The sequence below is a fragment of the Coptis chinensis genome, chromosome 8 (genome assembly GCF_015680905.1).
Source record: "Coptis chinensis isolate HL-2020 chromosome 8, ASM1568090v1, whole genome shotgun sequence".
NCBI classification, from domain to species: Eukaryota; Viridiplantae; Streptophyta; class Magnoliopsida; order Ranunculales; family Ranunculaceae; genus Coptis; species Coptis chinensis.
In genome coordinates, this window is record NC_141463.1 from 12,154,757 (window position 1) to 12,217,250 (window position 62,494).

The 62,494-nt window shown below is 36.7% G+C and overlaps 5 protein-coding genes across 10 annotated transcripts; 1 reads left to right on the forward strand and 4 right to left on the reverse strand.

Annotated features, from left to right (window-relative positions):
- Nucleotides 1-36,630: 36,630 nt before the first annotated feature.
- LOC147479985 (uncharacterized) lies at nt 36,631-37,372 on the reverse strand. The gene is made up of 2 exons (XM_086578536.1): nt 37,130-37,372; nt 36,631-37,044 (listed from the first exon to the last, which is right to left on the reverse strand). The coding sequence occupies exons 1-2, from the start codon at nt 37,370-37,372 to the stop codon at nt 36,631-36,633; spliced, it is 657 nt and encodes a 218-aa protein (XP_086434662.1).
- LOC147479986 (uncharacterized) lies at nt 37,373-37,783 on the reverse strand. Its single transcript, XM_086578537.1, has one exon. It carries the CDS (start codon nt 37,781-37,783, stop codon nt 37,373-37,375), a length of 411 nt encoding a protein of 136 aa, XP_086434663.1.
- Nucleotides 37,784-39,156: 1,373 nt separating this feature from the next.
- On the reverse strand, nt 39,157-42,987 carry LOC147479987 (flavin-containing monooxygenase FMO GS-OX-like 9). Of its 6 annotated transcripts, none has more exons than XM_086580413.1 (7): nt 42,047-42,987; nt 41,659-41,727; nt 41,139-41,297; nt 40,976-41,067; nt 40,573-40,708; nt 39,955-40,131; nt 39,157-39,506 (listed from the first exon to the last, which is right to left on the reverse strand). In XM_086580413.1, exons 1-7 carry the CDS (start codon nt 42,602-42,604, stop codon nt 39,303-39,305), a joined length of 1,395 nt encoding a protein of 464 aa, XP_086436539.1. In that variant the 5' UTR covers nt 42,605-42,987; the 3' UTR covers nt 39,157-39,302. The 6 variants fall into 6 exon arrangements, with proteins under 6 accessions (XP_086436539.1, XP_086436540.1, XP_086436542.1 ...); XM_086580414.1 differs by having other exon boundaries at nt 41,659-41,729; nt 42,052-42,980; XM_086580416.1 differs by having other exon boundaries at nt 40,976-41,058; nt 42,047-42,970.
- A 1,273-nt stretch (nt 42,988-44,260) lies between these two features.
- LOC147479988 (putative pentatricopeptide repeat-containing protein At1g69350, mitochondrial) lies at nt 44,261-47,557 on the reverse strand. The gene has a single exon (XM_086580962.1). The coding sequence runs from the start codon at nt 47,459-47,461 to the stop codon at nt 44,864-44,866; it is 2,598 nt and encodes an 865-aa protein (XP_086437088.1). The 5' UTR covers nt 47,462-47,557; the 3' UTR covers nt 44,261-44,863.
- Nucleotides 47,558-47,637: 80 nt separating this feature from the next.
- On the forward strand, nt 47,638-52,404 carry LOC147479989 (uncharacterized). Its single transcript, XM_086579888.1, is given in 6 exon segments — nt 47,638-47,685; nt 47,800-48,958; nt 49,819-50,098; nt 50,100-51,055; nt 51,276-51,340; nt 51,922-52,404. Coding segments are annotated over 4 exon segments (2,373 nt in total). The 5' UTR covers nt 47,638-47,685; nt 47,800-47,828; the 3' UTR covers nt 51,283-51,340; nt 51,922-52,404.
- Nucleotides 52,405-62,494: the final 10,090 nt, after the last annotated feature.

Below are 62,494 nucleotides of genomic sequence, written 5' to 3' on the forward strand. Positions count from 1 at the left end.
GTAATCGAAGTCGCTTCAAGAAAGGAGCTGCAGGCGCTCTTTGTCCAGATACCGAGAGCTGGGCTTCTAACACCAAAGAGAGAAAAGTCCCACATGGGAGAAGAAATTAGTTCATCGTGGGTTGATAAAGTGGGAAGATCACTAATTAGTACCGAGGCCTTTTCGGATAAAACCCCACACCCATGGCCAAGATGTGGCCCAAGCCCAATGGGTGATTAAGTGGGGGACAATATCGGTACTAGTTATCCCATGGGCATGAAGGCCCAGGCCTGGCAAGTGTGCCCAGGTCCTATCAAATAGTATCAGAGCCGATGGTTCGGCTGGGACAAACGGCACAAATCATGTAGAATTTTAATACGAAGTCATTCAAGGTGGAGCTGCCAAGATGGCGCAACTCAGGTGGAGTTGCTTAACGAAGCGTCCCTGTACACTATGGCACTCTTGGAAGTCGTGGATGCTCGAGAGAGTGTACCCCAAGTGGAATCCAACGACATCGAGTGATCTTCAAGGTGGAGCTTGTCCTCTCGACACCTACAAAGTCTGGCATGATATCATGCAATGGTGATGAACAAATGAAGATCTTGGATTTCGTTTCAAGGTGGACATTGTTGGGTATTGTGAACCTGAAATCTAATAGTCCCACATGGGAGAAGAAATGAGTCCATCATGGGTTGATAAAGTGGGAAGATCACTAACTAGTACCGAGGCCTTTTTGGATAAAACCCCACACCCATGGCCAAGATGTGGCCCAAGCCCAATGGGTGGTTAAGTGGGGGACAATATCGGTACTAGTTATCCTATGGGAATGAAGGCCCAGGCTTGGTCAGTGTGCCCAGGTCCTATCAGTATTACACTTTATTATAAAGATCAACACAGACGATATATCTTAAGGGAATCCAAGCCCAGCTGGCTATAGAGTCGTATACAGAAACAGTGAGTGTGTTGTTTTTCAAGTCTTGTGTAGGCAGGGGGCAGACCTACATAAGGCTAACAGGGGCTACTTTCTATGTAAAAAAATATATTATATATAGCTAGATAGTGATATACAAAACAAAATTATGCAAGGAAAATAAAAGAAGAAAATTCCTTATTACTAGTTTATCCGTCTTTCTTTTTCTGACTTCAAGATTAGTTTCTCCCTCTTTCTCTTCCTGTCTTCAAGATAGTGAAAGTGTAAAACCAACCAATCTTTTAACAGGTTGATTTTCCTTATAAAAATTTGTGCTCAAGGTTAACTATAGCAACCCCACCCTAAAAATCCTCTGGGACTGCTTAGATTGGTCAACTCGAATTTAGGAAAAGGCTAGAAACTAGGTATTATGATAAAAGGGAAAACGATAGTTTTACCTACGAATAAGCGATGAAACTCAAATGTAAGTAAAACTATAACTATTTTCTTGCTTATATATCAAAGATTCTACTCTAGTTATCAATGCAATATGGTTAGAGTAGAAAATTCATTCCACTCCTAGCCGTTTAGATATGAAGTTTCCTAGTTCGTGTAAGCTAACAAAGTCGTAAAAGTAATGAAATTAAAATTGACTACAATGGTGATCAACTAATCAAGATGTGATAAATGAAATGATGACAATTCAAATGTAAATTAACAATAAGAGAATGAATTAGGGGAATTTGATTCCACCTTGATTTGACTTAATAAACTAACGAAGAATTTCGTAATCCGAATTGCAATGTTTTCGCATAACAATTGGCTCTTTCTAATCCCTAATTGTTCATGGTAATCTTTACCAACTAACAATCAGCATGTAAAGCAATCAAACTCATTCTCATGGAGAACTAATTACTTTCTAGAATTGAATAGATTACAAGGTATAAATACAGAAATATGCAACGTACTTAGGTCCTATTAACACTTGTATCAACATAGAATTTTTTTTCACAAACAATACAATGTACTATGCCCGATTTCACAAAAATAGCGATCTGTTAGGTTCCGTCAGTTAAGTGATGATGTGTCATTGTTTTTTTATTTTCGTTTTATTTGTATTTTCCACTTGGCATGCCACATCAGCATTTTCTACCAACTCAGTATTTCCACCTCAGCATTGCCAACTCAGCATTTTCGTTTTTTTTTTTTTTTTAAGTGACTAAAAAATAAATTAATAATTTTTTTTGAATTAATAAATATATAAAAAAGAATAAATTAATAATTATATAATAATAATAAAATAATTATATAAAAAATAAATAAATATATAAATAAAATATTATTTTATTTATAATATATATTTGAAAATTATCAAAAACTATAAATAATAATAAAAAATATTATAATATAAAAAATATATAAATAAAAGAAATATATATAAATAATATATTATTTTATTTATTATATATATTTGAAAATTAAAAAAAAAAAATTATAAAAAAAAAAAATTATAAAAAATATAAAATAATATATAAAATATAAAAAAAAATATATAAATATATACAAAAAATATATTTTTTTTTATTATATATATATATATATATATAATAAAATATATATATTTTTATTTATTATAATATTTTTTATTTCTTTTTTTATTTATAATTTTTTTTATAATTTTCAAATATATATAATAAATAAAATCATATATTTTATATATATTTTTATTATAAAATAATATATATTTTTTATTATTATTTATAGTTTTTGATAATTTTCAAATATATATAATAAATAAAATAATATATTATTTATATATTTCTTTTATTTTTATATAATTATTTTATTATTATTATATAATTATTAATTTATTCTTTTTATATATATTTATTAATTCAAAAAATTATTAATTTATTTTTCAGTCACTTAAAAAAAAACGAAAATGCTGAGTTGGCAATGCTGAGGTGGAAATGCTGAGTTGGTAGAAAATGCTGATATGGCATGCCACGTGGAAAATACAAATAAAACGAAAATGAAAAAACAATGACACATCATCACTTAACTGACGGAACCTAACAGATTGCTATTTTTGTGAAATCGGGCATAGTACATTGTATCGTTTGTGAAAAAAAATTCTATGTTGATACAAGTGTTAATAGGACCTAAGTACGTTGCATATTTCTGTATTTAAAGCTAGATTACAATGACCATTTCTACACTAATCGAAATCAAGTTTCATCAAAGTTTCCTCAAACCCTTCTAATAGAGGTTTTAGCCTTGAATCATTACACTATCATTTCTAACATAAGAACAAATAGAACAAGTCATTATTGAATAATTATTAACTTTATTAATCTAATTGAACAATAGTATGATGATTCAAAATGAATAAATATTGAAATTAAAACTAAGATTATGAATAACTAATTATCAATTTAAGACAAACTAAATGAAATGAACTAAGTAATGGATTCTAAAAACTAAAATTACTATTCTAACTACTTTATTGATAATTCACTAGATAAAAACTAAGTTACGTTATTGATTCTACAAGCTAATTTCTTGTTCTAAAAACTAATTCTATGAAAAATAACTAGATCCAAACTAACTAACTTAAGAGCTAAGTTTTTGTCTCTTCATATAGAAGAGACTAGATCCACAATTTTGTGCATGGGCTGAGGAGCCATGTTTTGGGTCGAAAAATCGAGCCCAAAACCTCTTTATTTCAGTTCACAAAGGGGTTTTCAGCTGAAAATGACTTCAACGGCCTTTTTGTCTACTTCTGCTCCTCTGATTGGGTCAAGACTTATACCCTTAGAAAGCTCATTCGAGTCGGTCGTTTTGAGATAAGGTAGGCCCAATTTCGATGTCTGCCTCCAAAGATACGGCATTCGGAAGTTCTGCTGACTTTTGTGCGCTATTTCTACCTGCGTTGTCTTTGACTTTTCAACATTGATCGGGCTTTAAAAAGGCTTTTTCTCCTTGAATCTTGGCCTTTAATCATTGAACTTCTTAGCAACCAACCTTTGCTCCTTTATCTTGCAAAAGAGACGCATTTCTGCACATATTCGACTCCAATGCCTGAAATACATAAGAACACGATAACAGTACTAACTCTTACTTATTAATCACATAATTGGTCTAAAAGTAATATTGTTAAGGGGTTAAAACTACAGTTTTGGGCTCTTATCAAACCACCCCCAAACAGCATTTTGCTTGTCCTCTAGCAAATATGAGAAATTAGAATAAATGACCAAAAATGGAGTTCTAACTAATCTCGTTTTGCCGAGTGCGATTGCATTGACCATATGCAACAAGGCCTTAAACCACTAGGAATTCTCTAGTGGACGAGTTATAGCCTCGTGAGAGTTTTCCAGTGAAGGTACTCACAAACTTCATCTATACTACAACGACTAAGAAATAAAACTATTGTTTCCTTATTTATTTTCAATTATCTATACATCTCACTAGCAATGAATACATAATAATCAAGTTGAAACCTAAGCTAATATATGCATAATAATCAATTATCTATGAATAAACATATATACAATGAGCAATGCTATGAAATGCACTAACAGGTCCGTTTCTGAAACTTTGGAATAGCGTCCTTAAGTAGGTCCTCATATAAATGTCAAGACAAAAACACTCTGATTTTTCCGCTAAAGTTTCGCTACTCCAGTATGCAGTGGGCACACTTTACCTTACAATCTCAATGACACACAAGGAAGCCGAAGTCGATCAAACACATCTGCTACTTAATATCACATTAACCTAAAACTAATTGAGCTAGAGGTCTTTATTAGGTGTTGCGGGGATTAGGTGGTGGTTTAAGAATGAAAGAAATGGATATTCAAAAAAGAACCAGTTTGAGATAATAGAGTCTTCATATTATGTAACTAGAGAAAACCTTGTTCGTACTTTGCTTCTACACTTTGTTTCCATCCTTTGCCATTTTTTCTTTTCTTTGGCTTTTGACTCCTTTGATTATGTTTTTAGAGTTCTAACTCTTTATTTTTATTTTTATTTTCTTGGATGGAAACTTTCTTTTCTTATTTGAAACAACTAACAAATTCTTGATTTCAAAGGTCTTTCTCTTTTCTATTATTCATTTCTATTCTCAGACTCATTCAAAGATGGGTAGGCTGATTTTTATTTTTATTTGTTTTGTATAAAAAGGTAAAATATTTGTGGTTTATGAAAGGCTAAAGAAAGGCTCAGAGGGGCCACTAGCGGAAAAAATAATTTCATAAGGTTTGAATTTCTGGCTATATCGATCTAAAGATGGCCTAAATTTTCGCTTAGGATATGGTATAGTGATCAAGCAAGTGGACGTGTGATTTATCTACTCGGAATTTACTTCTCCCTTGTGTCATTTCTCAAATATTTCACTCATATAAGGCTTTAGGCTATATTCTCACTGGATTTGTAGAATAAGTACTCTAGCCTAGATTTCAGAAACTTATTGTCAAACAATCATAGGTACTCATGCAATATATTTATAGAAAGATGCAAAGATTATTACCTACATATTAACCTAAGTTTCTAAAAACTATTCTAATGCAAAAGCTAACGTGAAACTTCTAGATTATTAAGAGCATAGAAAGAAAACAATACCAATATTCCTAAGTGTATAGCATAAACTTTTTATTTATATTTTTGATTTTTTGATTTTTTTTACTAGAAAACAAGTGCATATTATACTATCTATATCCTAATATATGCCTTAAATTATGCGTGTTTCTATGCCACCCCCAAACAAAAAATCATGCTTTGTCCTCAAAGTATTGAAATAAAAATGGTAGAAAAATACCATGGAAACGCGTAAAATTTTGGAACATCTGCAAAACAAAGTTAAAACATACTAATATAGATAAATAAAAACATACGCAACTCTATATGAGTTTCACCCGTTATGGGGTTATAAGAAGTAAATTGCTTGGGACATAAGCATACACGAACAAAAAATAACAACTTACCTCCTATCCAGCATTTAAGCGTCATCATCCTCCTCTACATAGAAACGAGGTTCTTTTTCGTCCTTCCATGCTATGATAACTTGCCAAGCCTGTCTCCGTGTATCATCAACTCGTGCTAACCTATCAAGCGTTACTCGGTCTGATGGGGTGTATGGAGCAACCAAATGAGGTTGCACCTGCCATCCCGGCCAAGTCATAACTCGAAATGAATGAACAACGCAATTGGTGGGTCTCATGATTTCAACCCCAACCCAATCCGTATAGCGAGTACATAATTCAGCTAAACAAGCGCACATGATGCGGCAAACCAAAACAGGCATAAGAAGATACTTATGCCTCATGTTATGGGCTCTTGCTAGACTAGCCACTAAAACCTTGGGAATGTCGTATAGGAAACGTCCCTCAGCTAAAGCAAGGAAAACGTCACCAGCGGTACTATGCGCAGAAGTAAACACTAGCCACTAAACCTTGGGAATGTCGTATAGGAAACATCCCTCAGCTAAAGCAAGGAAAACGTCACCACGGTATATTACTATGTGCGTATAAACCGTCACCCCTAACATATTCATCGGGATAAATAACATGGTAGTGCCTACGCTCAGGGGACAAAGCTACCAAGGGCTATGTTATATTCCCTTGGTCCATTACACAAAACACCCTCCCCATAATACTCGTGTGAAAATACGATAGTTATAAAGGTATGCATTATTAGTCATATATCCCCACGTGTTTGTAGGATCAGGCAAAGGCATTCCCACAACCAACACTACCAAAAACTTACTGAATTCCATTGTCGTGTCATTAACTATGACGGAGAATTTTTGTTCTCCATCAGGTTGACAAAAGAATTTAGCATTATTATAGAAATATGCGAAGAAGTTGAGGTGAATCTGAGTCGTCGGGACTTACTTACCAATGAGATCTTTGCCATCCTAATCGCGACGATCCTGTCATGAAACCGTCCTCTATAGGTCTCGCTTCCTAACAAGTCTTTGAAAGAATGCTCAGGTATGATTATAGGAGATGTCATCACAATAAATACTCTCTAGAAGTGCTGCAAACAACCCTGGAAAAATTCACAAACAAAATTAGAAGTTTAAGTGGCTGCGAAGGGCAAGGTGCGGGGTGCACTGAGAATTGCCTGTGAAGGGCGCGAGGTGCGCTCCTATCTTAGTCGAGGTCCAGACACTACAGCGCAGGGTGCGCTCAGATTTTGCCGTCCAAGGGCGCAGGGCGCGCTCTTGTCTAACTTGAGGTCCATAGGCTACAGCCCAGGGTGAGCTCCCAAATGGCCTGTGAAGGGCGCGAGGTGCGCTCCTGTCTTGCTCGAGTTCCAGGTGTTTCATAAGCAGGGGCGCTTCGATTTACCCCAGATAGGGCAATGTGGTGCCTCGTGATAACTTGAATGCTCTGTCGTGGAAAACTAAGAGAAAAGTGAGGAGTGAAAGGTGAGAGTGCAAGATGAGAGGTGTGGGTTGTGAGTGTAGAGTGAATCAAGTATATATAGGGTTTTAGTTTCTAAAACGAATATCCACAAGTTGCCAAAAATTTAAAGGCGATTGCCGGAAACAAAATATTCTAAAAACCAAAACGGAAACAAGTTAGGTGCATATTCCAAATATAAACCAATAGCTTTTTGGTTGAATTCAAAATAGCAACTTCCTAATTCTTTTCATTGAATTTCCATTCTACAACAATATCTATTCTTAGCCACACCAATATCGGCAACATTCTTAAACACTCGTATTTCCAGAGCTTGCAAAATTTAACATCTAAAATGGTGAATAAGATAAAAGCAATGCAAAAAAAAAACAATAATACCACCCCCAAGCAATTCGGGAAGGTTGGATTCATTCAAAAACCATCGCATGCTTGGACAAAAACTAAATTAGATTAAAAATTCAACTAAGGATCAAATATTCAAAAACAAATACATAATTTAAATCTAACTAATAAACTAAACAACTCATAATAAACTTCTACGAAAACAGGGAAACTTCCTAATTACCGAACAACTAGACTACTCACCATGAGAGGAAGATGGTCCAACATCGTCAGTCCTGCGTCGACGACACTCATGCCTGTCAGAGTCGTCAGAAACAGGACTCTGATAAGGTGGCAAGCGTCTTAGGACTTTGTCTTGGAACCGCCGCTGTACCTCTATAAATTCCCTCATCTCAACCCAACGCTCCTCCCCAGTCTTCTACAGGTTCACATTTTCATCATGAATGGCAACCTGCCTATTCCCTAGGTCTTCACAAGTATGGTTCAGGGAACGCAAACCACGATGCATCACTGACATGCGTTCCATATCTGAATTACAATTCTCCAAGGCATTGGCATCAAAACATGTCGTGTCCTCCTCCTCATCATCCGAATCAGCCTTTTCCACAACCCTTTCTCCAGGCAATCTCCAAATCTTATGGATACAGTCCGCATAAGCAATTGTATTTGCATGCAACTTCAACATAGTCCGCCAGTTTTTGATTTCTCACCAAAAGACAACATTATATTTGTAATTAAAGCAGGAAAGGGTGCGGTACTTACTCTAACTCCTCTAATCATAGTTAACAAGAAGTCGATGATACAAAAATCATACCTCGGTTGCTGTAATACCCAGAGTACGTGCAGACAGCTCAGACCGATGTCACTGAACTTCTCTTTCCCAATGACATTCTTACCAACCCACTGAGCTACAGCCAGCTGGTTGGTTCTCAGAGACGACTGTCAGACACAATGCAACTTCATATTATATTGTCCTTCCAACACAGTGTCTCTCATCAACGCCTCTAACCCCCATACCGATTCTGGCGTGGTGGCTACAAGCTGGCGTTTTGGCATAATGCCCAGAACCTCAGTCATAATCGAAGCACTCACCTCTCTCTTTGCACCATTCAACTTCACAAAAATCTTCCTACCCTCGATTTCCCGCTTCTTATAAAAATTCAAAACCAAATCCTCATGGTAAAAATCATCTTTCGTATACCACAACCATTGCCAATTCCTACGTTTCATCTCGTCATCATAAAACGGCGCAAAATAGTCCGACTTGAAAATTTGTTCAGAGAGGATTTTGCGTTTTTCGAACTGTTGGAGAGAGAGTGAATTGGATGGGGCGAAATTTGGTGTGGGTGGTTGATTTGAGTGGAGAAGAATCGGTGGTGGTTAAATTCAGTGTTGGTTTTCCCTTTTTTTTCTCTCTCTTTAGGGTTTGGTCGTTAATGGAGCTAATGGCGGAGTGGAGAAGAAGAAGAACGCCATGCGTTCTTGGGTTTTATTGTCGATTTGGGCCCAAGCCCAAACAATTTCGGAAATACCCATTTTGTCCCTATGCGCACAAAATTAAAATTTAAATTCTCGACTCATTACCGGTCTGATTTTTGTAAATGTGATATGAAAACGATTATGAGAGAATTTCCAATCCAATGATCTATAAAACACTCTATTCTAACCGTGGTTGACATATAAAAATGTGGAAAATACCTCGAAGTGCGTGAATAACATAAGTTATGTGAACAAATAAAATCTAAATTCATAGATAATGTCAACCCGAATCAAAATAAGATTTAACGACATAAGCAACAAAAATGGAAAGTTGAGCAATCAAAGATGGAAAGACCAACACCCCACCCCCAAACAAATTTTATAGAACAGAGTTTAGAAAATTTGTTTTAAACGTGGGTCTTTTAATGTCAAATTCCCGAGACTTCCTAGATTACTATTTTTATGGTTTTAATATATATATATATATATATATATATATATTATATATATATATATATATTTATTATTTTTTTTATGAATACGGATTAATATAAGGAAAACAATAAGCAGTAAAGACGTAAGTCACTCTATATATAAACATGACTCAAAAACCGAGAAAACATGCGAGAGTGAAAAACGTGAATTACGTTAAACGTGGACTTAGGATCCGGTACTTACATCCACACACTCCATAGTGAGGGCCCGGTTACCTGAATGGTGCACTTACCAATGTATGGAAATGAAAGGAAGTACACCAAACAACAAAGGTTAGTCCTCATAGACATTAACTCGTGAAAATGTTTTAACCGTTGGCCATTGACTTGAAAGGTACTATTATCCTTGGGATTTACCAAGGTGATTGCCCGTAAGGGGTGACTTCAGTCACCTAAAAAGGACCAGACCAACGGGTTTTTAATTTCTCTGGAAAAATATGCAGACGGAAGTTGTAAAGCAAGACCTTTTGACCAACCACAAACTCTTTGGGCAAGATTTGCTTATCATGAACATGTTTCATGTTAGCTTTATAATCCTTGACGAGATCATAAGAATCGCTAGGGATTTCTTCAAGCTCATTCAATTGAAACTTGCGCTTGACACCCGCCTCATCAAAATTGAAGTTAAGGCTTTTTATAGCCCACATAGCACGGTGCTCCAATTCAACGGGCAAATGACAAGGTTTCCCAAATACAAGTCTGAAAGAAGACATACCTATAGGAGTTTTAAAAGCAGTCCTATACGCCCATAAGGCATCAGTTAGATGCTTAGACCAATCTTTCTTATCAGGATTTACATTTGTTTCTAAGATTTTTTTGATTTCCCTATTAAAAACTTCTACTTGGACGCTAGTTTGTGGATGATAAGGAGTTGCCACCTTATGTGTAACTCCATACTTTTTAACTAGGGACGCAACAACTCTGTTGCAAAAATATGTTCCGCCATCACTAATGACGGCTTTAGGAATGCCAAATCGACAAAAAATATATTCCTTAACAAAAAACACCACTGTCTTATGGTCAATGCTACGGCAAGCCATGACTTCTATCCATTTAGACACGTAGTCCACAACAACTAGAATATAAATGAAGCCGTGGGAAATAGGAAAAGGACCTATGAAATTAATGTCCCATACGTCAAAAATTTCTACTACTATGATGGGATTTAATGACATCATATTACGCTTAGTGATTCGCCCAAGTTGTTGGCAATGAACACACGTCTTGCAATGCACTTGGGAATCTTAAAGGGTAGGCCAATAAAACCTACATTGAAGAATTTTAGCAGCTGTTTTCATACTACTAAAATGACCACCACACTCTTTGTCATGGCAGAACGATATAACCTCATTGTATTCCTACTGGGGAATACAACGACGAATAATCTTATCCGCACAATACTTAAAAAGGTAAGGCTCATCCCAGTAGTATAGCTTAACTCTGGCCAAGAACTTCTTGCGTTTATTTCTTGACCAAATATCAGGAATAATATCAGAAGCTAAATAATTAACAATGTCAGCATACCATAATGCAGAAAAAATAGCATACAGATGCTCATCAGGAAAAGAGTCAAGTATGCATTGTAATTTGTTAGTCTAGATAAGTGGTCGACAACTACATTTTCGACCCCTCTTTTGTCCTTAATTTCTAAGGTGAACTCTTGCAGGAAAAAAATCCACCGGATCAATCTCTGCTTAGCATCCTTCTTTGTGAGAATGTGCCTAAGGGCTGCATGGTCCGTGTAAACTGAAGTCTTAGCACCAACCAAATAAGGATGAAACTTATCTAAAGCATAAACGACAGCTAAGAATTCTTTTTCTGTAGTTGTATAATTCCTTTGAGTATCGTTTAAAGTTTTACTAGCATAATAAATAATATTGGACTAATTATCTAGTTTCTGACCTAACACATCACCAATGGCATAATCACTAGCATCACACATGAGTTCGAAAGGTTTAGACCAATCGAGAGGCTGTATAATGGGTACAGATGTTAAAGCGGCTTTTAAAGTTTCGAAAGCCTGTTTACAGTTATAATTAAAATAAAAAATGGCATCCTTTAAAAGCAAATTAGTTAAAGGCCTAGCTATTTTTGAAAAATCCTTGATGAAACGCCTATAAAAACATGCATGGCTTAGAAAGGCTCTAATGTCATGGATAGTTTGTGGTATAGGTAAAGACGCTATCTTATCTAGTTTGGCCTTATCTACTTCGATGCCATCACTAGATACAATATGCCCTAGCACTATTCATTTTTTTTTACCATGAAATGACATTTTTCTCAATTTAAAACCAGACTCTTCTCTTCACACCGTGTCAAAACCTTAGACAGGTTAGACAGACAATCAGTGAAAGAGTCTCCATAGATAGAAAAATCATCCATGAAAACTTCTATGAAACGCTCTGCCATGTCACTAAATATATGAAGCATACACCGCTGGAAGGTGCCAGGAGCATTACAAAGGCCAAAAGGCATTCACTTATAGGCGTATGTTCCAAAAGGACATGTGAAGGTAGTCTTTTCTTGGTCATCAATATCAATAATAATTTAAAAATAGCCAGAGTAGCCATCTAAAAAACAATAATAAGCGTGACCAGCTAGACGTTCGAGCATCTGATCTATAAAGGGTAAAGAAAAATGATCCTTTTGTGTCATGGTATTTAAACGTCTGTAATCAATATATATCCTCCATTTTATAGGGACACGTGTGGAAACATATTCACCTTTAGCATTAAGTACCATGGTAACCACCGATTTCTTAGGAACTACATGAATGGGGATTACCTATTCGCTATCGGAGATTGGGTATATGATACCCACATCGAGTAACCATAAGACTTCTTCCCTGACCACCTCTTTCATGGCAGGGTTCAAGCGACGCTGAGGTTCGCTAGAAGTCTTTGCATTATCCTCCAAATTGATACAATGAGTGCAAACATTAGGGTCAATCCCCTTAATGTCGTCTAGGGACCAACCAATCACTGAACAATGTTCCCTAATTACCCTAATCAATCGTGCCTCTTTATCCACATATAACAGAGAAGATATAATTACCGGATGACTACCATCCGGGTCAAGTTGAATATACTTTAACTCATAAGGAAGAGGTTTAAGCACTGAGGTGGGAAGAATGTCGATAAATGCTTCTGGAGGGTCCTCATCTTGAGTAGTGAAGACTTATTTAGGTAGCAGGTATTCAAACTCAGTAGATGGAGCAACAGAAAGGTCTAAGGTAGGTGTAGACTCGAAGAGGGCATTGACTTCCTCTACGTAAGAGTCATTCTCAAAATCTGAACTTCCAAAGGAAAGAAATTTATGCATCTGGTTAATTTTTTGGAAACGTGTTATTAAAATAGTCTTGAGCTAAGCTCTCGATCATGCTAACCTCCCCATCTACAAACGAATTTGGTATCTGTTTCATCATTTTAAAAACATTGACCTCAACAAAAAGATGACCAAAAGACATGGACATCGAACCATCACGACAATTTATAAGCACATTGGCAATTGCCAAGAAGGGACACCCTAAAATGATTGGAATAGAGTCGTTAGCGATTTATGTATCGAGGATAACAAAATCAGTAGGACAGTAGAAATCTTGAACCTTAACAAGCACGTTTTCAACCACACCCTTAGGATACTTAATAGATCGATCCGCTAATTGCAACGTCATTTTAGTAGGTTGCATCTCCTGTAGACCTATTTGTTTATATAAATAATAAAGGGAGTAAGTTAACACTTACCCCCAGGTCTAATAGCGCGGTCATCGTGTGGGAATCTCCTAAGGTGCATTATACAGTAGAACGACCAGGGTCCTTGTACTTAACAATTCCATTATGTTCTGTTAAATTTGGAAACTGTTCAGTTAAAAATGTGTTTTTAGAAATATTTGTCTTACGCCTAGTAGTGCATAATGATAACTGTAAAATGAATAGTCTACCTACGAAATGAACGATGAATTCACAACGTAAGTAAACTAAACTTAACTTTTTACGTGCCTAAGTTATCAAAGAATTCTACTCTCAATCCTATGAGATATAGTGGAGTAGATAAGTTCGTTCCACTCCTAGTGCTCTAGCATGGATGTTTTCTAATCTAACTAGTCGGTTTTAAGTCTATGAGAGTTTTACGAAGGGAATTATACTACGATGCAACTACCCACAAGATGCAACTAGTCGATTATCTAAATAATTATGGGAATGCTAACGTTGATTCTATGATAAGGAGTTAGAGGGGATTGATTCCACCTTAACTTCAACTTAATCCACTAACGACGAATCGTAAGAAATCGAATTGAATCTTGAGGAACAAATTGGTTATTCCTAATCCCTAATTATACATGGCATTTCTACCAATTCATAACTAGCATGTGAACAATTAAACCCATTCTCATGGTGAACTAATCATTTCTAGAGTGGAATAGAAAATCGGCGACTCTACGATAATCGAATCAAGCTTTCATCAAGGCTTCACAACCCCCTCTAATGGAGGTTTAGCCTTGAATCATTCCATAATCATTTCCATTTAGATTAAAACTAAACATAATATAAAACATTGAAATTTACTTAATTTAACAATAATGAAATCTAATTTAATGACTAAATTGAAATAAGGACATGAATTGAAATTAGATCTAGAATTGGAATTGACAAAAATCGAAATTGATAAAGAATACTACTTTATTGATCTAATCAAATTGAAGAACAAGATCCAAAGGTTTAATCTAATAAAGGATTTGAAACTAATTAAATAAAACAATTAAATCTAGATCTAGAAGCTATTTTAATGGCTACTTTCTATTCTAAGCTATCTACCCTAATTCTCCACTAATTAATCTACCATTCACAAAGAGTTAAGCTTTTGTTCTTATACATTCAGATCCAAAATCGTGCATGGGCTTGGAGCTATGTTTTGGGCGAAGAATCAGCCCAAAACCCAATTCTTTTCAATCAAAAAGGCCTTTTCAGCTGCAGTTGGCTTCCACAGACTTTTCGTCCACTTCTGCTCCTATGATTGGGTCAAGGCTTGGACCATTGCAAAGCTCTCTTTCCGAGCGGTCGTTTTGACATAAGGTGGGCCTCAATCCGAGGTGCGAGTCCAAAGATATGGCATTGGAAGTTTGGCGACTTTTGCTCCTTTATCTCGCTAAAGTGGCACATTTCTGCACATAATGGACTTTGAAGCCCGAAATGCATAAAAACACTTAATCAGTATTAACTCTTACTTATTATTCACATAATTGGTCTAACAAGTATGATTATTAAGGGGTTAAAACTACAGTTTTGGGCTCTTATCAAACCACCCCCAAAACAAACATTTTGCTTGTCCTCCGAAAGAAGCGATGAGAAATTAGAATAAGTGACCAAAATGGAGTTCTACCTAATCTCGTTTAGCTGAGTGCGATTGCATTGACCATATGCAACAAGGCCTTAAACCACTAGGAATTCCCTAGTGGACGAAGTTATAACCTCGTGAGAGTTTTTCGGTGAAGGTACTCACAAACTTCATCTATACTACAACGACTACTAAGAAAATAAAACTATTGTTTCCTTATTCATGCTAAACTATCTATACATCTCTCTAGCAATTACATAAGAATAACCGGTCAAAACCCTAAGTTAATATATGCATAATAATCAATCATCTACAATAAACATATATACAATGAGTAGTACTATCAAATGTTTAGCGAGGTTTGTTTTAGAACTTCGGAATAAGCGTCCTTAAGTAGGTTCTCACAATAATAGTCAAGAAACAACACTCTGATTTGTCCACTCAAGTTTACTTACTCGATTAATACAGTGGGCACACTTTACCTTACAATCTCAATGACAACAAGGAAGGGGTCGATCAAACACATCCGCCACTTACTATCACACTAACTTTATATTCCTAATTGAGCTAGAGGTCTTTATTAGGTGTTCTGGGGATTAGGAGGTGGTTTAAGAAGGAAGGAAATGGATATTCAAAAGGACAAGTCCGAGATAATAGAGTCTTCGTATTATGTAACTTAGAGAAAACCTTGTTATTTATTTTCTTTTCTATACTTTGTTTCCATCTTAGCCATATTTTTTTTTTTCTTTTCTTTGGCTTTTGACCCCTTTTATTCTATTTTTTGGAGTTTTTATTTTATTTCTATTTTTCTTTTCTTTGGATGGAAACTTCTTTTCTTTATTTTTCGGAAGCAACTAACAATTTTTGTTTACAGGTTTTTCTTCTTCTTTTTCTTCACTCATTCTATTCTCGGACTTATTCTAAATTGGGTAGGTTGATTTATTCTCTCTTTTTTTTATTTTGTTTTTGTTTTTGTAAGCGGGTAAAGGAATTGTGGTTTATGGAAGGGCTAATGAAAGGCTCGAGTGGTGACTAGCGGAAAATAATTCATAGGTTTGAATTTTTGGCTATATCGATCCAAAGAGCGGCCTAAATTCTCACTTAGGATATGGTTTAGTGATCAAGCAAGTGGACGTGTGATTTCTCTATCGGATTTTACTTCTCCCTTGTGTCATTTCTCAAATGTTTATTTCGTATATAAGGCTTTAGGCTATATTCTCACCAGGATTTGTAGAATAAGTACTCTAGCCTAGATTTGAAACTTCTGCTAACAATCATAGATACTCATGTAATATATTTATAGATAGATGCAAAGATTATTACCTACGTATTAACCTAAGTTTCTAACAATTATTCGATTTGTGACTATGTGAGACTTCTAGATTGTTAAAAGCATGGAGAAAGAAACAATACCAATATTCCTAAGTGTATAGCATGACTTATTTATTTATATTTTTAATTTTTGAAATTTTAACTAGAAAACAAATGCATATTATGTCTATCTATATCGTATCGGATGTCTTAATTACACGTGTTTCTATGCCCCCAAAACAAAAAGCATGCTTTGTCCTCAAAGCATTTAAATAAAGAGGGTAGGAAAAATACCACCATCAAAGCAGCGTGAAATTAGGGGGAACATCCGCAAAACAAAGTTAAGCGTACTAATATAGGAAATAAAACCGACACAACTCTATAAGAGTTCTACCCATTATGGGGTTAACATAATTAAATTGCTTGGGACATAAGCGGACACTAATGAACTAAAACTTACCTCCACTCCCGTTGTTATTCGTCATCTTCGTCATCCTCTACTTCTATAAAGAAGTGAGGTTCCTTTCAATCTGCCATGCTATGATAATTTGCGGGGCTTCACCATTTATCATCTATGGTTGCTAACCTATTAAGTGCCACTTGAAGTACGATGGGGTGTAGGGTGCAACCCGGTGAGGGTTGTATCCGCCACCCATGCCAAGTCATTGCACGGAAAGATCGAATAATACTATTGGTGGGTCGCGACCGTGTCTACCTTAATCCAATCCGTGAAACGCGTGTACAAAAAAGGAAAGAAACATAGCATAATCACGTGAAATTAGAACAGGCATAAGAAGGTACTTATGCCTCATGGTACGGGCTCGTGCTAAACTAGACATCAAAGTCCCGGGAAGGTCATAGAACCGTCCATTGGCTAAAGCAAGAAAAAAGCTGCGCAAGTGGCGTCATTCACGTAAGAAAAACGCCATTCCCTAAAATGTTTAGCATAATCCAAAACATAACAGTTCCTATGTTCATGGATAGGCTACCAAGCGGCAACGTTATAGTCCCCTTTGGTCCTCAATCTGGAAAAATGCACGCGCCCATAAGCCCCGTGCAAAGACTCATAAGTATAGACATGCATATTATCGACCCAATAGCACCATGGGTCTTGTATCTCGTGGGCATAGCAAGTCCAAGAACAAATGCTAGCAAGAACCGGTAATTTCCATTGGTTCATCGTCAATGTTGATGGAGAACACTTGTTCTCCATCCGGTCTCTCAAAGAAAATGCAGTTATTATAAAATAAAATGCAAATCTTTGGAGAATAAAGTTCACTCGGCCGGTCTTACCATAAGAGGTTCCCACCAACATATGTGATCACCTTTGAAACCAAGCACCGTAGTAGTGCTTTGGAACAAATCTTTGAAAGACTGTTCGGTATTATTATGGGAGATGTCATCTCAAAACTACGCTCCGGAATAGTTGCAAAACGACGGGCACAACGCGAAAACTGGAATTTTGTGGTCCGGAGAAGTCCGCTGGTGCTGGGCTTCAACATGTGGCTCTCGGTAGCTCTTTGTATTTGTGAATTCCGGTAGCAAAACTTGAAGCGCGAGGGCGAGCAAATTTTTTAAACGATGTGTAGGTGGGCGCCAGGGATTGCGATTTTGTGAAAATGGAGGAAAACGTGGGGGCGGGTGTGAAGGGTGAGTGATGGAGTTTAGGTGTAGTGTGAGTTGTGAGGATAGATTGTATCAAGTTTATATAGGTTTAAAGTTGCTAGAATGTATCGGAAAGTTGCCAAAACTAATTACGGCAGTTTAGGAAATCCTAAAATTTCCAAACTTGAAAACGGAAACAACTCATATCCTCGATTCTAATTCAAACCCGTATCTCTTATTTGGATTTTATGGTTTGAATGTACCTATTTAATGTAGATTTCATCCTACAATGATTCTCAATCATAGATATGCCTAAACGCCATATTTTCACCTTACTAAGAAATTCTAACACTGGGTTTTTTTATAAAAATACGACTTGAAATGATAAAACCACCCCCAAACAAGTTGGGAAGGTGGGGTCAAAATGAAACAAGCACACTAACCGAAAATAACCCCTTATATTAAAATTTTGATTCGGAGGTCCTTTCACTTACAAAATTCAAATTACGGAAATAAAAGTTACATTACAATAAAACAACAACTTATAAAACAAAAATAACTACGACTATCATCTCCTTATCCTCTCTAAACACCTGCATGGTGGTGGCCGAGGGCCGATCTCTAGTGGTGGCTCCCGGGCTCCGAAGGTCAGCAAAGCAGCGATAGCCGTCGCCGTCGGCCGACGGCTCATGCCTCGTATTTGTGTCCTCGAGGCAGAGTCCAGATGAGGTGGGAAGCGTGCTAGCATATCTACTCTAAACCGGCTACTGGCTTCCATCTCGACCTCCCGCTCCCATCTCTCATCCTCTCTCGGGTGCGGATCTCGAAGTTGTGATGAATGGTCGCTCCGTCGAGTCCGGGAGGTCCACAGAGAGTGTTGAGTGAACGATGCCCCTATGAAGCATAGCCATAAACAAAGATCGAACCAACACCTCACGGAAGGCATCCGTGATCAAAGCAAGTCCCATCCTCCTCATCCCTCCTCGAATCATCCCGTTTGTCCCCAACTCCACCATCCTCTTCTTCTTCCTCTCTATCCTAGCCCTCCTCCAAACTTGTTGGACACACTCCCTATAGATACGCGGGTTACGGTGTAGGGTAATGTAAATCCTCCTCGGATGCAGGAGTTGCTTTCATCTTGAGATGATCTTAGTAATAAGCATGGGGGAGAGGTGCCAAAGACCTTCGAACCCCTAATAATGTTCAAGAAAACTCCGGGATGCGAAATCATATCGCTCTCGGAGTACCCATAGGGCGCGTGGAGGCGGGTCGGACCGATGTCACCGACCTTGTCCTTGCCTAGGACATTCGACCAATCCAATCGAAATGGAGTATGGCGTTTGGTTGGTCCTGAGGATGTTCTGGCGAACACAATGGGAGTTTGGATTGTAACTCCCATTGATGACGATGCGCCCATCAACGGCTCTACGATCAACCGAGGATCCCGTAAAGTGGCATCAGATTAATTCTAGGCGGAATGCCTAGAATCTCGACCAAAAGATCCGTAGTCAACTCCTCTTCTTCTTCTTCTTCACCAACACAAAAATCCTACTCCCCTTCCAACTCCTTGGTGTTGTAGAACCGTCGGACCAAGTCTTCATGGTAGAAGTCTTCGGTCGAAGACTATTCCAGTTCTCTACTAGCCATTTCACACCGTGAAAACGGCGCGAAATGGTTTTGAAAACTTGCTTATGATGATTCGGCGTTGTTGAGCCATTTGAAATTTGAATCTGGTTTTGGGGTTTTGTAGGGTGTGGTAGTGGTGGTTTAACTTGACCGGACCGAAGGAACAGTGGTGGTGGCGGTGTGGTGGTGGTGGCGACGCAAATTTTTGAATTTTTTGGTGGTTTTGTTGGGTTAAATTGGTGGAGGTGGTTTTGATTGGTGTTTGAAGTCGATTGGGGTTGGGATTTGATTTTTTGGCGTGGGTTGTTTTAGTTTTCTTTTTATTTGATTTTTGTTTTAGGTTTAAGCTTTAAGCTTGGCGTTAATGGCGGTGGAAGATGAAGAACGCGATGAACTGTTCGTGAAAAGGTAAAGGCCTTGGCCATTGGTCGCGGGCTGGTGGGTGGCTGGTTGGGTTTTCCAAGCCCAAAATCGAAAATTTTGATTTTTTCGATTTTTTTTTTAATTTCAAATCAAAATTCCCGCCGTTACCAGTCCGATTTTTTGCGAATGAGATATGGAAATGATCAGGAGAGAATTTCCTATCCAATGATCCATAAAAACACTCTATTCCGACTTCAGATGACATACGTGATAGTGGAAAACGCCTCGAAATGCGTGCATGGCGTAAGTTATGCTAACGAATGAAATCTAAATTAATAGATTATGTCAATCCGAATCGTAATACAATAAAACGGCCTAAGCAACTCTAATGGGACATAAAACATTTTAGTGCGGAAACATTTAACACCCACCCCAAACAAATTTTTACAACGGCTTAGAAAATTTGTTTTAGAAATGGTCTTTTAAAGTCGATTCGAGACTTCCTAGATTACTCTGTTTATTTTTATTTTTATTTTTTTTATTTTATTTTTAGAAGGAAAAACAATAAGCAATAAAGACATAATTCACACCATAGAGAAACATGACTCAAAAATCCGAAAAAACATGCAAAGAGTGGAAAACGTGAACTATGTGAACCGTGGACTTAGAATCCGGTACTTTACAGCCACACACTCCATGGGAGGGCCGGTTACCTTAATGGTGCACTCACCAATATATTGGAATGAAAGGAAATGCACCAACACAGAAATTTGAGTCGTTTATAGTCGATACTCAAGACTTTATCTAAAACATATGTATGAACATGCAGTTGATCATATATCAACAACCTAAATAGTTGTGGATCATTCCATAAATAAATATCACGAAGAAAACATATCCAAACACAATGAAGCACCAAGATTTCCTACGACCACGACCTAGTGGAATCCAAACAAAGTCGGATAACCCTATTGTGTAACCTATCATGCACCTTCTTTTTTTCATTTTGAATGCGTGGGTGTTTTAGTAAATAAGTGTGGAAAAGTGAATGGTTGTGGAGGATATGGTGGATATGGATAAGTTTTAGAAAGACACAAACAATGAGGATGTGGTTTTAGTAATCTGAACTCATTCATTGTGTGTGTAGGGGTTGCCTCAATTTGAAAATGAAGGTGTCAAATAGTTTGTCCTTCTAAAGCTATTTTGCTAGGAGGATTTAAAAATTATGAAGCCGCGGGGAGAAACAAAAGGATCGAGTGCAAACTCGAGATTCCTTTGAAAGGGTGGAAGGAGGGGAATCGAGGTGGATGTTGTGCAAGTTAGTTCTTGATAGGGTGAAATTTTACCTACTCGAAAAAACTCATCAAATTCCTCATCTAGATTGGTCATATCCACATTACTATGGTAGTCCTCTACATCTTTGAGAAAGTCATCTATCCGATCCCTCATCAATAATATGTGTATCGACTAGTGTAGGAATGGAAATATTGAGTCCGACTTTCCAAAGGAAAGAATTTTGGGCATATGACTATCGGGAACGTGTTGTTGAAATAATCTCGAAAGCAAAGCTCTCGATCATGCTAACCTCTCCATCCATAGACGAATCGGATGCTTGTGTCCTTGTTTTAAAAACATTGACTTCAACAGACAAGATGGCCAAAAGACATGGACATTGAACCATCACGGCAATTAATGGCGCATTGGCGGTTGCCGGGAAAGGGCGCCCTAAAATAATCGGACAGAGTCGTTAGCGATGATCGAGGACTACAAAATCAGCGAATAGTAGAAATCCCGAACTTTTACCAACACATTTTCGACTACACCCCTTAGGGTACTTAATAGACCGTCACTAATTGCAACGTCATTTTAGTGGGTTGCATCTTGTCTAGACCTATTTGTCTATACAAATAAAATGGGAGTAAGTTAACACTAGCCCCGTGTCTAATAACGATGTCGTCGTATAGGAATCTCTAAGGTGCATTATGCGATGGGGCGACCGGGGTCCTTGTACTTAACAATTCCATTATGTTCAGATAAGGTTGAGAATTGTTCGTTAAAAGGCGTCTTTTGGTATATTTGTCTTACGCCTAGTAGTACACAATTCCTTAAGAAACTTAGCATGGTGTGGTAGCTTTTTATAGCTTCGAGGAAGGAAGGTTTATAGTTAGATTCTTGAAAACGCCCCTAATCTCCCTCGTAATTTGTATCTCTAGTTAACATGGCTAATTTTTGTGGAAACGGTGGTTTCGCCTATATTTAGCAATGGTATCACCTGGATGTTTAACCGTGGCTTTACGTTTCTTAGGTTGTGTTGTAACCGGTACCTCTACACGGTGGTAGGCTCTTGAGTTTCTATTTCGGTATCTAGTAATATAGGGTGTAGGGACTCTTGTTGGGGTAACTATAGGCATAGTTACTTTTGTTATCAACCACTCTGCGAACGAGAGTGGTGATGGCATTTATCTCACCTACATTTTCATATTCATTACTAGTATTATCGGTGACCTCAAAGCTGTGTGTTTGTTGTTTTAGGATTAGGTATTGCGTTACCTGGAAACACACCTTTGGGTTGGGCTTTATCTTGAGCCAATTGTTGGGTTAAATTATTTACGGATTGTAGAAGCTGTTGGTTGGATTGAGCCATGGTTTGGAAAAGTTTTTGGCTCACTTGTATAAAGGTGTCAAGACGATCCGGGTTATTGGGTGTAGTGGTCACGGGTGGTGTTACTGGAACTATTTCCCGTGAATTATTTATTGGTGGATTTTGATAGTTATTATTTACCGGAACGATACCTCTATTAGCATTATAATTATTATAATTACCTTGACCTTGTGCTTGACCTTGTCGAGGTTGCACTTGGTTGTTATAATTATTAAAATTACCCTGACCCTGTCCTTGTCGTAGTGGGGCTTGGTTAAAGCTTTGCGTAGGCCTAACATATTGATTATTGTACCCTTGAGGTGTGACGTTTTGGTTATTTCTCCAACCGAAGTTGGGATTTTGTCTCCAAGGGGCGTTAGGTTCACTATTAATGGAACAAGCCTGTTCATAGGCTATAGGACAGTGGGAATCGGGATGCTCGGGACTCACCAGAAACTACATGGATTTGAATTTACATTCATAACGGGATTGGCTTTTGTTGTACGAAATGGCATCTACCTTTTTAGTGAGGGATTCAATTAGAGTTTTAAGCTCGGGATCTGATTTAACCTCAAACATCTTGGTAGCCTTAAGCGTGGAAGAAGAACTAGCCGGGATATCATCACTACCCCCGGTTGTTATTTCGCTTAGTTTGATCCTCTAAAAATTTATAAGCCTCCGAGGCTCCTTTACTTAAGAAACTACCCCATTCATTATGTCAAGGACTTCTTTATGGTGATGTTGAAGTCCTTTGAAAAGGCAACGAACTAACGTGTCTTTTGCTAAGTTATGGTGTGGACACTCTATAAGCGATCGGTGAAACGATTCCAAGCATCGAAAATGATTCATGAGGATTTTGTCGAAAAGAAATGAATCTTGGAAAGCATCTCATCCGTCTTTAGGGGTGGGTAAAATGTTCCATAAACAATTTGAACAAGTTTAGCCCACGAAGTCCACGTAATTAGGCGCTTTGGGCAGTTAACCAAGACGCCGCCTTTATCGGCTAAGGTGAAAGGGAATACCCTTAATTTAATTTGTTCAACCAACCGTAGGATGGTGGAATGTTGTTAGGACTTGTTCAATCCTACGCATGTCTTTGGTAAGGTTTTTCATGGTCTAAACCATGAAAAACGCGAGTAACAAATTAAAAATATTTGGAGGGATTCGAAATCCCCTGGTCCGCTAGAACGATACAAGATTTGGGGCTATCGCCAAAGGCTTTGTAGAAGTCGAGAGAGGAGTCTCTCTTTCTTCCCCATTATATATCGGTGGTGTGTGTGGAATAGTAGCTAGAGGTGTAGTTTGTGGTATACTAGATAGACTTGTTTGTTGATGTTGTTGTGTATTTACGTTAGGTGTTTTTGTTCGCCGGACCTTAATCTCATGCAAGACTAAGTCGAGCTTAACTAAACATGCAAATGATCAAACAATTCGATGTACTAGTATAAACCTCTAACGAGGAGATGCGAGGTGTGGAAGAAAGGAATACCGACAAGGCCCTTGCTTCGCTTTTATGAATAGCGTCTTGTATGGCGTGTTAGGTGTATATAAGAGAATAGAACACGAAAAACTTGACAACTCGAAGTTCGAATCAAAGCGTGTGGAACCGAAATTTCAGCTGGCCTGGCGCCATTTATCTTAGGCGGGCGCTTCTTTGTAAATTCGAAAGTCCAAGAACTTAGCTGGTCGCGCTTCTCTTTAATTGAGTGTATTGATCAAATTCCGGTAACATAGCGCTGGTCGCGCTCTCTTTAAAAGGCTGGCTTCGATTGTATTTCCTCGCGAATTTTTCCAAAACTCAAAAACGGCAACCACAAGATGAATCAAACAAGGGTGGGTGGGTGAAATGGGACTTAAAATTACTAATTCTATTATGAAAACAATGCTAAAGTACAACTAAGATGCATTTATGCCATTTGATAACTATAAAATGAATAGTCTACCTACCTAAATGAGCGATGAATTCACAACGTAAGTAAACTAAACTTAACTTTTACGTGCCTAAGTTATCAAAGAATTCTACTCTCAATCCTATGAGATATAGTGGAGTAGATAAGTTCGTTCCACTCCTAGTGCTCTAGCATGGATGTTTTCTAATCTAACTAGTCGGTTTTAAGTCTATGAGAGTTTTCTGAAGGGAATTATACTACGATGCAACTACCCACAAGATGCAACTAGTCGATTATCTAAATAATTATGGGAATGCTACGTTGATTCTATGATAAGGAGTTAGGGGATTGATTCCACCTTAACTCAACTTAATCCACTAACGAATTTAATCGTTAAAGAATCCGAATGAAGCGCCGTAACAATTGGTTATTCCTAATCCCCTAATTATACATGGCATTTCTACCAATTCATAACTAGCATGTGAACAATTAAACCCATTCTCATGGTGAACTAATCATTTCTAGAGTGGAATAAAAAAACGACGATTTCTACGATAATCGGAATCAAGCTTTCATCAAGGCTTCACAACCCCCTCTAATGGAGGTTTAGCCTTGAATCATTCTGCAATCATTTCCATTTAGATTAAAACTAAACATAATATAAAGCATTGAAATTTACTTAATTTAACAATAATGAAAACTAATTTAATGACTAAATTGAAATAAGGACATGAATTGAAATTAGATCTAGAATTGGAATTGACAAAAATCGAAATTGATAAAGAATACTACTTTATTGATCTAATCAAATTGAAGAACAAGATCCAAAGGTTTAATCTAATAAAGGATTTGAAACTAATTAAATAAAACAATTAAATCTAGATCTAGAAGCTATTTTAATGGCTACTTTCTATTCTAAGCTATCTACCCTAATTCTCCACTAATTAATCTACCATTCACAAAGAGTTAAGCTTTTGTTCTTATACATTCAGATCCAAAAATCGTGCATGGGCTTGGAGCCATGTTTTGGCTTGAGAATCGCCCAAAACCCAATTCTTCAAATTCAAAAGGCCTTTTCAGCTGCAGTTGGCTTCCATAGACTTTTCGTCCACTTCTGCTCCTCTGATTGGGTCAAGGCTTGGACCATTGCAAAGCTCTTTCCGAGCCGGTCGTTTTGACATAAGGTGGGCCTCAACTGGAGGTCCGAGTCCAAAGATATGGCATTCGGAAGTTCTGCTGACTTTTGCTCCTTTATCTCGCTAAAGTGTCACATTTCTGCACATAATGGACTTTGAAGCCTGAAATGCATAAAAAACACTTAATCAGTATTAACTCTTACTTATTATTCACATAATTGGTCTAACAGTATGATTATTAAGGGGTTAAAACTACAGTTTTGGGCTCTTATCACATAACTCTTTAAGAAACTTAGCATGGTGAGGTAACTTTTTAATCGCTTCCAGAAAAGGTAGGTTTATCGTTAGATTTTTTAAAACCTCCCTAATCTCATCAAAATACGTATACTTGGTTAACATGGCTAATCTCTGGGGAAACGGTGGTTTCTCTCTATATTTAGCGTATGGATCAACAGGATGTCTAACCTTGGCTTTTTGTTTCTTAGGTTGTGGTTTAACTGGTACCTCTACAAGGGTAGGATCTTCAGTTACTACTTCGGTATCTAGTACAATATCCGGTGTAGGGACTACTGGTGAGGTAACTATAGGCATAGTTACGGCGTTATCAACCACTCTGCTAAAACGGAGAGTGGTGATGGCATTTAACTCACCTACGTTTCCATTTTCATTACTAGTATTGCCGTTTACCTCAAAGGCTGTGTTTGTTATTTTAGGATTAGGTATCGCTTGACCTGGAAACACACCTTTTGGTTGTACTTTCTCTTGTGTTAACTGTTGTAAGGAAAGTTGGATGGACTATAAAATCTGTTGTTGGGTTTGCATAAAGGCGTCAAAACGATCCGGTTGTGGAGGAGTGTTTGTTACAGGTTGTGTGACAGGAAGTATGTCACGTTGATTATTAACAAGTGGTTGTGATAGTTATGATTAACCGGAACGATACCTCTATTAGCATTATAATTATTATTGTTATAATTATTATAATTCCCTTGTCCTTATTCTTGTCGTGGTGGAGCTTGGTTATAATTATTTGCTGGTCTAATATTTTGATTATTATACCCTGGAGGTGTAACTTGTTGATTATTTCTCCAACTAAAGTTGGGATTTTGTTTCCAAGGGGCATTAGGAATAGGATAGCTATTAATAGAGCAAACATTATCTGGTTGTGATGTTTGTTGTTCATAGGCGAGAGGACAATAGGAGTCGGGATGCTCATAACTCAAATAGAAATTACATGGATTATAGTTGACATTCATGACGGGGATATGCTTTTGTTGAACAGAAATAGCTTCTACCTTCTTAGTGAGAGATTCAATTAAAGTTTTAAGCTCAAGATCGGGTTTAATCTCAAACATACCGACAGCCTTAACTGTTGAAGAAAAACTAGCGGAGCGGGGGATATCGTCACTACCCCACCAATTATTATTACGCTTTGTTTGATCTTCTAAAAACCTATAAGCCTTTGAGGCTCCTTTACTAAGAAAACTACCCCCATTCATTATATCAAGGACCTCTTTATGGTGGTGTAAAAGTCCCTTGAAAAAGGCACAAACTAACGTGTCTTTCGCAAGGTTATGATGTGGACACTCTATAAGAAGATCAGTGAAATGATTCCAAGCCTCTGAAAAGGATTTATGAGGGTTCTAGTGGAAAAAATGAATCTTGGAAAGCATTTCATCTGTCTTCAATGGTGGGTAAAAATGTTCCATAAACAATTGAACAAGTTTGGCCCATGAGTCCACGCACAGAATTAGGCGCTTGGGCAGTTAACCAAGACGCCACCTTATCGGCTAGGGTGAAAGGAAACACCCTCAGTTTAATTTGTACCGCACCTACCGTAGGATGATGGAATGTAGTAAGAACTTTTTCAATCCTACGCATATGCTGATAAGGTTTTTCATGGTCTAACCCATGAAAAACTGGTAACAAATTAAATATATTCGGGGGGATTCGGAAATCCCCCACTAGGTCTGCAAGAACGATGCAAGATTTTGGGCTATCGTTTAGGGCTTTGTAAAAGTCAGAGAGAGGAGACTCTCTTTCTTCAACCATTATTTCAGGTGTAGTGCGTGGTATACTAGATAAGTGTGTGTGTGTTGACGTTCACGATAGATTACGTTAGTCATTTTTTCTCTACCTGCCCTTAATCTCATGCAAGGCTAAGTCCAATATTAAAGAAACACGACAACAGTGAAAACAACCCTGATATGATAGTATAAATCCTCTAACAGGAGATGCGAGGAGTGGAAGAAAGAAGTACCTGAATGCCTCCTTGCTTCGCTTATGAATAACGTCTTGTATACGCGAGCTCAGTGTATTTGACAAGTTAGAAACACTGAATAACTTAAAAAAATGGAAGTGTGTACTAACCTGTGGAAATTGGGTTGTTCAGAAGAGGGCGCGTGGCACGCTCAGATTTTGCCTTTCAAGGGCGCGGGTCGCGCTCTTGCCTGACTCGAAGGCTAGACACTTTAGCGCGGGGTGTGATAGGAATTTAGTCAACCTAAATTAACAGGCTAATTAAATCCTACTTTACTTATAATAATACTCGCAAGCGCACGAGGTCTATTGTAGTAGATGTGCAAATACGAGGTCGATCCCACAGAGAATGCGTGTTGGGTACAAGTGAAAATTAAAATATTACTTAACCTAATCTGAACTATATTGGTTTATGAAGTTTTAATTAACTAATAACTAATCCTATTTAACTTAATTATGAAAACTATAGAACTTATATTAAATTATCAATGAAGAGAATACTAAGGCATTCGAATCCACCCTAGACTATTGTAAGTTATCCTAATTCAATTAATTCAAAGTTCTCTTTTAATTATGAGTAGCGTGAGGGAAAGGTAACCCTAGCTTTTTTGAAGATGTGAACGTTGAGCTCTTATATAAATCTATATATGGGTTTGATTGAGTTTCAACAAACGAGAATATAAACTCCTGGCAAAAATCGTCTTCTTACAGCACGACTTCTCACAAGTTTACGTAAATGATAAAAATGATGCTTTGATAAAAACAGAATATTAATCCAACTATTAACTAGTCAAGTCATGGCATAACATGCAAGATATAATCAATGAAGGTAAACCACTAATATCAATATGAAAACAAGCAATGAATCTTTAAGTTCTGAGAACAATGAATCAATTAAACAGTATAAACCTACGCAAGTCTAGGGCTTCCTCTAAGCCCTAGCTTATAGTTTAGCTATACATAATAACTGGAACCATAAAACATAATAAATAAAACTCCCTTAAAAAATCGTAGCCTGTTGTGAAGTCCTCTCCTCTTGCTCGTCTGTTCCAACAGTTGTGCTCGTAGCTCCAGTTTAGTGAACGTGAGGTCCTCTTCTTCTTCTTCTTCTTCTTCTTCTTCTCTCTCTCTCTCTCTCTCTCTCTCTCTCTCTCTCTCTCTCTCTCTCTCTCTCTCTACTATTTCTTTTGCTGCGTTTTGGATTCTGGTGAGACCCCTCGTTTTGGTTCCACTTCCCCTTTATATCTTGATTCGGTTAGGGTATTACTTCCCTTTGTGGTATGGGAATCGCCCTATTCTCTTATCTTGTCGATTTTGATTTTTGGAAGCTTTTCATTCAATTTGAGGGAAGGTTTCCTCTTTCTGTTCGTGAGAATGAGAGTTCGAGAAGGAAACTAGAGCTTTGATTCGGTGGTCCGGTAAGCTGATTTAGTGAGTGTGGCCTTCATTTGCACATGGGCTGATGGAATAGTTCTTGGACCTTAACTCAATTTAGGCCCATATTCCCACCAGCAGATCCTCGCCTTGTGACTTTGAGCTCATGACCATTTTGCTTAATTCAAATACTTAAGGGCCCAACCAAAGGTAAATAATAACCCAGTAGTACACCAATACTGTTTCGAGCACCTTTACTGAACTGCACAACCAATCTTTCGCCAACCAAACCAAGAACTCACTTATCTCATCAGTTTCGACACGTTTGGTCGAGTTAACTCCAATTCCTATAAAATCACTAAAAACGTACTAACTAAATCAAACAAATAAAGTAAACGGACTAACTGATATAAAATTGGCCGTAAATAATGTAACATTTACATGCTTATCAGGGTGCGCTTGTGCCTATCTCAATGTCCAAGGGCTTCAGCGTGGGATGCGCTCTGAATTTGACTTGGATGGGCGCAGGGCGCGCTTGTGCCTATCTCGAGTTCCAGGGGCTTCAGTGCATGGTGCGCTCTTAATTTAAGCCAATGAGGCGCGGGGCGCGCTCAGTGTATTTCTGCGGAAAAAAAATCAGTTCTGAAGCAAACAACCATAGTTAGAACCAAACATGGGTGGGTGGGTTTAATGGGACTTTGGTAGGATTAACATTACTAAAGAAAATGAAACTAAACACAACCAAGATGGCAGCGGCGCCATTTGATAAAAGGAAAAACGATAGTTTTACATACGAATAAGAAATAAAACTCAAATGTAAGTAAAACTATAACTATTTTCTTGCTTATATATCAAAGATTCTACTCTCGTTATCAATGCAATATGGTTAGAGTAGAGAATTCATTCCACTCCTAGTCGTTTAGATGTGAAGTTTCCTAGTTTGTCTAAGCTAACAAAGTCGTGAGAGTAATGGAATTAAAATTGACTACGATGGTGAATCAACTAATCAAGATGCGATAAATGAAATGACGACAATTCAAATGTAAATTAACAATAAGAGAATGAATTAGGGGAATTTGATTCCACCTTGATTCGACTTAATAAACTAACGAATAATTTTTGTAATCCGAATTGCAATGTTTTCACATAACAATTGGGTCTTTCTAATCCCTAATTGTTCATGGTAATCTCTACCAACTAACAATCAACATGTGAAGCAATCAAACTCATTCTCATGGAGAACTAATTACTTTCTAGAATAGAATAAATTACTATGACCATTTCATCGAAATCAAGTTTCATCAAGGTTTCCTCAAACCCCTCTAATGGAGGTTTTAGCCTTGAATCATTACACTATCATTTCTAACACAAGAACAAATAGAACAAGTCATTATTGAATAAGTATTAACTTTATTAATCTAATTAAACAATAGTATGATGATTCAAAATGAATAAATACTGAAATTAAAACTAAGATTATGAATAACTAATTATCAATTTAATACAAACTAAATGAAATGAACTAAGTAATGAATTCTAAAAACTGAAATTACTATTCTAACTAATTTATTGATAATTCACTAGATAAAAACTAAGTTATTGATTCTACAAGCTAATTTCTTGTTCTAAAAATTAATTCTATGAAAAATAACTAGATCCAAACTAACTAACTTAAGAGCGAAGTCTTTGTCTCTTCATATAGAAGAGACTAGATCCACAATTTCGTGCATAGGCTGAGGAGCCATGTTTTGGGCCGAAATATCAAGTCCAAAACCTCATTACTTCAGTCCACAAAGGGGTTTTCAGCTGAAAATGATTTCAACGGCCTTTTTATCCACTTCTGCTCCTCTGATTTGGTCAAGGCTTGGACCATTAGAAATCTCATTCTGAGCCGGTCGTTTTGACATAAGGTAGGCCTAATTCTGAAGTCCGAGTCCAAAGATACGGGCTTCGGAAGTTCTGCTGACTTTTGTGCGCTATTTCTGCCCACGTTGACTTTGACTTTTCAGTTTTGACCGGCCTTTAAAAAGGCTTTTTCTCCTTGAATCTTGGCCTTTAATCATAGAACTTCTTAGCAACCAACATTTGCTCCTTTATCTCGCAAAAAGGACGTATTTCTACACATATTCGACTCCAATGCCTGAAATACATAAGAACACGATAACAGTACTAACTCTTATTTATTAATCACATAATTGGTCTAAAAGTAATATTGTTAAGGGGTTAAAACTACAGTTTTGGGCTCTTATCATATTACACCTTATTATAAAGATCAACACAGATGGTACATCTTAAGGGAATCCAGGCCTAGCTAGCTATGGAGCCGTATACAGAAACAATGAGTGTGTTGTTCTTCAAGTCTTGTGTATGCAGGGGCAAACCTACACCAAGGCTAACAGGGGCTACTTTATATGTAAAAAATATATATTATATATAGCTAGATATAGTAATATACAAAACAAAATTATGTAAGGAAAATAAAATAAGAAAATTCCTTATTACTAGTTTATCCGTCTTTCTTTTCCTGACTTCAAGATTAGTTTCTCCCTCCTTCTTTTCATGTATTCAAGATAGTGAAAGTGTAAAACTAACCAACTATTTAACAGGTTGATTTTCCTTAAAAAAAATTGTGCTCAAGGTTAACTGTAGCAACCCCATCCCCCCCCCCCCCCCCCACCCTCGTAAAAATCATCCTAGACTACTTAGATTGGTTAACTCGAATTTAGAAAAAGGCTAGAAACTAGGTATCACACCTTATTATAAAAGATCAACACAGACGGTACATCTTAAGGGAATCCAGACCCAGCTGGCTATGGAGCCGTATACAAAAACAGTGTGTTGTTCTTCAAGTTGTGTAGGCAGGGGGAAAACCTACACCAAGGCTAACATCGCTAATTTCTGTGTAAAAAAATATATTATATATAGCTAGCAAAGTCAGTAAAACCTTTTGGTGATGATACCAGAGGTCTGAAACTCGAACCCCGCCAGCATCAAAGAGTTACTGATCTCATTTTAAAACAGGCTTACCAATAAAAAAAAAATGATATAGTGATATACAAAGCAAAATTATGTAAGGAAAATAAAATAAGAAAATTCTCTATTACTAGCTTATCCATCTTTCTTTTCCTGACTTCAAAAATTAGTTTCTCCCTCTTTCTTTTCCTATCTTCAAGATAGTGAAAGTGTAAAACCAACCAACCTTTTAACAGGTTGAATTTTCTTTAAAAAAATTGTGCTCAAGGATACTGTAGCACCCCTATTGTTAAAGTCTGATTCCGTCCCTCAATGTAGGAATTTAAGAGTGGGAGAAGTGATGAGTATTCTAGAGAGTGCCGAAGTTGCACTCAGTAATGGATGGGATAGACTATGGATAGAGTAAGATTCAAAGGATGTTGTCATGGCTTTTGGCACCTCATAACCACCATGAGAAGTTCAACTAAGGTGGGAAAGGTGTAAGTCGAGACTAAGCCATGTGCGTGGTCGTATCAAGTACGTGCTTGGCGTGAAGTCAACTTTGCTGCTAATCGATCAAGTTGCAAGGCATAATCTTAATTAGCCTAACAACAGAAAATCAAGTATTATATATATACAATAAACCCAATTGGATCTCCAAATGTGAATCTCATCACGTCACTTATTATAGATTTATTTGAAACAGGTTAATTAAAAAACATGCTCCTAATTAATCCAACTTCTTGTAACACCTTTTTCATATGAATACAAATTGGTAACTTAGAAAAAATCCCAAAAAAAAAATTGTTACTATTACACTTCAAGGACATTAGTTGATCACGCTAGCGTTTGGACATGCGCCAACTTTGGTATTTATGACATTTTGTTAGGTCGATCTCATGCAATAACTAACTTTGAAGCATGTGCTTTGTAGTCATGTCAATGCACAGACAAATTTGATGGTTTAAAACTTACAAAAATTAATATTTCAAGACATAAACATATATAAATTTGATCATGCCATAATGAGGAAATTGGACAATTAATGTTGAGTCATTGAAGATTAAAGACATTGGAAAACATAAATTTATAGACCAAAATCTTCATTAGCAAGCTGAGTAAAGTGGTTGCTCTGATGAGCTTCTTGAAGAAGTTCTTGATCGTCCTCGTATGAATCATGATAAGTTTCCAAGTTGTCTGCAGCTCTTCTTGTAGATGTTAAAGTGAGCTCTCTCCTCCAATCCTCTAAGTGTGGGAACCCACAATGTTCTCCATATTTAAGACATACCTGCAAATTAAAAAAGAATGCATTAGTTATGTTTTTTAGTGTGAGAATGAAGTTGAACAGAATAAGGAACATCAATTCCATGGTATATTATTTATTTTTTAATTTGCGTTAAAGATTATTGAGATTATAATCTCACATAGGATGTCTACAGGGCCGGCTCTGAGATTGTGGGGGCCCAAGGCAAATTCTTAAAAAGGGACTAAATAACCTATTGTTTATGCTACAAAAATATTTTAAATGCCTAATAAGCATCCAAAATTATTTAGTGTAGTTGGTTGCTATTCTAATTTCTCTATATGTGAGTATTTTTGTATCCAAATCATTAGATATATAGTAGATAAACCCAATACCCAAGCACTGAATGGGGGCCTTATTATTGGGCTTTGACTCGGGGGCCCTAGGCGGCCGCCTAGTTGGCCTTGCCCCAGAGCTGGCCCTGGATGTCTAAAGCCTAGCCAATCAATATATAAATCCTGGGTCGCTCCACTTATCACCAATTGGTTTTAAGTTGGATGTACATCTTCATCAATATGGTATCAGAGTGGGCTATTTCTCTGGCCCAGCCATGTTACTCTGCATCTCCCGTTTGAAAATTTGTCCATGTGTTAGGCTCAATATTACACCACACGTGAGGGGGTGTATTGAGATTATAATCCCACTTCGGGTGTCTAAAGCCTAACTAATCAATATATAAATCCTGTGGCTACTCCACTTCTCAATAATTAGTTTTAAGTTGGATACCCATTCTTCAATAAAAATAAATATATTTTGCATGATTTTGATTAGGCACTGATACTTTCTAGTCCTAAATCCATTTGCACTAAAAATAGCAAATTCCAAAATTTCAATGCTAAAACTCATTTAGCATTGAAAAATACTTACTGTAAGCACTTATGCCAACTTACAAAGTAAGCATGTAATGGTACTTCGATTAGCATGTACTAGTACTTTTATTTAAACACCTTAACATTGATGTAGGATAGAATACATATGTTCTAGATGATTCTAGAATATTATAATTAGGAGTTGAGTTATTTCTTAATTTGTGGTCGAATTAGAATTAGAGGTAGTTTCTATTTTGCATTGCTTAGAGTCCAAGAAACCATATCTATAAATATGGCTTATCAAGTATTTTGTAAACCAATCCATTAAAATTATTATGATTCGATTATTATTCAAAAGTTTCTTAATTGAGTTATCTTTGTTATTATCTATCTTTCTACCTGTTATTGTTCATCTAAATATTTTATCTTTCTTTTTCACTTCTCTACTATTCGAGATTTCCATATCTTTCTTCTAAAATCTCTACTTGTTCTACATTAAATAAACACGCACACAAAATTACCCAAATTTGAATTGGACTGGACTTGGTTGACTACTTCAGATCCAATTTGGACTGAAATCAGACTCCAACAATCACAGCCCCTTCAAATTCTTTGTTATGTATAAATGCAAGTCTCTATCTCAAAACTGGCAATTTCATGTGTGTATTTCTTTGGTATACCAGCAACATCTCTTGAATTATAAAATTCCTGTATTGATCTCATCATATCATCCCATGATGGTAGTGCTCTTTTCCCTGCTAATACTTGAGCTTTCCATTTCACTTGTGCCTCAAAGAATGGCAGTGCTAGAACCTACATCAACAAGTCATAGTAGAACATTGCTTATGTTAGTGTACTGCCATTAGTACCATACATCGCTTCCAAGACTTAAAAACTTGTTTGAATGCCTATAATAAGTCGAGCATTTCTATTCTGATTCTCTAAAACTGGCTCCTTATTCCAATTGATATGTGGCAAGTCATTAGGAAGTCACTTTAGGGAGTCGATTTTCTGGAGTCCGCATATAGTAGTTACTGTGATCAGTTTGGCTAAGGATGTTATGTATTCTTTTGCTCTGCCTTCGATGTTCATATTGAATTATTATGCAGGAGCGCTCACAAGGATACTAAGGTATGTACCTTTCTGGGGATACCCACGAAAGAAAGAGAGGGAGCAAGAGATGGGGGGAAGGTGTGCTCATATAAAGGTCCCACTCTACCATCATCCACAACCACCATTCCTTTTGTATCAAGAAAAGGGAATGAATATTGAATATTGATACCTACATAAGTATTAATACAATTACCACCATAATAAATACCAACAATCATATCGAATAAGATGCATGGCTGGATCAAGAAAACTTGTAAGAGCTTGAGAATTATATGTGAGCTCAGGGGCGGATCCAGGATTTTAGATCGGGGGGGGGGTTTGGGGTGGCTGCCATGAAGTTAACCTTTAAAGATTTTTTTAGGAACCAATAATCAATGTCTACTGAAAATTATCTGGATATCTATTTGAGTTCATAATTAGCTAACATTGATAAACAAAAGAGTTATCGCTTTTATTACCATACCCAAAATGGACAAAAGAGTGTTTTCACTATAGACGTAGACAAACATAACAAAGAAATGTGCAAGAATAACATAGCACATTAGCATCACACTAGTGAAGTTTTGACCTGTGTGGATTCTTATCAAATACATCTATTATTGCATCCAAATCAACTTCTTTAGCAAATTCCCGTTCAATATAAATAGTCATGCAATTTGCAAGAAATTCATCCCCCATCTTGTTGCGAAGTCGTGTTTTAAGTAATTTCATAGCTGAGAATGCTCGTTCTGTAGTTGCCGTGAAAACAGGAAATATCAAGACAAGACGAATCAATCTATCAATCAAATAATATATCTTTATCTTTCTTGTTTCAACTAGTCTTTGACATAATTCGGAGATGGTAGACAATTTCTGAAAAAGTGGATGCTTGAGCACATCAAATTTGTAATGTTGCAATTGACTTCTCAAATGATGTATCTCTTGTTTCGTGAAGTCTCCACAATAAAACTTTTATGTGAGTTTGCAAATGTCATAAATGTAAAAGGACTTAAAAGCATCTTTCGGATCCAAAGCAGAACTAAGATAAAGAAGCTCTATTGTTTCTTCTGGAAATCTGTTCTTTAATTCCACCAATTAGTAATCTATTACAGCATTAAATAACTCGACGTGGTAGTGATGCTCAATTGTAATGTAATCTTTATGTTGGCAAGAACGACCTGTACCCGCTATGTGTCGAGCACCCATATCAGGCATATCAATGTCATGCTTTTTGCAAAACAAAATCACATCTCTAAGGAAAGCATCCCAAGAAAATCATCTTAATTCTTGAAGAAGTGCTTTCGTACTGGAGACTAAGCACTGATAGCATTTAAAATGTCTTGGGACTCTTCTTGCAGGGCTTTACACAAGACATTAGTAATTCCCATAGTCTTATGCAATAAATGAAAAAGAAAGTCAAACTCAAAACTTTTCATTGCAAGAATATCACTTTTAGCTTCCCCACGCATAGAGTTGCTTGACCCGTTCTTCATTACGCTTTCAAGAACTATACAAATTGAATCAAACATCTCTTTCAGGCTACAAAACGAAGCAAAATGAGAACTCCATCTAGTATCTCCTGCTCGTTGCAAAGTAGAAACTTGATTAGCTCCTTTTCCAGTAACAAGTTCACCACTAGCTACTAGCTTATCAATTTCATTTTTCCAAGTATCTTCCAACTCCTGTTTACGCTTAGGCGCAACATGAAGATTAACAATGGAAGCCAACTTGGAAAAAAAAAAACCAAACATCAAAAACATCTTTAGAAGCCGCAACTAGAGCAAGTTGTAGACGATGTGCAAAATAATGCACATAATATGCATATGGACACTCCTTCAGAAACAATACATGTAATCCATTCCATTGACCACGCATATCACTAGCACCATCATAACCTTGACCTCTCATATTTATAATATGCAAATTATGGCGAGCAAGGATATTGCATATAGCTTTATTCAAAGTTAAAACGCAAGTGTCTTTAACACCAACAATACCAAAAAAATATTCTCTAACAAAACCACCTCTATCAACAAATCTTAGAACAATTGCCATTCACTCCTTGTTTGAATTATCTTGTGCTTCATCAACAAGGACACAAAATTTTGCATCACCAATTTCCTCACAAATTCTCTCTGTCACTTTATCAGCATAGATATGCAAAAGTGTCTTTTGTATTGAATGTGAGGTATATGTGGCATTTCTCGAAGCATCTTTTAATAATTCTGGAACCTTGTCATTCAACATCGCTGCAAATCCCAACACTCCCTTGAAATTTTCACCATTTTTTGACTTTTTGGACTCGTCATGGACTCTAAAAGAAATCCCTTGTAGTGCAAGAAATTGAATACACTGAAGAATAACTTTGACTAGCAAACGGTTCTTAACAACCTCTTCTTTAGATAATGTATTTAACACATTATCTATATGTCGAGAAGGATTCATGAAATTTTCACAAGCTATCATCGCCGACCTATGAGGTGAGCACTTCCTTCATGTTGCAAAAAAGAACACTTCTTTCCAGGGGTGGATCTAAAGGTTGGCTGACCGGGGCTACAGCCCCCCTCACCCCCCAAAACTTCCCCCCCAAAAAAAATATTAGTATGAACACTAGCCCATAGGCCAACAAGTCACAATCCCAGTTTGTTCTTGTCCTATTTCCTGTTCCTATTAGCGGAAAAAAAAAATAAATAAAAAGAATCCCAGAGGTTTCATTTCTCACAAGTCACAATCCCCCCGGCCCACTAGCCCATAGGCCCACAAGTCACTATCCCAGTTTCTCAAGTCACAATCCTAGTAAAAAAAAAAACAGAAAGTTCAACAAAAAACAAAATAGCACTTTGTGTTGTACTGTTCACAAAAGAAAATTTTATTCTCTATTATTGTCTTCTTCCGCAGTCGGCAGTTCCAATTCCACGCCCAATCCATTTATCATTTTATTTCATATTCGGCTATTCATTACCTAAGGTAAATTGTTTTGTATTATACCTATATTTTTTATTTCGTTTTTGTTTTTCAATTTTCAAATACTAATGTGTTCTCTACTTGACTACTTGACTTATTGCCTTGTTAACTTGTAGTTTATGTTGGAGTATTAGATTGTCATTTAATTTTTTGGTCTTATTTAATTAGTTGAATATTATTGTAGTTATTATTGTGATATTTTATTTTTTGTGTTTTAAGTATAAAGCAAACTATTGATTACAAAATTATTATAATTTATCTTAGGTAAGAATGTCTGAACATCAAGCTTATAAGAAAATGAAAACCATGTTTTCCTTCTTTAAACCCAAAGATGTCACCCCGGGAAATGATGTAACTTCTATATCTAATCTTGATATTTCAAGACTTGATAGAGATATGATGGCCAACCTCCTTTACAAGTTCAGGTTGTTGAAATTGAGCAAATTGAACCTTCTCCTCAAGCCCAAAGAGTTAGTGTTGAAGAAGTTGACTCCACATCTTTATTTGAACGTGATCCGGGTAAACGTACTCCAATATATAATTACCCGGTTAATCAACAAGATGATGTTCGACGAGATTTTCTTGGAAAGGGGCGTTGGTTACTTGAACTTAGTGAGAAAGAGTATTCATCTACCAGATTCGGAAAGCAAACTCACCAGTTCAACTCATCTTGGTTCACACTTTTTCCTTGGCTAGAGTATTCACTCCATATGGATAGAGCTTATTGTTTTCCATGTTTTATATTTGAAACAAATCCGCCAAAGTGTTCTGCATTCACCGTTTCTTCCAACATTTAAAACCTTTGGCAGGAATGCTTTTACGGATTTGTTTCAACACCCAAAACAAAAACCATCTAACTATCTAACAATCCACTATTAAGTGACAATCACACTAATGACAATTCCATTTTTTCTGACATAATTTATAAGGGTTTTGAGGAACATACTAATTAATTTGCCCCCTCTAAACCTCATTAACAGTTGGGTCCTCATAAAGAGGGAACAAATTGGAAAACACAAATTTATACATCAAAATCTTCATTAGCGAGCTGAGTAAAATGGTGGCTCTGATGAGCCTCTTGAAGAAGTTCATGATCTTCGTCGTATGAATCACGATATGTTTCCAAGTTGCAAGCAGCTCTTATTACTGTTGCTACAAGGAGCTTTGTCCTCCACTCCTCTAAGCGTGGGAAACCACAACGTTCTCCATATTTAAAACATTCCGCCTGCAAATTAAAACAATAATGCATTAGTTTTATTTTTTTGGGTGTGAGAAGCTAAATAAGGAACATTAATTCAATGATAAAGCAAATTTTGTTTTTGCGTTGAAGATAAATGTATTTTGATGCATGATTTCGATTACCTTTGCGTTGGTACTTTCCAGTCCTAAATCCATTAACAATAAAAATGGCAAATTCCAAAATTTCAATACTAAACTCTTAGCATTGAAAAATAGTTCCTGTTAAGCTAGCCAACTTAATTACAAAGCAAGCATGTAGTAGTACTTCGGTTAGCATGTACTAGTACTTTAGTTAAACACCTGAACACAAAATTACCCCAACTTTGAATTGGACTGGATTGGGCGGACTACTTGGAATAAGATCAGACTCTAATAATTACATCCCCCTTCAAAATCTCCGTTATATAATCTCTTATATAAATGGAAGTCTTTACCTCAAAATCTCTGGCAATTTCATGTGTGTATTTCTTTGGTATACCAGCAATTTCTCTTGATTTATAAAATTCCTGTACTGATCTCATCATATCATCCCATGATGGTAGTGCTCTTTTCCCAGCTAATACTTGAGCTATCCATTTCGCTTGTGCCTCAAAGAATGGCAATGCTAGAACCTACATCAACAAGTCAGAGTAGAACAATGCTTATGTTAGTGTATGGTATATCGCTTCCAAGACTTAAAAAACATGCTTGAATGCCTATAGTTAGTCGAGCACTTCTATTCCGATTCTCTAAAACTGACATTTTTTTTTTGCAGGAAAAATGTGAATAATATTAAATATAAATAGAGTATAGGGGATACAAGTTGATTTACATCATGGACACAGAAGATATACTCTAAAACTGACTCCTTATTCCAACAATTGACAAGTGGCCTGTCATTAGGAAGTCGCTTTAGGGAGTCGATTTTCTGGATTCCGCATGTATATGCTAGTTACTGACTTACTGTAATCAGTTTGGTTAAGGATATGATATTAAGTACTCTATGGCTCTGCCTTTGATGTTCAGATTGAGTTATTATGCATGGAAGCTCACAAGTATACTGAGGTATGTACCTTTCTGGGGATACCCACGAAAGAAAGAGAGGGAGCAAGAGATGGGGGGAAGGTGTGCTCATATAAAGGTCCCACTCTACCATCATCCACAACCACCATTCCTTTTGTATCAAGAAAAGGGAATGAATATTCATACCTACATCAGTATTAATACAATAATTACTACCATACTAAATACCAACAATCATATCGAATAAGATGCATGGCTGGATCAACAATTATATGTGAGCTGCTTGTTTGACCTAGCGCATTGATCAATCATTCGAGATAGTTGACATGTAGTTAGAATCACAACAAATAACTGGCCTATTATTTGTGCTTTTGTATTGTTTATGGCTTCAATCTTAAATGCAATACAAATAGTCTAATGATTAATTACATTAGCGTACACACTGATAATTACCCTGTACAATACACGATCGAATCAGCATTGACTGAAGTTCCATCCACGAAGAGCACCCTTCCATCCTCATGCAGGGAGTCTATCTGCATTTTCTTTTAAATGAATGGTTAGTTTTCTTTTGTATCTATATACTAATTACTATGAACGTGATCAATTAGTATACCTGTGGATGAAGATGTAAATTTTGATATTTCGCAATGACTTTAGTTAAGCCTTCTAAAATTTCAAGGGATTTTGCACTAAGATGAATTTCTTTTGCTACATGTACAAGCTCCATTGATATATCTGTTCCACTCATAGAATTTCCAACCACCACCACAACCTATACGTGGAAAACGTTTAACAGTACTTTGAAGGACAAAGTATTTGATACAAAAATCTGTTTATAAAATAAAACACTGAACGAAAAAATTAAATTGATTTGATTACAATTGGGCTTCAAGGGGATAGAGTGTGGCCATTACTGAATACTGCTTCCCTAAAGAAAGAGTGGTCATTACTAATATACATAACTATTAACTAAATATAAATCTCACCAAGTCATACCCTGGATGTCAAATTCAAACAAGTTGTTATACAAAAACCAGTTTGGGAAATGCTCTATAGATTTTATCCCATTCACAACTCGCGTACCCAGTAATAATCTAACTATCAGTATTTAAATACAATAATGAAATTCTGACCTCATCAACAAATGGTTGAGGAACTCTGTAAGCGTGACTGTGCATTTGCTTCCTTCTCCATGTATCCATACCTGGACCATCATGAAAAAAAATGCACAACTGGACATTTTTCAGGGGAAGGAAGAAAGTGAACCTTTATCTTCATTCACTAGCAAAGAGCATATACAAGTGATACTTAAAAAACACAAATATATACAGTATTTGTGCAAAGTCACCATACTTTAAGCCTTTAAGAGATTTATGCTATGTTGCTCAATGTGAACATAGTGTACCTACTTACGGTTAGTATACAAATTTTGGCTGATAGACATTCAACATGCAGGTGCCTAGGAAAGTGCTGCTCCTAAGAGCTTAAGTGGGGCTAAATACGTCCTCAGCGTGACGTATGCATACCTTTGATGTTAGGCAGCCTTGGCTGAGAATAATGACCTGTAGCCACAACAACTGCATCATAAACCTCTTCAAAAACTTTCTGACCTCTAATATCCTTAGATCTTACAAGCCATTTATCACTGCCAAACTTAGCAAAATTCAACATACCTACATACTCAACTCTAGTATTAAACCTTATCATGTCCCTCAACCTAAACCATTCACACAAGTCCTTGAGATATAAAAGATGTTCCTCATGACTAGGAAATCTTCTCGTATCTCTACCTTTTCTCGCCAAAAATGGGAAATCAGTGCAACCCATTATCTCTCTAGGTGAAGTAAGCCTAAGGGAAGCATAGATACTACTATGAACCATCAGAACACCATCCTTTCCCAAGGGGTCTTCACCTTCAACATTAGGGTCATAGAGCCACTGTCCTCCAACTTCATGGTTTTGTTCCAGGACCACTACAGTATGCCCTTCTTTTCTTAGTTCCCTTGCTGCCATTAGACCTGAAGGTCCTGCACCTATTACACATACATGCTTTGCGCAGAGATTTCCCTCTAAAGCCATATTGGTCTTGTTAGAATAGTTGTATGAAACAGCAATTAGAGTAGAACAGAAGGAACAATAGACGAACAGTGAACAACCAAGGCGTCGATAATATAGGAGTAGGGTCGGTTCCTAGAAACAGTATAGGAAACCGACTAGGAATAGAAACAGAAACCTAACCTGTTTCCAAAAGCAAAACAAGTTTAGGCAATAGCCAAACCACTACCCACAGAAAGCCCACAAGATTAGTGGTGGCTAGGCAATGTGGGACTATCTTCCACGCATAAAAGTGGAGAGAACACTCAATGTTCTCCACCTCTACTTTGCTTACTCTTAAGTAGATTGAAATACAACAAAGAGATTCCAACAGGTCTTTGGGGATGAGCTTGAGGTGTTGTATGACTTTTATAGGTTGAGCGAAACAAACTTTTCCAGGTGATCCTAATTTTGATGAATTGAGACAGTTTGCCAAAATGCTTATGCAAATGATTTTTTTAAATAATCCATATTTTGGAGTTCTCTGTCAACTATATCTACCTTATGTCTCTTCATTTATTGATACTCTATTATCGAACGAGAGTGAACTTTACAAGAGTGAATTAATCGTACATTCAAATTCAAAAAATTGTTCCCTATTTGACTACTGTGATGAAGAACATATTTTACATTAGAACCAAATTAAAATTACAATTGTAAGGTTGTTGTCGTATGTGTGTGACCCGTGGTTTTCTTGTGGGGGAGTTAGCTAGTCTACTCTATATTTTTGTGAGTTCACTCCATGTTTGTGGTATGGTACGTGTCCACCATATGTTGAATGTCCAGACCTCTCTCTACAAGTTGGAGCTTTTAGAGCAAAGAGCAAACCGTTTACAACAATGGTCATCAGTGTTAATTTGGGAACTGACAGATATATGAGAACCAGTTGCAGAATCAAACTGCCACTGCTGTATTACCGTATTCAGTAACAGGCGGTATATAATTTATAAAAGAAACTATATTCACTAATGTGTCCTCCCCACCTCAAAATGTATCAAATCACGTGGATGCTGGATACGTCAACTAATATATTAACCTCTTAACCACTACTAAAATTTTAAGTATATTAAGTCTATGCAATCATGCATGCACTATTAAAATAGAAATGAAACGATTTAGATCCACATCTGATAAATTAACTAGCTATCTTCTCGCAACGTTTAGCACGCAACATTAGATACACAGGAATACTTAGGGTGTTCGAATCGGCCCATAGTCCTATCTTACAGTAAGTAGGGAAACTGTTGGTCTGTTGCTATGGTGCTTTATTTTAAGAATAGTAATAATAAGGGTTAACTAGTATTACAGTATTACACTCCTACTGGATGAGCCAATTAGGAATTCACCCCTACTAAATCGGAAATTCGGATGAGCCAATTAGGAATTCACCCCTACTAGATCGGAAATTAGGATTTCCTCCTAAGTACACAAAAAAAAAAGTTAAATTGTAAATGGTTTTTTTTTTTTGTTGGATAATATTTTAAATGAGATCGAACGATGAACGGCTGAGCTCGTACAGTATCAACCCAAAGGTTTTAGACTTTGGCACCTGCCATTGTTGATTAAACTTAATTGGTGCAATAATCCTTAAAAAATGCCTACCTATGTGTAATTATGTTTTTCCTGGTTTTGATGATATAATTTCTTCAATAATGTTGAGATAAGATGAACAAAGTCATACATTACGCCATGGGTATACAAGTGTATTCTTTCTGTGGGGTTATTGTTGTTCTGGCTGTTGCAGCGGCTTTACAGAATGGGAACTCAAAAAATCAAAATAAGTTCTCTCTGGCCTTTCGCCAATCTGATGTCGTCCATTGCAACTAAAGACAGAAACTTTGTACCCAGCTCTCACCTCCTTCATTCTTCATTCTTCACCTTTTTTTGAGTTGGATTCAAGTTTTCTGACTTGTTGACTGGCAGGATTATGATTTGATTCGGGTATTAATTTAGTCAATATCAATTATACCTTGGAGGTTAATGTAAGATTTGAACATACTATTTCTTCTTATAAATTGCATCGCCATCTGATGTGACCAACGAGAAAATGCAAAAACATGGATCTTGCTTACAGCCAGTGACCAGCGGCTGCGAGCTTTTGAATTTTCCTCCAAGATCAATGCACGAATTTCCAACGGCTCCCAACAGCTACAGTGAGGGCATATCACATGGAAATTACAAGTTGATAAATCAAGACTCCCAAACAACAAAAGACAGTTGCTGTGCTGATTGTAACCAAAAATGTCACCAAGAATCTCTACAAGAACAAGTACCACTAGTCAAATGATGAAAACAATTCAAATCTCTCGTGATTATTTCTCTAATTGTTATCTTAGAAGTAAATTTTGTAAATTTATTACAGTCCACAGAAACCCGAAGGTTCTTTGAGATGTCTAATGTAGTCCCCGGACTAGTATTAATACTCCCAAATGAGATTGCATTATGCTTCGCATGAACAGTCTGTACTTCTGAACCTTTGTCAAGACAATGAGAATCTTGTGCCAAAATTTCTGGACTTTCCAAAATATTGTTAACTTCATTTGTTTGAAGATTGGATGTATCTCCTGTGACAAATTTGGATATCCGCCCATTTATCTGAATCGCACTGTATCCAGGTACCTTCCTGAGACCAACATTCTTCATCATCGACCTCAACTTTCCAAACTCATCCCACTTTCCTCCTTCAGCATATATGTTAGACAGCAATGTACAATATCCCGAGTTATCTGCTTCAAGATCTAACAGAACTCTCTGAATGCTTCCGATCATATCCAGCCTACCATGGATACGACATCCATTAAGCAGAGCACCCCAAATGCTGGAACTTGCTGGAACTGATATAAATTTTATAAACTCAAGTGCACCGATAAGATCACCTGCTCGACTTAAAAGATCAACCATATAAATCAAGTGTTCTAACTCCGGTTCAATGCAATACTCCTCCCTCATCAAATTAAAATAATACATCCCCTTTTCAACAGAACCTGCGTGACTGCATGCAGATAAAATGCTCATGAAAGTCACCTCATTGGGCTTTATTCCTAGACCAACCATTTGAGAGAAAAGTGAGATAGCATTGTCAAGGCAACCGTGATTTCCATAGCCCGCTATCATGGCACTCCAGGATACCACACTCTTTTCTAACATGGTATCAAAGACCCTCTGCGCCATTGGAAGGTCTCCACACTTTGCATACATGTCTGTTAAAGCTGTGTTAACATAAAAATCCTTCTCTAGACCACTGATCACGAGCTTATGGTGAAACTGTCTTCCCTTTTCCAAATATCCCAAATGCGAACAAGCTTGAACCGCACTTAAGAATGTCACCTTGTCCATCTCAAGGTTTTGATAATGCATCTGATCCAAGAGGTTCAATGCTTCGGCCGCATCGCCACTTTGAGTGAATCCCCAAATCATGGAATTCCATGTTATAAGACTTTTCTCTTGCACTTCATTGAAAACCTTATATGCAGTATCTACAGAGTAGGATTTGCAGTACATGTCTATGAGAGAGTTCTGAACAAATTCATTGGAGCCGACGCCTGTTTTGGCAACGAGACCATGGATTTGACTGCCTAATTCATAGTTACTGATTTTTCCACAAGCTTGGAGAGAACTTGCCAGGGTGAAGGAGTCAGGAAACATCCCTTGTATACGCATCTGGACAAAGAGTCTCAATGCATCCTCTGACAAACCATTCTGGGCATAGACCGCTATGAGTGAATTCCATGAAACAATCTTCTGTTCTTGGATGCAATTAAACACTCTCTCACAATATTGAAGCTTCACACAATTCCCATACATGTCTATTAATGCTGGTCCGACAGAACCTAAATCAAGATCTATACCACTCCTTACAACAAAACCATGTACTGACATCCCCACTCTGAGCCAAGCCAACCGAGAACAAGATAGCAGGACACCAACCATGGTTACTGAATTGGGCGTAACATTACTCTCCTGCATATCAACATATATGTGTAATGCTTCTCGGAAATGACCCCAATGATTGTAGCAGGAAATCATTGCAGTCCACGTAGCAATATTACGGGAAGATGCTCTATTAAATATCCTCTCTGCATTATCCAAGTCATTACATTTACCATACATAACAATTAAAGAACTTTCCAAAGATTCATTGCTCTCAATCATCCTCCTCACAATAAAACCATGCACAGACTTTGCAAGTTTACGATCACACAACAAATAACAAGCTTCACTCACACTCAGCAATATAACCGAATCAACTTCAACCCCTTGAAAAACCATCTTTCTAAACAAACCCAATCCATCGTAAACCCGTCCATTACGAACATAGCTCGATACCATTGAGCTCCAAGCTACAACATCCCTTACAGACATTCCATCAAACACTTTTTTAACTGCATCTAAACTACGAAACTCACTATACATACAAAGCAATGAAGTCTCAACAACTCTATCAAACTCAAGTCCACTTTTAATTACCCTACCATGAAACTTACAACCAGTATTTACATCACTAAGACCTGAACAAGCTTTAAGTAGAGATGGATATATAAATTTTTTACAAATATAAGGTTGGGCATAAACCATTTGATGATATAATGAAACAGCTTCTTTAAAAGAAGAATTCCAAACATAATTCTTAATGAGTACACCCCACATGAAAGAATCTGGGTTTGGGTATGTGTTAAAAAGTAGTTGAGCAGATTGCATGTTACCCATTTGAGAATATGCCTCAATGAGTTTAGTTGAAGCAAGTATGTCTTTGTGTAGGCTGGAAATGATTAGATGGGCGTGGAGTTTTGAGACTAGTCTTGGGGTTGTGCATGATTTAAAGAGGGGCATGTAAAGTGTCATTTGTTTGAAGAATTATTTGGAGGGAATTTGGTTTTTTACATCGTTATGGGCCTCAGAAGTCAGAACAAAGGTCAACCTCAGTTCTTCACGCGGATGAAATTTTGTCCGAATGTACAGTGTTTTGTCCAGCTGTCTACTTAAGTGAGTTGGGATGGGCCTAGAAATTGAAGTATATAAAAGTTTGTTTTGCCATGTCTTTTAGAGAGAGAGAAGCCGACCAAACTGTAAGTCAGATTCTTTGGTCAATTATTATTATTATTATTTTTTACATCTGATTGATATGTATTGAAATGGTCTGACGTCGACATTTCTGATGTTTTCTCTGATTTCATTTGTAGATTCGATGAAAAGAATAGACCCTGAAGAAATGTGTTTGGATATGGTATTACAAGGTTTCACTGAAAATAAGAGTGGAGACTTGTTTTCAAAACTCCCAACTAATATAATCCAAAACAACATATTCCCTAGGATTCCTCTTAAATCCTTATCTCAATGCAGATGGGTATGCACAACCTGGTACAATCTAATCCTCCACCCTCGTTTCGCTCAAATACATTACCACTTCTCAATCCAAAACAACTCTTCCCCTTTTCTTATCCTTACTGATACTCAAGCTTCTCACATGTACGTGATTGATAGTCAGATCTTTGATAATTTTGAACCTGCTCAAGTCGAACGAGTTGCGTTAAAAAGACTTGTAAATGAACTTATGGTTATAGGATATGCAAATGGATTAATTTGTGTTGCTGAAGATTTTAAACATTGTAGGTATACAAGGTCGTACGTTATCTATAACCCAATTACTGGTGACCATGTTGCGCTCCCATCTGATACTTGTATCTTTAAGGATGTTGGTTTTATTGCGTTCGGTTATGATATCGTTAATAATGAGTACAAAGTTATTCGCGTTCGCCACCACAATTGCGGGGGTGAAGTATGTACTTTGGGTACAACCAGGTGGAGAAGGTTAGAAGGTGTTGTTCCACCATTTTTCAAACAGTTTGGAATTCTCGTGAAAGGAAATCTACATTGGATTTCAGATGAATTAGATAAGATTGTTGTATTTAATGTGGCTTTGGAGAAATTCCATGAGATTCAGTCTCCTTTTCATATGCCAGAGCCCAATATTCAGAAAATCAGTCTGCATGCTATAGAAGAAAGGCTTTGCTTAATTGGTGAGCCAACTCTGGATACTTTCGAGATATGGGTGATGATAGACTACGACGGTTTGCAGGGTTATTGGGTTAAGGAATACAGTTTTTTTAACAGACAAGTGTGCAATTCTCTTGTTTCCCGGCATGGTCCCTACAATGTGGTAAAACTGAAGAACGGTGAATTTCTTGTTCCGTACGGAGACAGTGATCTCGGGTATTTTGACATCAAGAAACAAAGTTGTAGACCTATCTTCATGCGCTCTTCGGACTATCGTTCTCTTGTGCCTGAATTCCTAGTCGGGAGCCTCTTTTCACCCAATCATGCTAGTAGATTAGCAATGAGGTAACACAGTATATATAAGGCCTTTTTTTCATGAATTCTAATTGCAAGATATTGAAAGTTATAGACTACTAGTCTGATGCAGTCATAAAAGGAGATCGGGGCAAAACAGTCATAAAAGAAGATCGGGGCAAAAAAGTCACTAAGTTCAAAAAAATTAGGGGCAAAATTTTCATAAAAAATGGACCAAGAGTCACTCATAAAAAAATATTATAGTACTATTGCATTACTGTAGGGGAACTGGAATTTTTAAAGTAGTTAAGATTTATCTTGTGCATTTTATAGAAACCTATGCTAGTATTGTGTTTTATTGCTGTTTGGTAAAGTTCTACAGTAAGTAACATGGACACTTCATTTTCTTAAAAACATCCGTGTCGGAAACACAGACACATTGTCCGTACAATTTTTCAAACTAGAGGTTCTTCTATACCCTAAATTACTGAGGAAAATATCTTGTTAGCATAGATAGGACTTCATGATAAGCCACTTTCATAGATATTTATTTTTAAGAAGGCGCTTCATAATATTTTGAACCCAAGAATTAGTTGTGTATGTAAACTAAAGCATAGTAACAGTTTTCTTTTTAATTATCTGTATCCCCGTGTCCTACTCATATAGGTCATCATGTCGGATACACCGTATCTATGTCGGACACCAACACTCGTATCCATGTCAATGTGACTTAGGTTCTACCCCAAAATCATTGAATTAGTCTCTCTCGTAATAAAGATCTTTTTTAGTTCTAGCTGACAACATTTGAGCTATAATCAGTTGGTCTTATGGTTTGGTGGTTATGGAAACTTTTTGTTTGTGATGATATATTATGGCTTCATTGATGCTTTGTTCTCCTCTAATCATCGCAGCGCCCAAACCCAAGGAAGAGATCCTGAAAGAGAAGAAGTTGAAGAAGAAAGTATTAAGGATGAAGAAAGAGAAGATGAACAAGAAATCGACCTCCAAGTTTTGCAAGAATTAAGTGGAGAGTTGTTCTCAAAGCTACCGAGTGATATTATCCTCAACATCCTATGTCGCGTACCACTGAAAGACCTCATCTCTCAATGCAGTTTGGTATGCAAAACCTGGTACAATTTAGCACGCCACCCTCGATTTCGCCGAAACTCATTACAGATGGGTAATCCAAAATCGTTGTTCCCCTTGTGTTGTCCTTTGCATTTTGTTTGAGGGTGTTTTTGGGTTTATAGATCATCAGGTGTTTGATAATCTTGACACTTCAGCACCAGTCCACTTTCTTGATTTTCTTGATGAACCCACATTTCAACCGAAACTTTATATAATTGGTTTTGCCAACGGTTTACTTTGTCTTTCAGAAGATCCCTTGCTCTGTGATTATCCCGTGTTTTACTATATCTGCAACCCTATTACTGGAGAACACATCACGCTCCCAAGACCTCACGGACTGGAAATCGTTCAATTGTCTGCTTTTGTCTTTGATTCTAGTACTAGTGAGTACAAAGTCATCCGTTTTTACCATGGCCGAAATGGGGGTGAGGTGTTTACTTTGGGTTCAAGCAGGTGGAGAAGGATAGAAAATGGTGTTCCAAAGACTATTATTGGATATCCATATCCATGTGGCAGGCTTGTGAATAACCATCTCCACTGGATCTCATCTGTGGATGGCTCTCCCTTAACAATTATTGCTTTTAATTTGGCTGCAGAGGAAGTCCATGAAATCGAACTTCCTCCTATAGTCAGCTCAGGTGAAATTAGTTTGGATCCGAATATAAGTATCTCTTTGGCAGTGATAGAAGAACGCCTCTGTTTTACTTGTGAGAGGAAATTGGATGACAAATACTTTGAGGTCTGGGTAATGAAAGACTATGGAGTGCAGGGTTCTTGGGCTAAGGTGTACGTTTTCAACCCAGAACTAACAGGTGCTTTGTCAGATGCATTAACTCCTTGTCTGACAAAACTATTGAATGGTGAATTTCTCGTGCAGTATGGGGTGAATGCTCTGGTTTATTATGACCCCAAGAAAGAAACTTGTAGGCCTATTTTGGTGGAAGTTAAACGTTGGTTTTACTCGGTATTCCTAGTGGGCAGCCTCTTTTCTCCAAAGAATGTTGGTAGATTAGCAAGGAGGTAATATAATTTACTTGTACTATTATTCTGGTTCACATTTGCAGAATAATGAAAAATATGGATTGTTGGACTGTCTATGCTATTCATTATAATGGTAATTCGTGTGAGTGCATGTGTTTGCACCAAATAACATTTTTTTCTTTTCTTTTGTTTTTCAAAAAATTACTTGTATTTGCAACAAATAACCTGTCACTGAAGTTACTTGTATTGCGTATTTCAGGGGCTGATTTGTCTGATGCTGATCTTGGGAGTGCAGATTTCTCTTTGGCCAATAATATAACAAAGGTAGTTTTGACTAGTTTAGCATGAAATGTGTAACATCATTTAGGTTATTCTGTGTTATTTTCTGCTGCGTTATTAGCTTACTTAATTTGCATGAAAGATTAGTTTATGCAATTTGTATTGCTCTTTAGTGATTGCACAGGATCTAGAGTTGTTGATTATTCTCAATTGTCTGTAAAAATTAACTGGTCTTCATCTTTCTCTCATCTCCAGTTTTTTTCTTGGTGTATACTAAAGTTGCCAAGGTATTCCACTTAGTTCGGCCCCATTACTTTTAATGGACAATTACCTGATTGAATGGCCCGTAATGTGTAGAGTAGTCCAAGAAAAACTGTAAGTGTGCATATACCATATTTCGATACGTAGATATATAATCACATCGTTGCTTTAGTATTTTATTGTCACGGACATGTGTATTGTGTAAGCCTATCCAGACTTTTTGTTCCTTGCCTCCCTGCTACTTGGGTTGTTCGTATCACCTACTTCGTGCACCCTGTTGGTTCAAAAATCAATCTTGTGACCCCTAAAAGCAGTCGCCACCTTGGTTAATATTTTATTCATCTTCTTGTTGGATCTTTGTACAGAATCAAAGCGAGTGGGGCCATTGTTCTCGTCCTTTAATAGATATTGGGATCTTCTGGCGATTGGAAGAATGGTTCTTGGTCGTGACTTTGTCACTGAGGACCTTGCTCCAAAATTAAAGCTATATGGGTCGCAGTGCATATTATTCCTAAGGCAAAAGTTCAGAAATTTTGGGATAAAACGTTGTCATTTTGTACTTTAGCTAATTTTATTCAAGTTACTTGCAATTCTTTTTATAAGAATGTTACTTCCTATATTGTGATCTCGGTTAGTGGAAGTCCGAAGAAAAAGACCTTAGGACCATTCTGATATGCCTCTGGAAATTGGAACTTTGAATTTAATGTTGTATGTGCGAAAAGCACAGCACTTCAAGTCCGCAATTTTTTTTATGATATGCTTGAAGCATTTTGTTGTCCTTATAAATTCTATATGTTGATACACTTGGTTCCGAATATTTAATAAGAGCTGTTCTACAAGCCCAAAAACTCTGTTATATAGTTCTGTATATACCACTGTTTAATATAAATGGTTTTTACGCTGTAGCAACGCTTATAAAATGCTCTACCATGCGGAGAAATTTACAGAAATGTATTGATAGTTGTGTATCTTGAAAATATGAAGCTTCTCCTTTCATCATTGATAGTTATGTATTGATAGAAATGTATTCTATTATCTTATATGTCATAACCCTAATTAATATGACTTTTTAACATCTGTGACTAACAGTCGTCTTTGGTGATTAAGTGATTTTCTATAAGCATCGCTGGAGGAGGTAATGAAGCACTGTGCAGTGGGCACGCAACCTTGGTCCTTCTAAGTTCCAGTCAGTTTTCTCTGTACGTGATTGTTACTTATTCTTCTTTTTTTTTAACCTATGAAATTTTCCCTTCTGAACTTGTAATTTTGATGGCATTTACGGTGTGTTTAGTGGAATAATAGTGATTAGTGAGGAGCAGTAATGCCTGGAGTTGAAGCAAGGGTAATCGATGCAGTTATGTATTCCACTTTTCCGTCCTAAATTACGTATGGATGAAAACGAACCACTGCAATTTGATTGTTGTTGGTTTGTGATGCCAAAGTGGAGATCGCTTTTCATTCATTACCTCAACCAATACGAAAATGACATTTGGTATTTTAAGAATGACGATAGCATCAAAGTTCAAAACTTTGGTATCATTTGTCTTAATAATGGGTAGTTACTTCATTTTTCTTATTCTGATTCCTCAATTTGTTGTTCTTTTAATGCCAACAACAACATACCCCAAAGTGATGACAAAATATCTCTTTACAATGACACTGACTACTCTTCACTCTCCTACCGTTAGCCATCACAATCAAAATCAAATTAAGTAGTAAGTTCAGAAATGATCAACGAGAGAGTTGGTGTAAGCAATATAGCTATCTATTATCTAATAAAACACAATGGTGTGGGGCCCGCAGGGCCTCCATCCAGTGGTTACTATTATCTTTTCTAAGTTGTGACATGGCATAATCAGCCGCTCCTAAAGAGTATGCTTTCTTACATCCAATACTTGGACCTACTGGATCTTCATTCCTTATATTCTTGAAGCAAAACAGTTTATGCCCTATTTTTCTTCCTGCCGCCGTCACTCCCTCACCAACTGCTGAGCACCAACCACCAGTAGCCGTGCCTCCACAGCCAATGCCTTCAAAATGTCTTTCTCAGCAACAAAAGAAAACCAATCACACTCTATAATCCAGCAAGAGTGGGCTCAAAAGGTTCTATCACCTTGGTTGCTTACCACTTTCAGAGGCAACTCTGCTCCAGCAAGAGGCAACTCTGCAACTCTGCAAGAGGCAACGCACAAAGGAATTTCCTCAAAAGGAATTTGCGTCACTCCTTTTTTTTTTCTTTCAGAGCTCACTCTTCCATCTGCTTTTCTCCCATCTGCTTCAGGCTAAAGCAAATTCATGTTGTCTGTTTTTCTTGTTTAATCTGGGAGAACCTCTTCTGTATTGTTATTCTATTTGGGTATGCTTATTTTTACTTTACAGTAAGCAAGAAACATATATTGATTGGTGTTTATATTTGATTTGTTTTATGATTAGGTTTTCGTTGATTTGAGCTTTGTTTGGTTGTTTATATTTGAGTTTTTCTTCTTATGATTTGAAATTATGAAGTACTCTTTTTAGTTGTAATTGTTTTTCCAATGATTTTTAGAATACGATAATTCATCTATCAGTTTTGCATGCTCTAATGAACCATGAAGTGGGCAAAGCCTACAACACTTTACAGATGAAATTGGTGGTCCAAATGAGTTACATCACAAGGTGAATTACACTGGTTATATATAATTTAGATTTCTGATACAGTTTAGTAGCAAGAACTTTGATAAGTAGGTTATACTTTAAATGTAAGGCCTATTAACTGATTGGTGGTATGTTGTGGAACTTTAGTTGTACCTAGACAGTTAATGGATTTAGGCCCTGCTGCCTACATTAGAAAGGAAACTTATGTGCCATCACTGACTCTGGAGAGTAAAAGTCGTGATCATTTAACATCACCATTTGACAATGTAAATTAAAGTGTCGAGTAAACCACTTTGCGAGTCTCCGTTGGATTCAAGTTTAGATTGTAAATTGTAGGTTTAGACTATAATTGTGGATTCAAGTTTAGATTGTACACTGTAGGTTTAGACTGTACACGTACTGTGGATTCAAGTTTGATATTTTTTCCGTTTGGTGATAATGCTCAAAAATCAAGTTGGGTTGGTACCTTCAAAGTTCGAAGAGATTGTACGTAGTATGTAGTGTCGAGCCGAAGGCGTGTCGAGCTTATCAGTGCAAGTTGATTGCAAAGTGTTTCGAATGAGATAAAATTGAAATGAAATAAAGTTTTTTATTTCTCAATAATAGAGTTTTCTTACAGTCTCTCTGATTCTCTCTTTCTCTCTCCTGTTACAATAGTTTTTGAGTGAATGATTGAATGAATCCCTTTTCTTCTTCATCCGGTCTTTATATAGTGTCCCTAATTAGTTTTGACTCAATCAACTCTTGACACGTGTCTATTGTTTTCCTCTTTTCTTTCCCGCTCAATACCTGCAAACATTTGAAATAACCACGAAATATACCGAGACATTGACCTTATATCAATGTCTTGAGTTTTGAAATATCAGATAAAATATCTAAAGGTATGATATTTGCCCACACATCACCCCCTCTCAGAAATTTGAAATTTCACTTCAAATTTCCACTTTTCGAGAAGCGGTTATATCCGAATTAGTTATTTTAAACTTTTGGGCCCAAATAACAACCCGGTCCATATTTTTAAATATATAAAAATTTGAAACAAACCGTTTCTCTTTCTCTAACAGACGAAACGACCTGGTGTATTTGGTATGAACATTGAATGTTCATACATGCATAGTACAAAATATCATGATATGGGTATTTATCGATATTCAATTTCTGGATATGTATCGTGCATATATCCCCTTCTTTGGGGATATTTGACATTGTTTCACATGCAAATATCGTGGATATATCCAAAATATTGACAAATATCGTGGATATTGTGGATATTTCTTGATATATCATGATACATTATTTATATTTATTTAGAATATAATGGTAAACATTAAATAAAATTGTTATATACACAAAATATCGCCAAATATTTCCAAATATCGTAAAATATCTCCAAATCACAAATATCACAAATATCGTCGAAATATCACTGATATTTACAGTTGTATATATCTCTGAACATATCGTGATATTTATATATCTTTCTCTGAAATCTGGATAGATATCCCCAAATATCGCGATATATCGGGATATTTTGTACTATGCATACATGAACATTGAATGTTCATAGTCTTTGGGTATGAACATTCAATGTTTATACATCAATATATTGTATAAGGTACATTCACCTATTTGGATATGAACAATCATTGTTCATACACCAGCAGAAGGTATGAACACTCATTGTTCATAGTAAAATGACAGAAAGGGTAAAATTGGAAAATATTTATTTTAAATCCAGGCCATTTGTCCTTGAGGGTTATTTTCACGAAAGGGTATAACTGGCATTTAAAAAAAGTAAAATCGCCGGGCCAACTTATTTTGTCCTTGAGGGTTACTAAATTTGAAATCGGGTATAACTGGCATTTAAAAAAAGTAAAATCGCCGGGCCAACTTATTTTGTCCTTGAGGGTTACTAAATTTGAAATCGTGGGTTCGTGAGTTACTAATTGCTAGAATTTGTCCTTGTGAGTTACTCACCAAAAACCATGTCCTCTAGACTTCATTTTCTCCAAAATTGGGTGTTAGGACCAATTTCTTATAAAAATATTTAAAAGTTTGCAGCTTCTCATACATTAAATATTTTAAAATAACACTGTATGTATTTTTTGTCATGGCGGATGTAGCTATAAGCAAAGTCCTCATATCGCTATTTTTTATGTCAGATGTACTATGGACTATGTGCTACATATATTAAAACTGACAATACTAAAAATACTTTTATCGTCACTTTTCGATGGTGAGTGAAGACACTCTTTCTGGTGTTAGTACGAATAGTGAAGAGACTCATTCTAACGATAGATATAATAGCCATAATCTTGCGTCTACTTCTACTAGAAACTATTGCCCTCATACCTCTTGGGATCTTGATTATGTTGTAGAGGGAATTCCTTGTCACCCTTTCGAAACAACAAAATTCCGAATATGAACGCGAGACAGTTGAAGATACCAGTCGATGGAAACATGGTCTCGGGCCCTTCTTTATCAAACGACCCAATTTGGCTGTAGTCCAGGCCTTCTATCGAATTCCCTCATCCTTTTACTTGCAACATTATGCTGGCGCTCGTCAATTTACAGAATGTCATAGTGGTACTAAGAAAGCCATCATCGTCATTGTTGGCCAAATTGTCACAGGATTGAGATTTCCTCTAACAAATCTCGACCGTGAAGTTTTAAATCATCTGAACATCTCCCCTGGTCAAGGGATGGGTAATTTATGGAGATTGTTATTCATCTGTAACTATTATAATAGGCATCTTTCTCTAGAGAAGTATGAAAATTACAGAATCTGATTATCCGAGTATATCCTTAACCAATATAAATTCTGTGAGAAACAGCTTGGATATTTTTATCCGAAAAAACATTCAAGAAAAGACCTTGTGGGTATCATTCGGAAAAATCATAAAAGCGACAAAGAATGGACCTTGTATCCTATCATAGTGTATGGTAACTGGGAAAGTGTCGATACTGAAGTTGTTCCTCCTATGAAATTTCAAGTTTTCAATTCTTCAGGTATAACTATCCCCTTTTGTTTGTTTTCGATATCCCTATATCGGAATTCCAATCTGACCCCCACCTATATGTCTATTTTTAGTTCTTCTGCCTCATGTTGATAAGCCTCGCGGAAACTCGAAGAGAGTTGTCACACCCCGATTTTTTGTAGAATCTGAATCGACAACAAATAGATATTTATTCTATTTCCACGTCATCCAAATCGTACAAATCCCGAGGTGTGAACCGAGATCGTACCTCTCTGATAAACATGCATTTAATTACAACTAAAAAAAACAAATATTGGAATAAGAATACTTGCATATATCCAAAATGAATAACCTCCAAATTACAATCATCCTGATATATTGAGGAACATCAAACCGAAATAAAGATAAATGAGAACGTCTCAAGTTATTAACTCAAAATCCAACATACAATCAAAAAGGTAGAATCTCTAAAGAAAAACAGCTCCTAATCAAAGCCAGCTACTCTAACTATAGCTCAACGGTTTTCTAACTTAAATAGCTACTACTGCTGCGGTTCCTGCGAAGGGTCTAGGTTCCATAAGGAACATACCCCCGAATGCAAAACAAACTGGGGTCAACATTAAAAATGTTGGTGTGAGTGTCCTAAATGTAATGCTCATGATAGTTAATAACAATACACATTATCACCATGAAGTTACGTATACCACGTCTACATCATTCGGCTAAGTTAGAGACATCTTCGATCCCTTGTCACCAACTGACAAGAGAAACTTAGTTTCTCTTAACGTGCAATCCATGTAGCACATACCAATATAATACATAAAATTTAATATAACATTGTAACCAACTATCTAAATAATAACTTTAAGAAGTATACAATAATTGATAAGTGCTCAAAAAGTGCAATTTAACCCTCGATTATGCCTCTTGTTTAGCCATCTTAGTGGACTAATAGTGTTTGTAAGTTATGTTTTAAGATTCTACAGGTGAAAAAGAGAGTTTTGTAGAATATTAGAGAAAAAGGGGTAAAACAGAGCAATACGGAGCATTAAGGATCACATGGGAAGCCCGTGGACAATCATGGAGAAGGCCAAGGAATTGGAGCTATTAAATATGCGACTTGGACCTATTTTAAAGGCTATTTGGAAGCCCAAGGCCAAAGGATTCGTTGCTTGGACCAAAGCCCGCAAAAGAGGATAGAAGGATAGAGCAGAAGAGAGAAAATAGGCTTACGCGTGCGGGACGATGGATTGGCGTCGGGCACGCATTGATCAAGTCCGGGACGATGGATCGGCGCCCAGACGCATTGATTAAGTCTGGGACGCATGAATAGTGCATCCAGACGCATGAATCGACACTGTAGCTAATTATTCCTTCTCAGTTTTGAAGACGAAGTCAGACTCTGGAAGAAATCTATTTGTATTAGGAAACAAATGACGATTTGGAATGCTTCTAGAGCTCATTGTAACCCCTATAAATAGAGGACCTAAGTGCCTCATGTAATTTGCCAATTCACTTATATTCTTGTCTCCGGAACTTGAGGCAGAGAGATTAATAATAAAAGATCGGTTTTAACTACCGAAGTCTTAATAAATTAGTCTTTCTAGTCTTATGTTCTTCGACTCTTCTTCTTCTCGTTCTTCGTGTTCTTCCTTCTATATGGAAGGCTAATCTTCTCCTTCAAGGGAGGAGATGAAGCCAGTGCTTAAGGTTTAATGATTCTTCTGGTTCATGGTGTTCTTCAATCAGGTTAGTTCTTTATGTTTTTAATTATTAGTTCCATTGCCCACACCAGGGGATGGAAGTATAGAATAGGGTTTATGTTTTGCAATATTAATATCATGCTAGTGTTATTTACTTTTCTTCTAGTAGTGTAATTATTTAGAGTTAGGGAAGTATTCTTTGTGTTGCCTTAGAAGGGGTAGCTCAGGGAGTGGCTGCCTAGGGGAAGTATTCTTTGTGTTTGCCTTAAGTGGTGATTCATTGAATGACCGCCCTATTAGAAAGTACTCTTTGATGTTGCTCTTGGTAATACATTGAATGGCTGCCCGAGCTTACATAAAAGGAAAGAAGATATTAATAGCATAAACATAGAAACAACCTTAAGTAGAGTTAATTGTTAATGATGTTTCATCCAAGAGGGCATCGGCACTCGCTCGATTGCCTAATTGTAGTCTACTTGTAAGAACAACCATGAAGCAGAAGGTCATAGATCAAAAGTATTGGTGGATTCTAATCTCTTGAATTCCCTCTCTTATAAATTCTCAATAGTTTAGTTAATTTAGTTTAGTTTAGCATTAGAATATACAATCTCTACAATATTAGTTTTTAATCCCTCAAACCCCCTTTCCAGTCCTGTCCTTCATATAAACATACACTTAAAAGTGGAACGATACCCTACTCATCCTTTACTTATTGAGGGATAATTAGGTTTTGATACGCTTCTATTTGTTCAACGACCATCATCTATCTACATCATCCATCTACACCATCTACACACACAAAAAGGAGCGAGTGTCAACAATACCTTAGCGCCTAACAGTCTAGAGTGGGCTTCATCCCCGCAATAAAGATTAGGTAGCCCACCTTCCTGCAAAACAAAGTTAATTCAATGATAATAATAAAACATAAAAATAATGTCTCAACTATTATATAAATTATTAATACACTTTTTAATTAAGGCCCCTTCCCCCATGATTTATTAAATTATCTTCCCTCATGATTTATTAAATTATCGTAGACATCTTTTATATTTCCTAAAGGACCATTTCCCATTTCTGCACTTTGAACTCGTGAAATACCAATATCAGGTAAATTCACATAACCAAGGTTTACGCACATATCTTAGTGAGGCAAAGGACATTTAGTTCCTCCCCTAACAAATGGAACCTTGCCATAAATTTTAATCCCGCATTTACGTCACATCTCACAAGGATGGAATGCATCATAAAATATCATATGAATCTACATAACCAAGGTTTACGTCACATCTCTTAGTGAGGCAAAAGACCTTTAGTTCCTCCCCTAAAAGATGGAACCTTGTTATAAATTTTAATCCCGCATTTACTTCACATCTCACAAGGATGAAACGCGTCATAAAAACATATCCAAACCCACATTTACGTCACATCTCACAAAGATGGAATGTGTCAAAACATCAAATGTATCCAACCCGCATTCACGTCACATCTCCTAGAGATGGAATGCGTAATCATCATATCATGAGTATGGGAAATGTCCATCTTATTCTAATAGTGTCATAATATTTCTAATGATTTCACATCCATATAGTATATATGTTATACAAAACAAAATAAATTTCCACGCTCAACAATACTTTTCATGCAATATTTCTTATAACACACTCCCATGAGCGACAATTTGCATAAACTCAATCAATTTCCATGTTGATATTCCAATAAACCAAGGTTACACTTGTGATATATATATACTAATTTCAGTAGCAAATCATGCACAATGATCATAAACAACAATCCATTCAATAAATTAACCATTTTCTATTCATTCACAACTTTATCCAAAATCCATAGTCTCGTATTTCAATGCCTCGATTGACATCCCACCGTCGGATGGCCCTACAATATTATTGGGTATGACTACGGTGTGTTCTAAATATGCAGATCAAATTTGAGGAAGATCTAATACTGCTTCATCCTTCATCTACGCCTAAACGTATGACTGTGCAGTGCAGTTTTCTAGCGTAGTATATACTACGACCAATCACGCTTATGTGTGCCTATACAGAAACTCCACCGTTGGATTTGTCTATAATTTATATATGTCAAAGTTCAATGTATCAGGTAACTAAGGATTAAATTTGAGAGACATCTGAGTATGGAAAGATCTCCATCTGAACAGAATTAAAACACTGCGCAGACAAGTTTTCTGGAATAAAGTTTACTGTTAATTGTTCATCTTCTTCACAAAACTCTATACAGTTCATTAATGGCTTTATACTCCCAATATACAATCCATATGATCACACATAACAAACAACATATTCTATTTCTATGGAAACAAAAAAAAGAAAAAGAAATATAACTCACCTTATTAAATCTACAAGATGTAAACAGCTAGGAATATCAATAGTGCGGTGAGCCAAATACTTTGCATTCCCCTTTTCTCTTTTCTTCTCTTTTATTTTCTTCTTCTTTTTCAGTAGGGTTTTTATTTTGTTTTGAAAATGTGGGAGAGAAAGAAAAAGTTAGCTACGTGAGTTATCCTTGATAACCATCCCACGTTTCTCTCCTAGTTTTGCTAAACCAAAATTTCTATTTTCTATATTTATAAAATTTCCAAAAATTATATCAATAAATAATAATACCAAAATTAATTAGATAAATAAAAAAGGGGTTTTACAAGAGTACTTCGACTTTTGGAAGGAACTAATGAAGACGTTAATGACAAGACTGGGGCTGATAAAGAAGCTGGCAATCCCAAAGATGATATTCAGCTTCCAGATCTTAAAAATTATCGTGCTCCTCTTTTTGTCCTCAAAAGTCGAGCGCTTCAAAAAATGGGTCAGTCGGTAGTCGCCAACTCCAACTCAATATCCTTCAGAAACACCCCTAGATGATCCTTCTTTTCTCGTGTCTTCCTTCGCCTTGCATGAACTACCTCCCCGTCTTCCCCAAGGTTTTTTTATTACTTAGATAACAATCTTAAAATGACTTTAGAGCTTTTTCCTCAGATTAAAAAAGAAGTTCATGACTTTTATCAATATCCCATATTACAAGACATATTTGATCATCATCTTTTATTGTATACAGATATGGCACCTCGAATGCCGATGAACGCAAATGCTAGTCGCCACTTAACTGATAAGGGAAAAAAGAAAGCTGCTGAAAACCTATCAACTAAAGCACCGCAAGAGAAGCACACTGCCCCTCCCAAAGATTTTCATGCTGCTCCTTTTAAAGATAAGCATCTTGTTCCTTCCCAAAAAAAAACATCATGCTCCTTCACAAGATACCCATACTGAGTCTATTTCCAAGAAACGAAAAACTACCTGGGGGGAAAGTGGGCTTGCTGCTGGACAAACTCTTGATTCTATTCCTTCAGCTGATACTAGTCATCTTTTCAAACTTGTTTTCCACTTGATTGATGGAAGCGATATTCCCTTAGCCGCCTCGCTTTTTGCTGATAACCCCAGTGAGGATTTAGGTGTTACTTTGTCTACCAATTGTGTTCTCCCTAATGAAAAGATTGCCATGTGCAATGTAACTCCTGCTGAATGCTTAACAAACTTTTGTCATTTCATTGAAAAGGTATTTGTACTTGCTTCTTCAATCATATTTAATGATTT

Excerpts from the sequence above, each read along its gene's own strand:
- LOC147479985 (XM_086578536.1), bottom strand. The coding sequence starts at position 37,372 with ATGGCAATTGTTCTAAGATTTGTTGATAGAGGTGGTTTTGTTAGAGAA. Across the intron at positions 37,045-37,129 it reads AGTGTCCATATGCATATTAT|TTGGCTTCCATTGTTAATCT; the intron begins GTGCATTATTTT and ends TTTTTTTCCAAG.
- LOC147479986 (XM_086578537.1), bottom strand. The coding sequence starts at position 37,783 with ATGATAGCTTGTGAAAATTTCATGAATCCTTCTCGACATATAGATAAT.
- LOC147479987 (XM_086580413.1), bottom strand. The coding sequence starts at position 42,604 with ATGGCTTTAGAGGGAAATCTCTGCGCAAAGCATGTATGTGTAATAGGT. Across the intron at positions 41,068-41,138 it reads ATTTACATCTTCATCCACAG|AAAATGCAGATAGACTCCCT; the intron begins GTATACTAATTG and ends TTCATTTAAAAG. Across the intron at positions 40,132-40,572 it reads TCGTGGGTATCCCCAGAAAG|GTTCTAGCATTGCCATTCTT; the intron begins GTACATACCTCA and ends TTGTTGATGTAG.
- LOC147479988 (XM_086580962.1), bottom strand. The coding sequence starts at position 47,461 with ATGACACTTTACATGCCCCTCTTTAAATCATGCACAACCCCAAGACTA.